The 58,751-nt window shown below is 45.0% G+C and overlaps 1 pseudogene; it reads left to right on the forward strand.

Moving 5' to 3' along the window:
- Nucleotides 1–287: 287 nt before the first annotated feature.
- On the forward strand, nucleotides 288–43,490 carry LOC134351225 (uncharacterized; annotated as a pseudogene).
- Nucleotides 43,491–58,751: the final 15,261 nt, after the last annotated feature.

Raw genomic sequence — 58,751 nt, forward strand, 5'->3', positions numbered from 1 at the left:
TCTGGGATCAGGGATCCAGTGTGGAGGAGAGCATCTGGGATCAGGGATCCAGTGTGGAGGAGAGAATGTGGGATCAGGGATCCAGTGTGGAGGAGAGAGTGTGGGATTGGGGACCCAGTGTGAAGGAGAGTGTGGGATCAGGGACCTAATGTGGAGGAGAGAGTGTGGGATCACGGATCCAGTGTGGAGGAGAGAGTGTGGGATTGGGAAACCAGTGTGGGATCAGGATTCCAGTGAGGAGGAGAGAGTGTGGGATTGGGGGCCCAGTGAGAAGGAGACAGTGTGAGATGGGGCTCAGTGTTGAAGTGAGCTTATGGGATCGGGGGCCCAGTGTGAAGGAACGAGTGTGGGATCGGGAGCCCAGCGTTGAAGTGAGCTTATGGGATTGGGGGCCCAGTGTGAAGGAACGAGTGTGGGATCGGGGGCCCAGTGTTGAAGGAGAGAGTGTGGGATCAGGCCCAGTGTTGAAGAGAATGTATGGGGATGGGAATCCGGTGTTGAAGGAGACAGTGTGGGATCGGGCCCAGTGTTGAAGTGAGTGGGAATGGGAATCCGGTGTGGAGGAGAGAGTGAACGAACCAGGACTCAGTGAGTGGAGGAGAGCGTGGGCATACAGACCCAGTGCAGAGGAGAGAGGGGATGGGTGAGTCCTGGACCGGAGGTCCTGCTCACTTAAGGAAGGTGAAGCATCTTCCATATCCTCTCCTTTCCTGGTGTTGTGATCGCTGCAGGACCACTGTTTGGCTTGCTGTTCAGGAGGTCACTTGCACATGGCCTTTCCTACACTACTGTGCCCACAGCAACGCCTTGGCATGGCGTCCCTGCTCTTACTGAGTTTGCTATGTCATGGCGCGACCGAGTGTTCAGCGGTATAACTGAGTGGGCAGACCTGCCCTGGCTGGCAGCCAGCTGAGGAGAAGGACAACTCCGATTCCAAACCTGGGTAAATAGGACTTGTTAGTCTCGCCAGGCAGTCTGTCTAGGAGAAGGAAAATTCCAATACTCAACCTATAGCCTTGTGGTTTCCACAGTCGTCACAGCGCACTGTGCCATTGTGGAATGTCCCTCGGCCTAAAGAGTGGAATCAGTCTGCGTTCACCGATCCTCACTGTAAACCTATACAGCACAGACGGGTAGAAAAGTCTGACACTGATGGAGAAGGGGTGGAACAACATTTGTTAGATGACACTGGAAGTTGCAGTCTCAATTCCTCTACAGTCACCAACGATCCTGAGGCTTCTTCTTCTCTTCCGAGCTTCGCAAGCAAAGAAAAACCGTCATCATGGAGGAGAGAGCACAACAAACATTACTTGGTGAGCCAGATGCCGAACTTTTGGGATTTCCGAAGGATTTGATATAAAATTATCAGAATTTTATTGAAGCCTTGCCAACAGCCATTCAACCATTTCGTTTCGGTGATCAGAATCACAAGTGTGATGATAGAGCACTGGAACAATGGATTTTTGCTTCTGACTAAACAAACGCTTGCAGCTTCTGAGTTTGCAGTTGCATATTCAAATGTGCAGTCAATAATCCTGATAACCCCTTCTGCAGCATTATTGATTAACTTATATCAGGAGTTAAAGTGCATTAGGGAGATGTGCACAGTCAACACTAAGTCATTTGTGAAGAGATTACCTGTCTACCAAGGATATCAGTGTGGACTGTGACCATACTGACAACCAATATCGGTTGCAAATGTGCCTCTTCAGTTGCACGAACATATCATTTAGGAGCAGGAAAGGGTCATGGACAGTTCCTAGCCCAGCTAAGAAAGGAGAGTTGGCCATGGGGCTGTCAACCACATCCCATAAAAACTTAGAGCAACAGAAACACCAGCAGAAGGTCCAAAGAGCTCATCCCTGGCAGAGGAAGGACCTTTGCCTAGAAGATGGATAAAGCAGTGTGATGAAAGACTTAAGTTTGTGGAAACCACAGCGTTCTATCATCCAGGATCACCACCATTGGCACATGGAATGTGTACAAGACCATGTATGAAGGTGGAAAGACAGCGCGAGTGGTGGCTGAAATGAAGAACAACACTTGGTGTCAACTAGGCAAGATGGGTACATTGTGGGCAGAGGCATTTGATGACAGAGGAATTGTCCAGAACTTGAGGAAAATGATGTCCCGCGCACACAAGGAGTGGCATTCATGCTATCAAAAGTATTTCCCAAGGCATTGATAGGATGGGAAGCTTATGGTTCCCAAATCATCTCAGCATCCTTTAGAACAAAGAAGAAGAATATGAAGATGAAAGTCATACAGTATTATGCGCCAACTAATGACAGCAATGAAGAAACCAAGGATGCTTTCTACAGCAGAAGTGTATCCTGAGAAAGATGTTAACATTCTTATGGGAAACTTCAATGCAAAAACAGGATCAGATAACACTGGCTACGAAGGCACGATGGGAGGACGCAGACTGGGTATGATGAGCGAGAATGGAAAGCACTTTGCTGACATGTGCGCGTTGAATAACATGGTCATCAGAGGCAGCATCTTCCTCCACAAAAGAATTCACAAGAACACCTGGGTGTCACCTGACCACATAGCAGAGAACCAGCTAGACTATATCTGCATATCCAAGAAATTCAGGAGATCACTTCAAGATGTCAAAGTGAAGAGATGAACAGATGTCATACCTGACCATCACCACCTTGGCTGCAAAGCTAAAACTCAAACTGAAGAAGAATTGGGTGGAGTCAGCATCAACAAGGCAGAGATTCAACATCAACCTTTTGAAGGACACACAGAGACAAGAAGCATTCAAATTGGTTCTCAGCAACAAGTTTCAAGCGTTACAAGAACTACACAAGGAAGAGGACCTCCACAAAGAATGGCAGAAAGTTAAGGAGATGCTAGTCTCGACATGTGAAGAGGTGCGAGGTGCCTAAAACAACCCGCAGGAAGAACAGATCTCAACTGAACTGTTATCCAAGATCGAGGTGAGGAGGCAGAAGAAAGCAATCATGCAGAGACTCACAGGGCAGTGAAGACGTGTGAAAGCAGCTGAGCACATGTACCCCCTTTCTTCTCGGGCATCCCAGCAAACGGCTCATTAGCCCTTGCTGGCAGTCTCCCAGCTCAGCGCCGAAAGGCGCACCATTCTCTGGCCGCCCATGTCTAGGGAATACACACTCCGGTCCCACCAAATCTGTGAGATTGGGATGTCACTCCCACCCAAGCCCTGGTTTGTGTGACTGCTGTGTGATTTGCTGCCCTGTTACAACTCGTTACCAGGAAATAACAGACCGCACACTACATATAATTAAAGGAAGTATATTTAGGAATATTAACTTAACTAAAGGGTTAGTAAAGAAAAGAAAGAAAAAAAACAAAAAAGGGCCCATTATAATCAAACAGTCAAGTGTGCACAAGATGGAGCTCAATTCTTCCAAAAGTCATATTTACCGATCCTCAGTAGTCTCCCGCACCTGCTGAACAAAGAGAAAGGAGCCAGGCACAAAAAAAAATCCTGGTACCCCAACCTTCTCTCCTGATTGGAAGGCTCACACTCTTAAAACATCCATTATCTCTAAAGGTAAAGGCTGATTTATACTTGTGCGTCAAATGTATGCTGTAGGTACAGAGTAGCAGCGTACCCTACGCTGTACTCTACGCCAACCCTACACTGTAGCCTAACAAAAAACCTCTCACAAAACAACTGTTATTGGTCGGCTTGGTAGCATCGCATTTCCTCCTACGCTGCAATAACTTCCCACTGGGCGACTGAAGGGCAGGGAAGGAACTCTGGCTGTAATGCTTTCCATAAAGCTTTACAGACCTCCGAAATTATGGAGGGCCCTGTGCTTGACGCCAGTTTGTAGCTAGCTGCTACAGCCTGTTGACTTCCACCTGAAGCTAAAACTCGAATGGTGATTGCCAGTCTCTGAGTATACTGTGCGTACACTGATGCGAAATAAATGGTTGGAGACGATGAACCAAATCGTCAAATCTACCTGCCGACATCCGAAAATATTTGAAATGCATTTCCCCGTCCATGTCTCTCAGTGGCCGGACAAGCACAGAAAATTCACCCTCCGTCAGTTTCAGTCGCCATTGTTTGAAGTTTGAGTTTCATTGTGTTGAGTTTCAACATGAAGAAACTCAACACAGTGGCATAGAAACCCCACCACCAACTAGTGTTTTGGTGGTGAATTGCAGAGCAATGCAGACACACCAACGCACAAGTATAAATGCTCACAACGGCGTAGGCCACTTGCGTAGGCTACGGCGTAAGCTAGTACGCACAAGTATAAATCAGCCTGAACCCAACACTGCTACTACAGAAAGACCATTACATGAAATACCCTACAACACTAGCAGTGAAACCTTTACCGGGGCGATACACACAGTTATAGAAATGGCCTGGTAGCGGCAGCAGATCCAGCAGCGGGGTGAGGCAACATAAGGAAATTGTATGACACCATCAGGAAACTGTCTAGCAAGTGCAGTAAGCCTGAGATCCCAGTCAGGGACTAGGATGGAAAGACCATAGTGGGAACAGAGCAGCAGCTGAAAAGCTGGGCTGAGTACTTCAAAAATTTGCTGAACAGACCCACAGCTCTATTTCCATCGTTATCTTTATTTTTCCCTTTCAGAGTTCTTTTGAAGACCCTGACCTGGAGTTACATGCTGACTTCGGTTCTTTGCTGGAATGGGACCCGTTCTCAGGATTTCAGGACTGGCCAGGACAAGGCTGGCTCAGACACCCTGAGCCAATAGGCTGGCCCTGGACTTATTTCCTTGCATAATTTACATATTACTATTTAAGTACTTATAGTTTTATATTGCTATATTTATACTCTATTCTTGGTTGGTGCAACTGTAATGAAAACCAATTTCCCTCGGGATCGATTAAGTATGACTATGACTATTGTTCGGCATGCCAAGGGTTCGGCCTGAGAGCCTGGCTCGGATTTGGAAGCCTAAGATCTCGGGGCTCTGGAGACGGGCAGATCGAGGGTCGGTGTCACAGCAGGAGACCCGTGCGCTGTTGGGGGAGTCGGAAAAATCTTCTGCTCTGTGCCTAAAGGCCCGGGATCTTTGAGATCTTTGGGAACAGAGCTCGGAAAAAGCGACGTAACGGACTTTTAACATCGTAAGCCAGCGAGTTGTTTATTATGTCTCCCCGCTCGCTGGGAAAAAATGGAGACACCTCCTCCCTTATTGGGAAGAGAGAGAGCCTGTGGTATGTCGAATGCCGGGTGAAACGTAAAGTCTTTGGGGCGACTGCAAGTCTGTGTTTTTGCTGTTGCTTTGCTCACACTTGAGTGCTTGGTGGTGGGTGCTGATGCTTTTTTTGCCGGTGGGGGGAAGGGGGATTGTTGCTTGCTGCCGCTTACGCACGGGAGGAAGGGGAGCTGGGGGGGGGCATACTTTGGGATTCTTACGTTCAACTGTTGTTCATTCTTTGGGGCACTTCTCTGTTTTCGTGGATGTTTGCGTGGAAAAAGCATTTCAGGATGTATATTGTATACATTTCTCTGATATTAATTTGGACCTTTGAACCTTTGAACCTCTAACATTCCCCCAAACCCCCCCGCCCCCCAACTGTGACAAACCTACCAGAGAGAAGATCAGGAAAGCAGTAAAGTTGCTAAAGATCGGTAAAGCAGCAGGTCCAGATGACATTCCTGGAGAAGCTCTCAAGGCAGGCCTGGACACTACAGCAGAGATGTTGTACCCTCTCTTTCAGAAGATCTGGGAAGAAGAGAAAAATATCAACCAACTGGAAAGAGGGTTACCTTGTCAAAATTCCAAAGGGGGACCTCAGCAACTGCTCCAACTGTAGAGGCATCGCACTCTTGTCAGTCCCAGGAAAAGTCTCCTACAGGATAATATTAGAGAGGATGAGGGATGCTGTAAATGCTAAACTAAAAGATGAACTAGCAGGATTCTGCAAGAACAGGCCATGAACTGACCAGATAGCCACACTACACATCATAGTCGAGTAGTCACTTGAGGGGAATTCATCTCTGTACATCAGCTTCATCAATGGTGAAAAAGCCTTTGACGGCGTAGGCAGAGAGACCCTGCGGAGAATCCTGTGGCACTATGAAGTTCCAGGCAAGATGGTCAGACCGATCAAGAATTCATACAAGTGTATGTCCTGCAGATTCAACCACAGCTTACAGCTCACCAGCAGCTTTCAGGTGAAAACAAGGATCGGATGAGGGTGTCCGATGTCCCCTTTCATGTTCCTTCTGCTCACACCCTGGATCATGACGACATCTACAGCTGTCACAATGTGTGGAGGAAAGACAGACTCTGAGGTAGAGATGGTGACAAGACTTTATTCATAATTCCAAAAGAACATCGGTGACGTGGACAAGTGGTGCAAGGAGTAATTTTCTCAAAACTAAGACCCACGATTAGCGCTAATGGGGCGTCCACTTAAATAACACAAGTAACGCGGAATCCCTGAGTCTATCAAAATAAACTTAACAAGCTCAGACAGAAAGTACCAGGAGACCACATTACACAGAGCAAGTCCATAAGATCATAAGACTGTAAGATATAGGAGCAGAAGTCGGCCATTCGGCCCATCATGTCTGCTCCGCCATTCAGTCATGGGCTGATCCAATTCTTCTAATCATCCCCACACCCCTGCCTTCCCCTCATACCCTTTGATGCCCTGGCTAATCAAGAACCTATCTATCTCTGCCTTAAATGCACCCAATGACTTGGCCTCCACATCTGCTCATGGCAACAAACTCTACAGATTGTTGCCACAGGTGACAGTTTACCAGGTGGTAAATTACTTTACTTTAGTGAGAGGGTGGTAAATTCTACAGATTTACCACCCTCTCACTAAAGTAAATTCTCCGCACCTCTGTTCTAAATGGACGTCCTTCAATCCTGAAGTCATGCCCTCTTGTCCTGGACTCCCCTACCATGGGAAATAACTTTGCCATATCTAATTTATTCAGGCCTTTTAACATTTGGAATGTTTCTATGAGATCTCCCCTCTCATTCTCCTGAACTCCAAGGAATACAGCCCAAGAGCTGCCAGACATTCCTCATACAGTAACCCTTTCATTCCTGGAATCATTCTCATGAATCTTCTCTGAACCCTCTCCAATGAAAGTATATCCTTTCTAAAATAAGGAGCCCAAGACTGCACAAAATACTCTGTCTGGTCTCATGAGTGCCTTATAGAGCCTCAACATCACATCCGTGCTCTTTTATTCTATATCTCTAGGAATTAATGCCAACCTTGTTTCTTCACCACTGACTCAACCTGGAGGTTAACCTTTAAGGTATCCTGCACAAGGACTCCCAAGTCCCTTTGCATCTCTGCATCTTGAATTTTCTTCCCATCTAAATAATAGTCTGCCCGTTTATTTCTTCTACCAAAGTGCATGACCATACACTTTCCAACATTGTATTTCATTTGCCACTTCTTTGTCCATTCCCTAAACTATCTAAGTCTCTCTGCAGGCTCTCTGTTTCCTCAACACTACCCATTGCTCCATCTATCTTTGTATCATTGGCAAATTTAGCCATAAATCCATTAATCCCATAGTCCAAATCATTGACATATATTGTGAAAAGCAGTGATACCAACATGGACCCCTGTGGAACTCCACTGGTAACCGGCAGCTATCCAGAATAGGATCCCTTTATTCCTACTCCCTGTTTTCTGCTGATCAGCAATTGCTCCACTCATGCTAGTAACTTCCCGGTAATTCCATGGGCTCTTAAGCAGCCTCATGTGTGGCACCTTGTCAAAGGCCTTCTGAAAATCGAAGTACACCACATCTACTGCATCTCCTTTGTCTAATCTGCTTGTAATTTCCTCAAAGAATGGCAGTAGGTTTGTCAGGCAGGATCTTCCTTTCAAGAAACCATACTGGCTTTGGCCTATCTTGTCATGCGCCTCCAGGTACTCCATAATCTCATCCCTAACAATCGATTCCATCAACTTCCCAACCACTGATGTCGGACTAACAGATCTATAGTTTCCTTTCTGCTGCCTCCCATCCTTCTTAAATGGCAGAGTAACATTTGCAATTTTCCAGTCATCTAGTGCAATGCCAGAATCCATTGATTCTTGAAAGATCATGGTTAATGCCTCTGCAATCTCTCCAACTACTTCCTTCAGAATCCAAGGGTGCATTCCATCAGGTCCAGGAGATTTATCCACCCTCAGACCATTGAGTTTCCTGAGCACCTTCTCAGTCGTAATTTTCACTGCACAAACTTCATTTCCCTGACAGTCTTGAATGACCGGTATACTGCTGATGTTTTCTACTATGAAGAATGATGCAAAATATGCATTCAGTTCCTCTGCATCTCTCATTACAATATCTCCAGCATCATTTTCTATTGGTTCGATATCTACCCTCAACTCTCTTTTACCCTTTATATACTTAAAAAAGCTTTTAGTATCTTCTTTTGATTTTAGTCACCAGCTTCCTTTCATAATTCATACTTCCCTTCCTAATGACCTTCTTAGTTTCCTTCTGCAAGTTTTTAAAAGCTTCCCAATCCTCTATCTTCCCACTGGCTTTGGCTTCCTTGTATACCCTCTCTTTTGCTCTGACTTGTCAGCCACAGTAATGTCTTTCCTTAATTCAAAAATTTCTTCTTATTTGGAATAGATCTGTCTTGCACTTCCCACATTTTTCGCGGAAACTCTAGTCATTGATGCTCTGTTGTCCTTTCTTCTAGAGTCTCTTTCCAGTCAACCTTGGCCAGTTCCCCTCTCATGCCATTGTAATTTTCTTTAGTCCACTGATATACCGACACATTAGAATTTAGTTTCTCCTTCTCAAATTTCAAAGTGAACTCGATCATATTGTGGTCACTGTTCCCTAAGGGTTCCTTAACCATAAGCTCTCTTGTCACCTCCGGATCATTGCACAACACCCAATCCAGCACAGCTGATCCCCTAGAGGGCTCAACAACAAGCTGTTTTTAAGTTGCTCAAGAAAAACACAAGGAACTCAACAATTTAGAACTGTTTTTGAACAATAAGTAACCAATTTAGGTGCTCTAAAAACCTTGGAGACCAACAGTCTCCAGCATTCTGGATAGGCCCAAAGAGCTCATTAAACTGCCCCTCTCCTTGTGGCCCAGGGAGACCTGAAAACTCGAGATGCAGGGACGACTCAAGAGACATGGGGAACTCGAGAGGGAGGCATGGGTATCTCAAAAGGGGGTCCCGGGAGACCTTGAGAGGGAGGCATGGAAAATCTCAAGAGAGACCTCGAGAGGGGGGCCTAGGAAACCTCAAGGGAAACTTAACAGGAAGGGAGACTTGGGGACGTTGAGGGGAACCTTGATCAGGCCCTCGGAACCTTGAGTGGGGCTCGATAGGAAGGCCTGGGAGTCCTTGAGGGAGTTGGAGGTCCTCGAGATGCAGAGAACTTTGAAAAGACTTTGGAGACATTGAAAAGCTATTGGAAACTGAAAAAACCTCAGAGACCTTGAAAAGTCCTGGGAGAGATGAAGGGCCATTGGAGACCTAGAGAACCTTGCCAACCTGGACAACCTTGAGAACCTTGGACGCTTAGACTGATAAAAAGTCTTGAGACCCAGAAACAGCATTGAGACCCAGTAAAAAAACCTTGAGACCTGGAAACTCGAGACATTGAAAACATGAAACTTGAAATGTAGGAAAGATCCTGGAAGCACCTTGCTCACAGTGTCTTATTCTTCACTACTTTCCAGAGGCATTTGAGATACAGTTCAAAGTTGAAAGTAAATCTATTATAAAAGTATATATATGTCATCATATACCCTGAGATTCATTTTCTTGTGGGCATACTCAATAAATCCATAACACAAACAATGAAAAACCGCACCAACTAGGGTGTTCAACTGGTTTACAAAAGACAGCAAACTGTGCAAATACAAAAAGAAAGAAAAAAAGTAATAATTATTACAATAATAATAAATAAGCAATAAATATTGAGAACATCACATGAAGAGTCCAGGAAAGTAAGTCCATTGTTTATGAGAATATTTCAATGATGGGGCAAGTGAAGTTGAGTGAAGTTATCCTCCTTTGGTTCAAGAGCCTGATGGTTGGGGGGGTAGTAACTATTCCTGAACCTAGTGGTATGAGTCCTGAGGCAACTGTACCTTCTTCCCAATGGCTGCAGTGAGAAGAGAGCATGCCCTGGGTGGTGGGGGTCCCTGATGATGGATGCTGCTTTCCCTCGACAGTGATTCATCCAGATATGCTGAATGGTGGGGAGGGCTTTACCGGTGATGGACTGAGCTTTAGGATTTTCCATCCAGTGGCATTGGTGTTTGCATACCAGGCTGTGATTCAACCAGTCAATATATTCTCCACTTCACATCTGTAGAGGTTTGTCAGAGTTTTAGATGTCATGCTGAATCTTCACAAACTCCGAAGGAAGCAGAGTTGGTCCTCCAGAATAATAAGACCGAGGAATTTAAAGTTGCTGACCTCTCCACCTCTGATCCCCTGATGAGGACAGCTCATAGACTTCTTGTTTCCTTCTCCTGAAGTCAATAACCAGCTCCTTGATCTTGTTAACACCGTTTAAGAGGTTGTTGTTGTGCCACCACTCAGCAAGCTTTCCACACTCCTTCCTGTATGCGGAATCGTCACCACCTTTGATTCGTCCTACGACAGTGATATTGCCAGCAAATTTGAATATAGTATTGGAGGTGTGCTTAGCCACACAATCATAAGTGTAAAGTGAGTAGAACAGGGAGCTAAGCACACAGCCTTGTGGTGCACCTGTGCTGATGGAGATCGTGGAGGAGATGTTGTTGCCAATCTGAACTGACTGAGGTCTGCAAGTGAGGAAATCGAGGATCCAATTGCAGAAGGAAGCAGTGAGGCACAGGTCTGTGAGCTTCTTGATTAGTTTTGAGGGGATGACTGTATTTAATGCCGAGCTGTAGTTGATAAAGAGCATCCTGATGTATGTATCTTTGCTCTCCGGGTGTTCCAGGGTTGAGTGAAGAGCCAGTGAGATGGGATCTGCAGTGGACCTGTTGCTCCGATGGGCCAATTGGAGTGGACCTATGTCACTTCTCACTTCTCACCTCATCAACAAACTTAAAACACTTCATCACTGCGCGCACGCGGCCGTTCTGAGTGAATATTGATATGTGTAACTAGGGGGCTGTGCACAACCCGGATTTGATGGGGACAGCCGTGAAGCGCAGAGGAACACCTGGAGTAACTTCTGAAATGCCTGCTTCGCTGCTGCTGCTACTGTGCGATCGAGAATCTCCGGAGACGAAGGGCCCAAATCCTCAGCTTTGCCTATTGCCTGTTGCCGAGGCCGGGGTCGAAGCGCTCGGCAGAGATGGTGCTCGGTGCTCGGTGTCGGAGAGCTGGTCGGAGGCTCGGAGTTTTCGGACAGACTCGGAGTCGGACTGTGGTCGGATGCTTCCAGAATGCTGCACCGGCAAGTTGGCGGCGCTGGAGGTTCACCGTCTGTGTGAGATGATGGGACTTTCGAGAGACTTTGAGACTTTTACTGTGCCATGGTCTGTTCTTATCAAATTACAATATTGCTTTGCACTGTTGTAACTAAATGTTATAATTATGTGGTTTTTGTTAGTTTTTAAGTCGGTTTGTCATGTGTTTTCGTGATATCATTCTGGAAAAACATTTTTATCATTTCTTAATGCATGCATTACTAAATGACAATAAAAGGGTACTGCGTGTCCTCGATTATAATCATAATCACTGTGGATGTAAGTGCTACTGGACTACAGTCATTGAGGCAGGCCACCATGTTCTTAGGCACCGTGTACAAGTGAAGTCTGTTTGAAGCAGGTGGGCACCTCAGACTGCCGAAGCGGGAGGTTAAAGATCTCAGTGTAACACTGAGATATTTATTTATTTATTTATTTACTTATCTGAATGGTGTCAAGTTAGGAAAAGGGGAAGTACAGCGAGATCTAGGTGTCCTTGTTCATCAGTCACTGAAAGCAAGCATGCAGGTACAGCAGGCAGTGAAGAAAGCTAATGGCATGCTGGCCTTCATAACAAGGGGAATTGAGTATAGGAGCAAAGAGGTCCTTCTGCAGCTGTACAGGGCCCTGGTGAGACCACACCTGGAGTATTGTGTACAGTTTTGGTCTCCAAATTTGAGGAAGGACATTCTAGCTATTGAGGGAGTGCAGCGTGGGTTCACGAGGTTAATTCCCGGGATGGCGGGACTGTCATATGTTGAAAGATTGGAGCGACTGGGCTTGTAAACACTGGAATGTAGAAGGATGAGAGGGGATCTGATTGAAACATATAAGATTATTAAGGGATTGGACACGCTAGAGGCAGGAAGCATGTTCCCGATGTTGGGGGAGTCCAGAACCAAAGGCCACAGTTTAAGAATAAGGGGTAGGCCATTTAGAACGGAGTTGAGGAAAAACTTTTTCACACAGAGGGTTGTGGTTCTGTGGAATGCTCTGCCTCAGAAGGCAGTGGAGACTAATTCTCTGGATTCTTTCAAGAAAGAGATAGAGCTCTTAAAGATAGCAGAGCGAAGGGATATGGGGAGAAGGCAGGAAAAGGGTACTGATTGTGGATGATCAGCCATGATCACAGTGAATGGTGGTGCTGGCTTGAAGGGCTGAATGGCCTACTCCTGCACCTATTGTCTATTATGATTGTATTCAAGTGTTAAACATCCTTCGTTGATTCAAGTTTAGTCCAGAATTACCACTTCACCCGTGAGATGGCTTTCCAGTGATCGTACCTTGACCTCTTGTAACTTTCTTGGTCACCAGACTTGAATGCCTCTGATATGGCTCTCAGTGGATTGCAGATCCCATGGTTCATCCAGGACTTCTGGTTGGGGAAGACTCTGAATGATTTTTTGGGGATACACTTGTTTACAACTGTTTTAATAAAGTCCATGACCACCATGGGGTATTCATTCAGATCTACAGATGAGCCCTTGAACAGGGCCCAGACCGCTGACTTGAAGCAATCCTTTGCCTCCCACAGCAACCTGTTTGATGTCCTCATCTCTGGAGCTTTGTTCTTTAGCCTCTGCCAGAATGCAGGTAGGAGGACGGCCGAGTGATCTGATTTACCAAAATGCAATCTGAGCAGAAGGCTATGCTCTTAATTGTACAGATCGATTCAGCCTGGATATGCTCTCCTCATCGCTGACCTAGCTAGCTCTCTATAGATCTATATCAATTGTTACATGAAAGTTCGATTTTCACAGCCTGAAGCATGATTTTCTTCAAGAAGTTAAACATAAGGTAGCTTACTCTTGATACGTTTACTTTACTCGTCTGTTTGCACACTCGAGTCAGTGATTAGCTTTTGGAGCAGGGCTCTTCAGGATTGGAAACTCAAATTGCTGTTTCAGGACGCTCTTATACACTGGAACTTTTGCTACCATCAGCATCACTCATCAGAACAGACAGAAGGGAATTATGTTTTGTAAGAAGGTTAGTCCATCCCACTGCAGTTGCTGGCATGTAAGCTTATTTCAATTATTCCCAATAGTGTCCTTTCGAACATCGATTTGACATTAACAAAGGTGTACCATTACTTGCAATGAACAATATTAGGAAAGGGCAAGTTCTTCCAAAATTCATACTATTGGCTTGAATGCTGATTAGTTGAATCAAACAAGCTTTGTCAATAAACTTGCTTGAAGCAGTCAATTATTATGCAGACCTTTGTCACAGGACCTCGAAGCTGGGAACCTAGTGCTTCAGACTTGGAAGTTTGGAAAGGAGAGTGGAGGAATTCAGAATGTAGACTGGAGAAGCTCAGAACATAAACTCGGGATATAAACTTGAGAAACTCAGAACATGGACTTGGGAACAGATGACATTCTCACCTAACGCCGACCGATGTCAAAACCCTGCTATTCAACCTCTGCTGGGTCCGCTATTTGTTGGGCTCCCTCTGTCACAATATGTTTTGGCAATATCAGAACCCAAGGAGGGAGGAAAGACAGACTCTGATGTAGAGACGATGATGAGAGTTCATTCATAATAAGCCCAAAAGAAAATCGGTGGCTTGGCTGAGCAACACTGCAAGAAGTAACATTCTCAAAACTAGGACCCCACGGTTAGCACTAATTGGGCATCCACTTCAATAAAACAAGTAACACGGAATTCCTGAGTCTATCTAAATAAACTTCACAAGCTTAAACAGAAAGCACCTGGAGACTGCATTCCCTCAGCTCATCCACTGGCAGTTTCCTGCTTCTGGAGTATCGTTCCCAACTCTCTGTTTCTCCCTGCTCCCTAATCGCACCTCTTTCACCAAGTTTATCATCATCTGCACTGCACATCTCCGCATTTGCGTACATGCTTGGTAATCCTCCTGTAAAACACTTAAAGATGGTTTGTAAATAGGAATTGTTGGTGTAATGCCTTGGGTAAGATTTCTACTGCTATGCTGTGAAGTATTTTTATTTTAGCTGTTTTCTGTAAAAGCAGTGTGTCCTGCTAGTAAGGATGTTTTGGCTTCAGCTGAAGATAAGGAGCCATGTTGCCCAACTTAGGAATGTTGTTTCAGCCAATCAGAGCTGTCTTGGTACACTTTCTAACTTCCTGCTCAGTGGGGTGCGAGAGAAGATTCTAGAAAGCTGGACAGTAGTCTGGTTTGGAGTCTTTTGGCAGAGAGGAGAGCACCAGGGCAGACACCTGGAGGATCCCATCTGAAGGGGAGACCCTAAGGAGTCCAAGAAGAAGGTTCTACTGTGGTTAGTGATGGGAATAAATCACCATGAGTAAAGTGATACATCCAGCTACTGCAGAAACGAGCTCCAATGTTTATGTGCACATTTTGACTGGTTAACTGTAAAGGGCCCTTTTATTTTTTCTTTTATTAATTGTTTGATAAATTTGAAAATTGGTAAATATACTGTCTTCATAATTTTATATGGGTGTACGATCTGTTATTTATTGATGATTGATAATTGTGTATGGTCAGTATTTACACTGCACTTGCAGTTTGGTTATCATACCGATCCCAAATATATGTAAGGTGGCCTTTTCACCACAGAGTCACGTGGCTGTTAGATGAGTTAGTTCACAAGCCAAGTTGGTATATGAGCCCTGGTGAGAGTGTTGCATTTGTGGGGTGCTCACTTGGGTTTTGGATGCTGTGTGAATGCTGTATCAGGACTGATTAAGTGGTTTATTTGTGTGTTTATCTAGGCCAGTGTTTAAACTAGCATTTGTGGAAGGTGAGGTGTGTCATAATTAAGGTACTTTATTACGGATGCCACGGGAATTAAGGTTTGGTGTGATTCTAAGAGGTTATCCACAAGTAATGCTTGTGTTCTGAGCTGGATGAATATTTGAATTCCTGACGAACTGCTACTTAGAGTGCTGAGTTCTGTAAAAGTATTGAGGAAAGTTACGCTGGTTACAGGGCTTTTTGAGCAATCAGCTGGTAAGGATGTCGTGCTAGTCCAGACTACCAATGACGTGACTGAATCGCACTGCCCAATAGAGTAGGGGCACCTGGGGAGGCAAGACCATGGGTAATCCATATGTTTAACGAAGTGGGGATGTAACTGAGGGTAAAGACTTTAAAGATAAGGTGAATGTAGCTGAGGTTGAAGACTTGAAAGACAAGCTGTTCTCTTTTCTGCGAAGTGAGGGAAAGAGATTGTCTGATGTGAAAGGTCTAATGGGTCCCTCAGTAGCTGATTTAAATTCTGAGCTGGTTTTGGCTATTACATCACTGGTTGATAAATGCCAAAGTGTACCAGTGGAGAGTCAAAGATATCGTGAGCGGAGAGTGCTGTCTGGAGTGTTACGTACCCCGTAACTGGGTTGCCAAACCAGCAGAAATGGATCACTCAGTTGGAGTCTGGAGTACTAGAACTAAGAAAGTTTTATTAAAGAATCAAGCAACACAGTAATCGAAAGGATAATAAATGCAACAGTTCAGCGATGATAAACACACATGTGCACAGAATTAAGATAACAGCATCAATCAAGCTCTATCGTTGTCTAGGGGTAAATGACCAAATTTCAAAGTGACTCAAAGTTCAGTCCAGTTTAGTAGTTCAGTTCGCAGTAATCGTTGCCATGGCGATGGACAAGGTGGGGGAAGAGAGAGAGGGAACAGGAACAACTGATCATTCAGACACGGCTTCACTCACAGACCGGCGATATGGCTCACAAACAGCTTTTGGGCGGGTCCTTGGTGATGTCACCTGAGGTCACCGACTGTGACCCCTCCTCCAGATGCGGTCGATCCTCTGCAGTGAACCCAGCACCCAGGCAAGGGCGGACACACACCGGGTTCCCGCTGATCGTACCTTTCCACCCTGGCCGTTGTCCGATACTTCCCACCGACTCGTGAGAAGCGTACCGCTTCCAGGGTCTCGTTACCTCGGGTGGCGTGTGTCTGTTGCCTTAGCGAACCTGTCCCTTTTTATCCCCCTGCTGGGGTATCGCCTGTCCATCACTTCAAACAGTTCAAGGTTCAAAGGGGGGGAGCCGCTCCAGACAGCTCTCTCTCTCCCACGTCCCTTCATTACACATCTCCAGACGCTGCTCCATTGTTCCTTATCTCTCCTTCCCCTGAGGACAGGTGGCAGACCACTTGCTGATGTCACTGATGCTAACCCAGGCCAGCAAACATCTTAATTTTATGTGTATTCTCGTCACAGGAGTCAAGCCCACATCTGATGGGGAAGGAGAATATGAGGTTTGGGAGGACCAGACATCTCAATTACTGTAGTGCTCAGTTAATATGAGAAAAACAGCGGCTGGTGGAGAGTTTAAAAGGTCCAGTAGCTGAAGTAGTGAGCTCCTTAAAGGCAGAAAACTTGTTGGTCACATCCGTGAACTACATGCAAGCATTAGAATACATTTTTGGCACGACAGACTTCCCGGCTGAGCTTACGATGAAGTTTAGGCACACATTCTAGGGAAAAGGGGAGAAACTTTCTGTTGACATTTCCAGGCACAAGGGAACAGCTGCATTACTTGTGCCATTCAACTGGCAGAGATAAATCGATTAAGGATGGAGCAAGTTGTGAAGGGCGCGCTGTCACATGAAGTGATTGCTTTAAGCATTCGAATGACTCACAAGGCGCGTCCCCCCTCCTCGCTTGTTGAGCTGATCAGAGAAGTAAGAGAGAAGGAAAATACGATGGAGGAGAGGAAGACCTCCACCACTTGGACAATGTCCTCAGTAGTAGTTTCTGTTGCTGAAACGACCCTTTATGCCAAACAAGTGGGGATTTGCAAGATGAAGTGAGAAACCTTCAAGTTGACATATCTCGATTGACGTCAGCTAGTCCTTCAACCAAGCACGACAAGCCAATATGAAACCTGACCCACCCGTAAGACGTTCTAAACAGAGAGATGCTGCTGAAAGGGGTTTTTAGATGAGGGAAGTGACTGGCATTTTCTGTTGCAACTGCGAAGAGGATGGGCATTTCCAGCAGGAGTGTGAAGGGCCGGAAAGCCTTCAGAAAGTAACCCAGCTGTTGCTTAAACAGAAAAGAAAGCTGGGTAACTTTGGAGGGGCCCAGTAAGGGAATGGCATGGCGACTTGGAGAGAACACATTGCAATTAGTGTACTAAGGGAAATACTAAAATGCAAAATCCTATTCCTCGAAGTTTAGTGGGAACAACCTCAGATGTATCCATACCGATTGAGGGTGTTTATGCTAGAACCATACTTGACATAGGTTCTCAAGTTATTTTACTTTACAGATCCTTTTACAACTGGTATTTGACACATTTACCATTGATACCCCACTCAGTGCATTAGAAATTTGGGATCTTAGTACTGATAATTACCCGTATCGTGGTTACTTCTCATCACAACTGGAGTCTTTGGAAGCGGATGTTAGTGTAGCTGAGACCATTGATACACTAGTGTTGGTCTGTCCGGATCCGGTCAAGAAAGGGGAAGCTTCCACTCTTGTGGGAACAAATGCTTCCCAAGGCTGTGAGCTCAGCCCACTGCTGTTCACACTGCTGACACATGACTGTGTCGCAGGATCCAGCGGATGACACAACAGTGGCTGGCCGTATCAAGAATGATGACGAGACAGAGTATAGAGAGGAAATGGAGCAGCCGGTGGATTGGTGTGAGAAGAACAACCTAAGCCTGAATGTGGAGAGGACAAAGGAAATCATTGTGGACTTCAGGAAGGTGCAGACAAAACATCCTCTCTGCAAAGGGAGGGCGGAGAAGATGGCGACGCGATGCAGCGCGCGCAGCCGTTCCGAATGATATCATATGTGTTAACTAGGATGTCGTGCACAATCCTGATTTGATGGAGACAGCCGTGAGAAGCACAGAGAAACACCTGGAGTAACTTCTGAAATGCCCGCTTCACTGCCGCTGCTACTGTGCGATCGAGAATCTCCGGAAACAAAGGCCCCAAATCCTCGGCTTTGCATATTGCCTGTTGCCGGGGCCGGGGTCAAAGCGCTCGGCAGAGATGGTGTTCGGTACTCAGTGTCAGAGAGCTAGTCGGAGGCTCGGAGTTTTCGGACGGACTCGGAGTTGAACTGTGATCGGATGCTTCCAGAATGCTGCATTGGCAAGTTTGCGGCGCTGGAGGTTCACCGTCTGCGTGAGGTGATGGGACTTTCGAGAGACTTTGAGACTTTTACCGTGCCATGGTCTGTTCTTATCAAATTACGGTATTGCTTTGCACTGTTGTAACCATATGTTATAATTATGTAGTTTTTGCTAGTTTTTTAAGTCGGTTTGTCATGTGTTTCTGTGATATCATTCTGGAAAAACATTGTATCATTTCTTAATGCATGCGTTACTAAATGACAATAAAAGAGGACTGCATGTCGTCATAATCTAATCTAGTTATATGGCTCCTCCGTAGAGAGAGTCAATTGCACCGAGTTCCGGGGAGTTCACATCATGGATCACTTCACCTGGTCCCTTAACATCACCTCCTTGAACAAGAGGCACAACAGCACCCCCCACTTCCGAAGAAGATTGAGGGGAGCAAGGGTCCCCCCACATCTTAACTGCGTTTTACAGGAACACCATTAAGAGTGTCCTGCCAAGTTACATCTCCATCTGGCATGGGAGCAGCCGAGCATCGGACCGGAAGTCCCTATGAAGGACAGTGAGAATAGCTGAGAGGATCATAGTGGTCTCACTACCATCCATTGGGGGCATTTATCAGGAGCGCTGCACACACAGGGCCCTTAGTACTATGAAGGATCCCACCCGTCCATCCAGCATCCTCTTTGACTTTCTACCATCAGGCAGGAGACAACGATGCATAACGACAAGAATGGTCAGGATGAGAAACAGTTTCTTCCCCCAGGCCTTTAGGCTTCTGAACTCCCTGCCACATCGTATTTGAAGCATCACTGGTTAATCTATTCCATATCTTAATGTTAATGTAGTTTAGCTTGTTATTTATGTGTGATTCATCTATAAATTTTATCTCTACCTTCGTAAGTTATCATGTGTTATGTGTACTACTGATTCGAAGAAATATCTTGTTTCTATACACAATATGGTTATTTACGTTACATGTATCTATATGGTTAAATGATAATGAACTTGACTTGACTTGATTTGACATGATTGTGAGAAGACTCAAGGGACCATACAAAAAGAGAGAGGAGGAAATTGTTTGAAAACCCTGCCCATTCACCCAGTGCTCAGAACTGCTCTTGAGAAGATACAAATTCTGCCCTAAGCGGGATGATGAACATAAACAAGGGAATGTGTGATACACCCAGTCCAAACCCATCATGTAACGTCATGGGGCAGTAGCTAGAGTGACGGGAAACCCCAAAGTTGTTGAACTTTGGTGACTCCCCGGGACCCAAGGAATGGGAAAGGAGACTAACTGAGAGGACATTGAAGCTCGAAGATGTCTTTTCTACTGACGACTGATGCTGGTTGCTCCAAGATTACTCACCACACTACTGGAATGACAAAGGACACCCCTTTCAGAGAAAGGTATCAACGGTTAGCATCAGCAAGTTTGAAGAGGCACTGCCAGGGATTTGTGCAGGACTGCTCCACAGTAACCCATCCTTTGAATCAGCTTCTGTGCGGTTACCCTCCCTTGCAGAAGGAAGGGAGGAGAATGAAAGGAGAAGGCGGCAAAATTTATCTTAGCCCTCTGGAGCTTTTCAGGGCAAGGTGGGATGCGAATTCTAAAGAGGCATTTCAGCTGCTGTAAGAGTTGCTCACTAAAGCACCTGTGCTGGTCTTTGCAAACCACCAGTTGCCATATGTACTGTATACAGACACCAGCCATGAGGGGTTATGTGGTATTATGATTCAAGACCAGTGTAAAGGATTGAGACCTGTTGCTTTCATTAGCCAAATAATGATCTGTCACCATCTGAATGAATCTACCCGATGCACAAATTGGAGTTTCTGGCATTGAAGTGGTAGTGATGAATAAGTGAAGTGACTATCTATATGGTGCCTAGTTTGAGGTGAGGACTGACAACAATCCACTGACTTGTCTCCTGACCTCGGTGAATTTGGATGCTAAGTGTCATCGCTGGTTGGTGGTGTTGTCTGCTAATGATTACAGCCTTAAATATCGGCCAGGGAGTCAGAGCGTTGATATGGGTGGCTTGCCCCAGCATTCGCACGAGGTGCCGGAAACAGGAGGAAGGTGGGAGGGTGTTCCTGCCGCTGGTGTTAAAGCAATGTGCCAGATTTGCACAGTGGGCAATCAGGGGCAAGGCTATGGCCTGATAGAGCTGTGGATCATTCAGGAGCTTCTAGTCATGCCATTCCACAAACATATTGCAACCTGACTTCTCTGAATACGAAGCAGTTGCCTGCCTTGAGTCCTGCGGAATGGGCAGCAGCCCAACGAGATGGGTGCCATTTTGACATCTGTTGTCAAAGGGGATAGGGCCCAAGTTCAGAAGACAAAACACTCTACCGTGCCCCTACTGCTGAGGGAATAGGACAAATGAAGGTCGAGGAACAAAGTTTTATATGGGGTCATGTCTCCTCCAGACAGACATCAGCATTCCCAGTTGGTTTTGCCTGAGAAGTACCGGACGATTGTACTAAAGTCACTTCACGATGACTCAGGCCATTTGGGGTTTGAGAAGTCCTACGGATTGGTCCAAAATCGGTTCTATTGCCCCTGAATGAAGCCTGGGGTTGAAGATTACTGTAAGTCGTGCATGTATTCGGAGGAAGACGCTGCTTACGAGAGTTACTTCATTATCTCAGTTACAGAGTATGGGACCACTTGATTGAGTGTGTATGGATCTCCTCTCCATTGAGCCTGATTCCAGTAACATTGCCATTGTCTTGATCATCACAGATCACTACACCAGATACGCTCGAGCCTTCCCCACGAAGGTTCAGAGAGCATCCACAGTCGCCAAAGTCTTATATTGTGTTGTCAATTCTTGGTGAGTTTGCATAAGGTAAGCATACCATACTCCCATTTCCTCATCCTCTGACTCTATACAGTATTCAGTGGTTGGACCCTCTTCGGCTCTTCTCACTGAAATCACACTACTGTCAGTGGGTTGCCTTGCTGTTCTCCTCGTTCTGTGCGGAGTTCTCCTACCAGGTGTATTGTGTTCATTATGGCTTCCCAAGAAGGATACGCAATGATCAGGGAAGGGATTTTGAGAGCTGGCTCATGCATGAGTTACTGAGCATGCTCGGAGAAGAGGTCAAGGACCACGCCATATCACCCCCAGGGTGATCCTCAGGTTCAACCAGACATTGTTTGACATGCTTCGAACCCTGGATGCCAACAAAAAGAACAAGAGGATACAGCACATTGGGAATTTGGTACACAGAATGAAGCTATTGGCTACTCACCATACTATTTGATATTTGGATGCAAAGCGAGGTTTCTGGTAGATCTGTTTTGGAGCTGATCATGACAACATGCCGCAGAAGATGTATCTCAAGTATGTGTCTGACATAAGCAATACACTGTAAAAAGCTGATGACCACTGGTTTCTGCTATCAGACAAAACCAAGTAAACAAGAAGAGATATGATCAAAAGATTAGGTTCTCAACTGATGCCTGGAGACAGTTTTAATAAGAAATTTGGAGCTATACGGGAAGCGTAAGTTGGCGGACTGCTGGGTTTCTATGTTTTACATAGTGGAGAGTCAAATGCCAAATGCCAAATTTACCAGTTTTCCAGGTGAAGCCAGAGGATGGGAATGGTCCTGTCAAAATTTTCCATAGGAATTACTTTTTACCCCGAGGGCAGGAAGTTTGTATTGACCCAGAGCCTGAGATGGAACCTACACCTGGTAGGAGAACTCCGCACAGAACGAGGAGAACAGCAAGGCAACCCACTGACAGTAGTGTGAGTTCAGTGAGAAGAGCCAAAGAGGGTCCAACCACTGAATACTGTATAGAGTCAGAGGATGAGGAAACGGGAGTATGGTATGCTTACCTTATGCAAACTCACCAAGAATTGACAAAGATATTTCTGAATCTCCCAGCCCTGACTCAGATGTAACAGGGAGGACTACCTGTGGACAGGCAGCTGTGATAATAGACAGTGAAGGGTAACTGGGCCCCAATATAATTGGAGATGAAACAGACTTCAGTCAGGTGGCAGGATTGGCAGAAGGTACAAGAGGTAAGAGTGACAGACAGGGGAACGGATCCCCTAGTAGACGGGAATGGTCACAAGAAGTGGCTGAAGCTTATGAAGCTAAAGATGAGATAGGGAGGTCTCAGAGAGTTAGGAAACCCCTAGATAGGCTTGCATATGATGCACCAGAGAAGCAAAGTGTTGTGTCCATCCAAATAGTGAGATATGTTACCTCCACTCACAAGTGGATTGGGGGTCTTGAAATCACGAAATTCATTTGAACACTGTGTTATTAATAATGGTTTAATAAAGATCTAAAGTCATGAGGACATGACTATTTTTGGTCCGGGGTGAATGTAAAGCCCTGGGTAGGATTTCTACTGCTATGCTATGAGATATTTTTATTTTAGTAATTTTCTGTAAAAGTAGTGCGTCCTGCCAGTAAGAGTGTTTTGGCTATGATTAAAGATAAGGAGCCATGTTGTGTCAGCCAATCAGGATGGTCTGGGTATGTGTTGCAATATTTTGCTCAGTGGGATGTAAGAGAAGATTCAAGAGAGCTGGGCAAGATGAGATTTCTGAAAGACAGTAGTCTGGTTCAGGGTCTTCTGGTGGAGAGAAGAGCACCAAGGAAGACGTCTAATCCAAAGGGGAGACCCTAATGCAAGGAGTGATTTGCAAGAGAAAGGATTCCATGAAGAGAAGTTCTACTGCGGTTGGTGATGAGAATTCAGCACCATAAGTAAAGCAATAACACCCAGCTACTGCAGAAACGAGCTCCAATGTTTATGTGCACATTTAGACTGGCTAACTGTAAAGGGCCCTTTTATTTTTTTCTTTGTTTTCCTATTAATTGTTTGTTAAAGTTGAAAATTGGTAAGTATACTTCCTTTATAATTTTATACTGGTGTATGATCTGTCATTTGGTGACTGATAATTGTGTTTGGGCAGTATTTACACTGCGTTCACTATGATCACCATTGCTTAATTGGAACATCCCAATCTCCCCGTTTGGATGAATCCCCAATCATACTGACTTGAGACGTATTTTGCTTATGTAAGTGGCCTTCTCACCGCTGAGGCACGTGGCTGTTAGCTCATGAGCCAAGTTGGTACGCGAGCCACAGTGAGAGGGTTGCATTGGAAATAATGTTACCATGATTAAAATCACCAATAAATGACATATTTTGAAATAATTTCTGATTCTGGTATTAGACGTTTCAACCCTGAGAAAACGACTCTGACCACCTGCCCTTTCTGTGGCCCTCATCATTTCATTAACTTCTTTCAGGACGTGTGCTGTTCCTCCACACAGTGAGAATTTGGTGTTCCAGCTACTGGGAAAGGTTGAGGGGAATGTGAAGAGGCTGTTTCCTTTGGTGAGGGAGTCTAAGACCACGGCCTCAAAATGGAGGGGTGTCTATTTAGAGCAGGGATGAGGAGGAATTTCTTTAACCAGAGTGTGGTGAACCTGGGGAATTCGTTGGCACAAGTGGCTGTGGAAGCTGGGTCACTGGGTGTACTTAACACAGAGGATGATAGTTTCTTGATTAGTCGGGACATGAAAGGCTATGGGGAGAATGCAGGAGAATGTGGGGTTGAGAGGGAAATGGATCGGCTTTGATGAAACGGGGACACAGACTGGATGCGCCGAAAGGCATAATTCTGCCTCTTTGTCTTACAGTCTCATGGAAAATCAAATGGATGTGGGAAGCATTTCAGTTCTTGCCCGGTCAGCTGACTGTAAGTGGACCACTGGTGATTCCATGCTTGGTGTTGGAACCCTATAATGTGGAGAGACACCCCCTCTTTAGAGCAGTGCCCCATGGGATCATTTCATCTCCATTTTCCAAAATATAGCAATCAGAGTACTTTGATGGGAGTTGTTCGATGGCTCAATGGTTTAACTTAATATCAGAGAATGTGGACAGCATACAACCTGAAATTCTTACTCTTCACAGACATCCATGAAACAAAGAGAAAAAAAGCCAAAGAATGAATGATGAAAGGGTTAGAACCCCAAAGCACCCCCTCCCCTCCCGTGCACAAGCAGGAACCCTCCCCCACCTGCTCCAACAAAAACTTCAACCCCCACCATCTACCATACCACCAACAGCAAAGCCTCCAAAGAGACCATGATGTAGAGTCCGTCAAAAACTGCTGTCTATCCCAGCACTTTGATGCCTCAGACAGACTCTCATGAGGGAGAGAGAGATATCACTCCCAACACAGCGAGAGGGGAGGCCAACAGCTCGCTGTTTCGATCTTATAGTCACTTGACCAAATATCCCCAACTCAAGGAACAACAGACTCTCAGTCGCCATCAACAGAGAGAGAGAGAGAGATCACTCAGGTGCCAACCTCTTCTTTCGACAGTAGCGTACACCGCCTGCCTGCTGTCTTGAGAGAGCCATAAAAGTTCTCCAGTCACCGAACGTCAGTGAGGGGAGGAATTGGGCAGATTGCTTGTTACCCTCGGTGAGAGAGAAAAAGGACCAAGGCAAGGATTCAGCATCCTTCCTCGTAGATATCTTGGATCTGTCTCACTTGTAAGCATTCTACATTCTGCCAACAAATTAATCTCTCTGACCCAAGACTTGCCAAGGAACACTTTAATAGCATACTGTAAAACTAATTAAGCATAATGGTTTAAGTTCAACATTATAAATGGCGCATCTGCTCGGAAATTCACATATTCTCCTGTTCAACACCAGGCTTTCAAACGCACCCCTTTGGTATGATTTCTTTGCCTTCTCACGTTTTTCACTGAATTTTGAGTTTCAGAACAGACCACAATAAATTCTATGATGTTAGAAGTGGCATTGCAGATTAAGTTTTAAGTTGTTCGAAGTTCTTCCCGTCCCACTGAGAGGAAAAAGTTTTAATAGGGACCTGAGGGGCAACTTCTTCATGGCACAGAAACAGGCTCTTTGGAGCACGATATCGCACCAAAGAGGCTGCAGACATTCTGGGCAGAGAGTGGTGTGTGCATGGATCGAGCTGCCAGAGAAAAGGGTTCAGGCAGATAAAATAGTAACATTTAAAAGACATTTCTTTCAGTACATGAATAGAAATAGATTGGAGGGATATGTGCCAAACATGGGTAAGTTGAACTAGCTTGGTGGGCACCACAGCCAGCAAAGGTAAGATGGGCAGAATGGCCTGTTTCCATGCTGTATTTCTCTATGACTCTATAAACAGTTGACCTGAACCTTTGGTTTAGTTTGTGAGAGGTGCACGCCACCAGGACGGTAGGAATGAGGCAGCAGGGAGCTTGGGAAATGTGGGAGGGTGCGCTGAAGCGGAGGATCTCCTGGTCCAACATCTGACGGGCAGAACACCAGCACATCTGTTTCATAATCCAGGCTGTGTGTGACGTCCTGCCTAGTCCAGTGAACCTTTTTGCTTGGGGTAAAAGTGAGGGACCATCATGTCCTCTTGAGGGACCTTGGAACAATGCTCAGCAGCTGCCCAAAAGCCCTGGAAGAAGGCTGCTGCTGCTGGCACCATGATCAGGTGCTGAAGGCAGCAGCAGAAAGTATCTCCTTGGCTATTAACAACAGTAGGTAGGTACCGCTTCCAACCCAGAAGGCCCACAGGCTTTGTCAAAGCTGGACACCAACCACAGCCCAGAACAGCAGTAGGCTTGCCCACCACGGCTTCTGACTGGCAACTGAAAGTCGATCTTGGCGAGCATCTGAAGTTCTCTGACTTCATCATATCATCATCGCTGAGGCTTGACAGAAACCTCGAAGCAGGCAGTCATGGTAGAAATGACAGTGCCTTGGGAAGACTGGATTGAGGAGGCTTTTGAACCTAGGAAGACCAAACACCAGGAGCCGGTAGGGCAGTACCAGAGACAGGGGAGGGGGACACGATGTGAGCCTGTAGGGGTGAGGTGTACAGGTCTTGCTGGCTGCTCACCGTGCAGAACTTTCTCACTCCTTGGCATTACGGGGGCTGCAAAGAAAAGAGCCATCGGGACCATCACAGGGACTGCTGAGTGAGCCTCCAGATGGCTATGGATCAAGAGGTGTGACCCATAGACCAATTCTGCAGGGGCACAAGCCAGGGCCTGATCAACCCTGGCTGGGTCCTCTGGGCTAGTGTCTCATGTTAAAAGACCCAGAAGTCCCAACGACCCCAAGTAACATCACTGATAATGTGCTCCAGTCTCCCTAGGATGTATCTCAACATCGCAATGCTATCACCTGAGCCAGAGTTCATGAGTTCAAATCCTGAATTAGAGACCCTGGTACAAACAGTGGGCTGACACTCGGATGTTGCACTGAGGGAGTGCTGCATTGGTAAAAGTGCCTTCTACGTGCATCAGACATTGAACCGAGGTCTCTCTCAGAAACAGGAACAGAAGATATGGGAGGTGTTCAACAGATCAACTGCATGTGAAAGTGAAACAAGGTGACCCGAAGGTGGGTGGGTGGGGGAGGTGGGGTATGAAGTGAGAAGCTGGGAGGTAAAGGGCTGAAGAAGGAGTCTAATAGGAGAGGAGAATAGAAGGAACCATGGAATGGAATGGACCACGGAAAGAAGGGAAGATGTTGAAGAGAAGAGATGGAGTCGATGGGAAGCCAGAATTGGGAAAGGAAAAGGAGAAAGGGGGAAGGTGGAACAAATTACCGGAAGTTAGAAAAATTGTTTATCTCTATTTCTTTCTCTACAGATGCTGCCGAACCAGCTGAGTGTTTCCAGAACTTTCTAGTTTTATTTTGGATTTTCATTACCTGCAAATTGTTAATGTTCAACTCCCACAGGTGTACAAAAGATCTCATGGAGTTACTAAAGGAATATGTTTTCAGGGGGCCTGGTCAATATCCCATCCAAGCTCATCATCAAGCTTCAAGACCTGAACATCCATACCTCCCTCTACAACTGGATCCTTGACCTTCTCACCGGCAGACCTCAAACAGTGAAAATTGATAACATCCCCCCCTTGATGATCATTCACGCATGCGCAACTCAAGTCCGTGTGCTTAGACCCCTGCCCTACTCTCCATACACACATGGCTACATGGCCAAGCAGGGCTCTAATACCACCTTCAAATCCACTGATGACACCACTGTATTTGGACGACTGGTAGTGATGAGTCAGTGTCAAGGAGTGGATAGGTCTCCTGGTTGATTTGTGTCACAACTACAACCTCTTGCCCAATGTCAGCAAAACAACAGAACCAATTATTGACTTCAGAAAGGGGAAGGGGACCAAACAGGCATCAGTCTACATTGAGAATTGGTGAATGTCAATGACCAGTGCGCTCAACACCATCCACCCTGCTCTGCTGGGGGAGAAGCTGACAGCGATGCAGGTGGATGCTTTCCTGGTGTCATGGATTCTTGATTACTTGACTGGCAGACCACAGTACGTGTGCTTGCAACACTGTGTGTCCGACAGAGTGATCAGCAGCACTGGGGCTCCACAGGGGACTGTCTTGTCTCCCTTTCTCTTCACCACTTACACCTCGGACTTCAACTACTGCACAGAGTCTTGTCATCTTCAGAAGTTTTTGGATGACTCTGCCATAGTTGGATGCATCAGCAAGGGAGATGAGGCTGAGTACAGGGCTACAGTAGGAAACTTTGTCACATGGTGTGAGCAGAATTATCTGCAGCTTAATGTGAAAAAGACTAAGGAGCTGGTGGTAGACCTGCGGAGAGCTAAGGTACCGGTAACCCCTGTTTCCATCCAGGGGGTCAGTGTGAACATGGTGGAGGATTACAAATACCTGAAGATATGAATTGATATCAAACTGGACTGGTCAAAGAACACTGAGGCTGTCTACAAAAAGGGTCAGAGCCACCTCTATTTCCTCAGGAGACTGAGGTCCTTTAACATCTGCTGGACAACGCTGAGGATGTTCTACGAGTCTGTGGTGACCAGTGCGATCATGTTTGCTGTTGTGTGCTGGGGCAGCAGGCTGAGTGTAGCAGACACCAACAGAATCAACAAACTCATTCGTAAGGCCAGTGATGTTGTGGGGATGGAACTGGACTCTCTCACGGTGGTGTCTGAAAAGAGGATGCTGTCCAAGTTGCATGCCATCTTGTACAATGTCTCCCATCCACTACATAATGTACTGGGTGGGCACAGGAGTACATTCAGCCAGAGACTCATTCCACCGAGTTGCAACACAGAGCGTCATAGGAAGTCATTCCTGCCTGTGGCCATCAAACTTTACAACTCCTCCCTTGGAGGGTCAGACACCCCGAGCCAATAGGCTGGTCTTGGACTTATTTCCTGGCATAATTTACATATTACTATTTAACTATTTATGGTTTTATTACTATTTAATTACTTATGGTGCAACTGTAACAAAAACCAATTTTTCCCGGGATCAATAAAGTATGACTATGACCTGTCCTGGGTCCTGCACATAGAAGCAATCATAAAGGAAAGTACACCAGCAACTTTACTTTTTTTAAGAGTTAAAGAAGATTCGGCTTCTATAGATGTACTATTGAAGTGTCCTGACTAGTAGCATCATGGTCTGTTACAGCAATCGAAATGCACAGAAACATAAGAAACTGCAAAGAGTAGTGGACCCAGCACAATAATAGTACCTAGAGGAGATTCTGCCTCAAGACGGTGATGTCGATCGTCAAAGATCCCCACCATCCTGGTCGTGCGTCATCTCATTGCTACTCTCGGGGATAAAGTACAGAAGCCTGAAGTTCCACCCACCAGATTCAACCATTCAGTTCTTGAACCAACTACAGTTCAGCAACACTGCACTGTTAATCTCTTGATAACTTTGCACTAAAATGGACCATGCTTTGTTTTGTTCTAATTGCGACCTTTCCTGTGAAAATAGTGCATAATTTATTTTTAATTCATGCTTTTTATTGTGAATGCCGCCTATATGATATTACGTGCCTGAGATGCTGCTACAAGTATGTTTTTATCGCACCTGTGCAGACATACACTTACGCAAATGACAATAAACTCAACTTTGACTTTGATGACAGTACTGCAATCTTGTGGTTATCATTACTAAAATGAGCTGATTATTCCCTTTTAAGTTAGAGATTCTTCATTAAATTTAAAGTTGAAATAGGTGCCTATATTCCATAGATAGGCACATGCTCGTTCGCTGCTGTCGTTACTGCGCGGTCGGGAATCTTTCAGAGGGAAGGCCTCAAAATCCCCGGCTTTGCCTGCTGTTGGTGACTGAGAAGGAGGTTGAATGATTCGGATAGAGATGGCGCTCAGTACTCGGTGTCGGAGAGCTGATCAGAGCTCGTAATTTTCAGATGACTCAGAGTCGGACCGTGGTCGGGTATGGCAGGGAGAATTTTTCATCCTTCTCTCCGTCTGCGTGAGATGTGGGACATTTGAGAGACTTTGAACTTTTTACTGTGCTCATGGACTTCTTCATCAAGTTATGGTATTGTTGCACTGTTGTAACTATATGTTATAATTATGTGGTTTTGTCAGTTTTTTCAGTCTTGGTCTGTCCTGTGTTTTGTGATATCACACCGGAGGAAATATTGTATCATTTCTTAATGCATGCATTACTAAATGACAGTAAAAAGAGGACTGCATGTCTTCATAATCTAATCTAATCTAATGTATGATAGAATAATTGAAAAAAATATATATAATCTGATAATTTTGGACTATGTAGGAGTTGAGGGTTAGATTGATCTTAGAATAGGTTATAAATTTGGCACAATATCATGGCTGTGGAGCCAGTACTGTGCTGTCACGTTCTATGTTCCACATATCTCTGTGTTCTATGTTTTATCTACCTGGAGGGATTTGAACTTATTAACATTCAGGCACAATAGGCAGTCAGGAAGGCAAAAGGAGTAATGGGCTTTGCTGAAGGAGAAGATCCTACCACAATTTATTCTGAAGGGAGTACAGCAAAGGTTCAGCAGACTGGTTCCTGAGAGGGTGGTTCTGTCACAAAAGCAGAGATAGAATAGGCAAGGCTTATATCATCTAGAGTTTAATAAAATGAGAACTAACCCCATCAAAACATACAAACCTCAAAGGATTCAGCATAATTGATACAGTCCTGACGAAGGGTCTTGGCCAGAAACATCGACTGTATTCTTTCCCATTGACGCTGCCTGGCCTGCTGAGTTCCTCCAGCATTGTGTGTGTGTGTGTGTGTGTGTGTGTGTGTTGCTTGGACTTCCAGCATCTGCAGATTTCCTCTTGTTTGTAATAGGCATAGGGAGCCTGCTTCCACTGATTGTGAAGTGTGGAAGTAGGGGCCACAGTCTCACGACCGTGGGGCGGCGTGGTAGTGTAGTGGTTGGTACAACACCTTACAGTGCCAGCAACCCGGATTCGATTCAGAATGAGAATTAGAATCAGAATCAGGTTTATTATCACCGGCATGCGTCGTGAAATTTGTTAACATAGCAGCAGCCGTTCAATGCAATTCATAATATAAAGAAGAGGGGAAAAAATTTAATAATAAATAAATAAATTACAGTAAACATATATTATTGGTGCAGGACCCAGGACAGGTTATGGTGAGAAGGCAGGGGAGTGGGACTAAATGGGAGAATGGATCAGCTCATGATAAAATAGCGGAGCAGACTTGATGGGCCGAATGGCCGACTTCTGCTCTTATGGTCTATGTTGAATAGACTTTAAATCGTGCAAAAAAAAACTAAAATAATATATATTTTTAAAAGTGAGGTAGTGTTCACGGATTCAATGTCCACTTACGAACTGGATGGCAGAGGGGAAGAAGCTGTTCCTGAATCACTGACTGTGTGCCTTCAGGCTTCTGTATCTCCTACCTGATGGTAACAGTGAGAAAAGGGCATGCTCTGGGTGCTAGAGGTCCTTAATAATGGTCACTGCCTTTCTGAGACACCACTCCTTGAAGATGTCCTGGGTACTTTGTAGGCTAGTACCCAAGATGGAGTGACTAAATTTACAACCCTCTGCAGCTTCTTTCGGTCCTGTGCAGTAGCCCCTCCATACCAGACAGTGATGCAGCCTGTCAGAATGCTCTCCACGGTACAACTATAGAAGTTTTTGAGTGTATTTGTTGACATACAAAATCTCTTCAAACTCCTAATGAAGTATAATCGCTGTCTTGCCTTCTTTATAACTGCATCGATGTGTTGGGACCAGGTTAGGTCCTCAGAGATCAGACACCCAGGAACTTGAAACTGCTCACTCTTTTCACTTCTGATCCGTCTATGAGGATTGGTATGTGTTCCTTCATCCTACTCTTCTTGAAGTCCACAATCAGCTCTTTCATCTTACTGACATTGAGTGCCAGGTTGTTGCTACAACACCACTCCACCAGTTGGCATATCTTGCCCCTGTACACCCTTTCTCACCTCTGTCCCAGGATACTGACGGTCTTTTACCGCTGTACCATTGAGAGCATACTCACCAACTGCATCTCAGTGTGGTACGGCAATTGTCCCGTATCGGACCGCAAAGCACTCCAGCGTGTGGTGAAAACTGCCCAGCGGATTATCGGTACCCAACTGCGCACCATTGAGAACATCTACCATAAACGCTGCCTGGGCAGGGCGAAAAACATTATCAAGGATGCATCTCATCCTAACCATGGACTTTTTACTCTCCTCCCACCTTGTAGGCACTACAGGAGCCTCCGCTCCCGCACCAGCAGGCACAGGAAGAGCTTCTTCCCTGAGGCTGTGACACTGCTGAACCTCACATCACAGCGCTAAGCAGTATTGCATCCATATTGTACTGTCTCAGTACTTTTATATTTGTGTGCTGTAGCACTTACTTTTTATTCGCAGTTATTTTGTAAATAACATTATTCTTAGCATATCTGGTTAGATGCTAACTGCATTTCATTGGCTTTGTATCTGTACTCAGCACAATGACAATAAAGTTGAATCTAATCTAATCTAATCATCTCCATCTGAGATTCTACCAACAATGGTTGTATCCTCAGCAAATTTATGGATGGTGTTTGAGCTGTCTGCAAAGCGTTTGTACATTCTCCCCGTTACCCATGTGGGTTTCCTCTGGGTGCTCTGGTTTCCTCCCACATTCTAAAGACATACAAGTTGGTAGGTTTATTGGTCATTATAAATTGTCCCTTAATTAGGCTAGGGTTGCTGGGCAGCGTCCTCGAAGGGCCGGGAAGGCATATTCCATGCTGTACCTCAATTTTTAAAAAAAACACTTTAAAAAAATGAAGAGCTGACCTATTGGGCAGGAGAGAAAATCCTTTTGTTCTAGAGGACACAACATGGCAGAATCTTCACTCCCTGCGATGTTTCACTCCCAGGTGAGCTGAATGCTTCTTATGCACACTTTGAAAGGGAGAATAGAAATATAGCAGTGAGAACCCCTGCAGCATCCGGTGATCCTGCGATATCTGTCTCAGGCGCTGATGTCAGACATCCTTCGAGAGGGTGAACCCTCGTAAGGTGTCAGGACCCAAATGGTACCTGGTAGGGAACAGAAAACCTGTGCCATTTGCCTACCACCACAACAGGTCTGCAGTGGATGCCATCTCACTGGCTCGCCACTTGGCATTGGGTCACCTGGACAATAGTAATACTTACACAAGAAAACCTGCAGATGCTGGAAATGCAAAGAAACACACACAAAATGCTGGAGAAACACAGCAGGTCAGACAGCATCAAGAGGGCACGCTGAAGGGTCTCGGCCCGAAACGTTGACTGTACTCTTTTTCCACAGATGCTGCCTGCCCTGTGTTGCTTGGATTTCCAGCAGCTGCAGATTTTCTCTGGTTTGTGCTGCGTGACCTGCTGAGTTCCTCCAGCATTTTGTGTATGTTGCAATTGTAATAATTATGTCAAGCTGCTGTTCGTTCACTACAGCTCAGCATTCAAAACCATCATACTTTTAGTTCTAATCAATAAGCTTCAAAACCTGAGCCTCTGTCCCTCCCTCTGCAACTGGATCCCTTGACTTTCTCATCGGGAGACCCCGAGTCAGTGCAGATTGAAATTAACATCTCTTCCTTGCTGGCAATCAACATAGCCGCACCTCAAGGATGCGTGCTTAGCCCACTGCTTTACTCTCTCTACACCCACGATTGTGCGCCTAAGGCACAGCTGAAACGCCATCTATAAATTTGCCGATGACACAATGGTTGTGAGCAGAAATTCAGATGGTGAGGAGGAGGCGTACAGGAGCGCGTTCAATCAGATGGTTGAGTGGTGTCACAACCTTGTACTCAATGTACGTAACACCAAGAAGAGAACATGGAAATCTACAGCACATTACGGGCCCTTCGGCCCCAATGTTGTGCCAACTTCCAGATAACCTACTCAAGAAACTGCCTCGTATTTCCCTACCCCATAGCCCTCTATTTTTCTAAGCTCCATGTACTTATCTAAGAATCTCTTAGAAGACCTTATTGTATCCAACTCCACCACTGTCGCCAGCAGTGCATTCCATGCACCCACTACTCTCTATGTGAAAAACTTACCTCTGACATCCCCTCTGTACCTACTCCCAGGCACCTTAAAACTATGCCCCCTCATGTTAGCCATTTCAGCCCTAGAAAAAAGCCTCTGACTATCCACATGACCAATGCCTCTTATCATCTCTCTATCAGATCACCTCTCATCTTCCGTCACTCCAAGGAGAAAAGGCCAAATTCACTCGACCTATTCATATAAGGCATGCTCTCCAATCTAGGCAACATCCTTGTAACTCCTCTGCACTCTTTCTATAGTATCCACATCCTTCCTGTAGTGAGCTGACCAGAAATGAACACAATGCTCCAAACATTAACATAAGCTGTAACATTACCTCACAGCTCTTGAACTCAGTCCCATAGCTGATGAAGGCCAACACACCTTAAGTTTTCTTAACAACACTGTCAACCTATGGACATGGACCCTAAGATCTCTCTGATCCTCCACACTGCCAAGAGTCATACCATTAATATCATATTCTTTCTTCCAATTTGACCTACCAAAGTGAACCGCTTCTCACTTATCTGGGTTGAACTCCAGCTGCCACTTTTCAGCCCGGTTCTGCATCCTATCGATGTCATGCTGTAAACTCTGACTACCCTCCAGATTATCCACAACACCCCCTAACTTTTGTGTCATCAGCAACCTTACTAACCCTTCTACTTCCTCATCCAGGTCATTTATAAAAATCATAAAGAGGAGGGATCCCAGAACAGACCCCTGAGGCACATCGCTAGTCACCGACCTCCATGCAGAATATGAACCATCTACAACCACCCTTTGCTTTCTGCGGGCAAGCCAATTCTGGATCCACAAAGCAAGGTCTCCTTGGATCCCGTGCCTCCTTACTTTTTGAATGAGCCTTGCATGGGGAACCTTATCAAATGCCTTATTGAAATCCATATGCACTACACCCATGGCTCTATCTTCAATGTGTTTTGTTACATCTTCAAAGAATTCAATCAGGTTCGTAAGGCATGACCTGCCCTTGACAAAGCCATGCTGAATATCTCTAATCACATGATATCTCTCCAAATACTCATAAACCATGCCTCTCAGGATCTTCTCCAACAACTTTCCCACTACTGAAGAAAGGCTCGCTGTCTATAATTTCCTGAGTTATCTCTACTTCCTTTCTAAAACAAGAAACAACATTTGCAACCCTCCAATCCTCTGATACTCCTCCCATCCCCATTGATGATGCACAGATCATTACTAGAGCCTCAGCAATCGCCTGGACTTCAGGAAGAGGAAATGGGGAGAACGCACACTAGTCCTCATCAAGGAATCAGCAGTGGATAGGGTGAGCAGTTTCTAGTAACACACTGAAAATGTTGGAGGTAATCAGCAGACCAGGCAGCATCGATGGAAAAGAGTAAACAGTCAACATTAGAGACCAAAACCCGTCATCAGGACTGGAGAAAAAGATGAGGTCAGAGTGAGAAGGTGGGAGGAGGGGAGGAAGAAGTACATGGTGGTAGGTGACAGGCAAAACAGAAATGGGGGGGGAGTGAGGTTGAAGTAAAGAGCTGAGGAGTTGATTGGTGAAAGAGATAGCTGGAAAAGGGGGAATCTAATAGGAGTGGGTGGAAGACCATGGAAGAAAGGGAAGGGGGAGGAACATTAGAGGGAGGTGATGGGTGGATAAGTAAGTAAAGTGGGTGAGGCAAATGGGAATGGGGAATGGTGAAGGGGGATGGAAATTACTGAAAGTTTGAGAAATTGATGGTCATGCCATCAGGTTGAAGACTTCCCAGACAGATTATAAAGTGCTATCCTCCAACTTGAGAGTAGCCTCATTACAGGAGTAGAGGAGGCCATAGACTGACATGTCGGAATGGGAATGGTCAGTAGAATTGAAATGGGTGGGCATCGGGAGAGCCCACTTTTCCAGGTGGACGGAATGCAGGAGCTCAGTGAGCCAGTCTCCCATCCTACAGCGACGTGCAGGAGGCCACAGCAGGAGCACTGAATACAGTAGATGACCCCAACAGACACATAGGTGAGGTGTTGCCTCACCTGGAAAGACTGTTTGGGGCCCTGAAGGGAGTTGTGGGGGTAGGTGCTGCACTTCTTCTGCTTGCTAGGATAAATACCAGCAGGGAAGTCTGTGGGAAGGGATGAAAGGACAAGGAAGTCGCATAGGGGGCAATCCCTGTGGAAAGCAGAAAGTGGGGTGCGGGGGGGGGGAACAATGTGCTTGGTGGTGGGACCCCGTTGGAGATGGCAGATGTTATGGAGAATTACGTGCTGGGCGCGAAGGCTGGTGGGGTGGTAGGTGAGGTCAGGAGGAACCCTATCAGTCAGTGGTGATTGACATTCATTTTGGATGTCTGGAGTGTTGGTTTGAAGATCCAGGTATTTGAAAATTATATGTAACTCAAAGGAAGCATTATAGATACATTGTAACTATAGAATTGATCATTAGCATATAAAAATGTTATTTAATATTGGCCTCTACTGAGAGTGTCTCCAATGATGCCTGCTTTTTGTGCTGAATAAAGACTTCTATATCACCGGCTTCAGTGCCTCCCTGTAACTTCAATCACAGTCACAACAGTGACTGCAGTGGTTCTAGCCAGTGGCTCGCCAGGACAATTAGGGATTGGAGACAAATCTTGTCTTGTCACTAACACAGATAATTTCTCATATTGCCACTTTCTTTATTCCTGAAGATTTGCTGAGATTTCCTTCAGTTAACAACTGACCACCATTGCCCTTTTGTAGTATTCCAGTTTCCCTTCGAGCATTTGAGGACTCATGGTCTTGGTTGACCTCTCTTTTCCTTTGTGGGAATGAAACCACACTGTATTCAAACCATCTTTGCTTCACAAGCTGCCTTTCCATTTGTGCCTGCCAGTCCTCAATTCTACTCCACTCTCTCAGAATGTAAGATAGAGGGAGGAGCAGGCCACTCGGCCCCTCAGACCTGTCCTACCATTTAGCATGACCTCTTCCGGGCCAATTCACACTGCCCTCAATTGGCTGATCTTCTTTAGCTCTGGCCCATGACCATGCCTCCACGATCCTCTGACGTAGAAAGTTCCAGGGAGACACAAGACACTGCTGATGCAGGAATCCAAAGCCTCAGTCTGCTGGAGAACCCACTGAGCAGATTGTTCATTGTTGCAGAAAATTCCAGAGATTTTCTTCCTTATCAATATTGCATAAGATTGAAAGAGTACGCAGAAAATTTACAAGAATGTTTCTGGGACTTGAGGACCTGCGTTATAGGGAAAGGTTGAATAGATCAGGAATTAATCACCTGGAGCATAGGATAATAAAGGAAGATTTGACAGAGGTACACAAATTATGAGGGTATAGACAGTGTAAAGGCAAGCAGGCTTTTTCCATTGAGTTTGGGTGAGACTACAACTAGAGATCTTGGGTTAAGCGTGAAAGGTGAAATGTATCGAGCTGGCAACTGCAGCAGTGATTGCAGGGGTTCAACTGTAACATTTAACAGAAATTTGAATAAACTACATGGGTGGGAGGAGTATGGAGAGCTATGGCCCAGGTGTGGCTTGATGGGACTAGGCAGTATAACAGGTCAGCATAGATTAGACGGGCCGAACAACAGGTTTCAGTGCTGTACTGCTCTGTGACTCTAACATTAGTCCTCATGTGGTTTCAACATTACAGATCTAAACCTTATGCAGCCACGTTCGTATCCGTACAGGTGGCATCAAAGTTGTGGGCATCTGTTAGATTAGATTAGATTAGATTATGAGGACACTCAGTCCTCGTTTATTGTCATTTGGAAATGCATGCATTAAGAAATGATACAATGTTCCTCCAGTGTGATATCACAGAAACACAAGACAGACCAAGACCGAAAAACTGACAAAAACCACATAATTATAACATATAGATACAACAGTGCAAACAATACCGTAATTTGATAGAAGAACAGACCATAGGCACGGTAAAAAAATAATGACCTTAAGCCTCCTGGAGTGCTGCTGTTAAGCTGAAAGGGAGGTAGATCAGTAAAATGGTATTTCATCTCCCTGTCCATTTGTATTCATCTCATTTGATCAATCCTTTGTCGAAGTTCACCTCTCCCCCTGACACACACAAACCTCTTCCCAAGTTGTCCCTTCAGCTTGGCTGTTTTTACCCTGGAGGAGCTGAATGTGGCTTGTGACGTCAATCACTCTGTCATAGCCAAGTCTACACCAAGGTTCAGATTACTTGGTTGTCACATTCGCCAGGGTACAAAGAAATTCCTTGTTTGTGTGAATAAAAATCAGGGATATTTGGAACAGAATACAGATCTACGAACTGGACCATATTCAAGAATCCAAGGGACAATGGGAGCAAGTCAAGGGCCTGCAGCAAGAAATAGACACAATTGATGCCAAATTCCCCATGTTCATGGTAGCATCGCAATTAGTGGAATGCTTTACAGTACCAGCAACCAGGGTTCAATACCCACCGCTGTCTGTACCGTGTCTATATTCTCTCTGTGACTGTGTAGGTTTCCTCCCACATTCCAAAGACCTATCAGTAAATAGGTTAGTGAGTTGTGGGCATGATACATTTACTTATTTTATTTTTATTTAGAGATACAGCATGGAACAGGCTCTTCCAGACGTTTGAGCATCTCCATCCAGCAACACACCTATTTAACACTAGCCTGATCACAGGACAATTTACAATGCCCAATTAAACTATTACATCAGTTAGCAGACAAATATGCAAATGACACATATCACTGTATTTCTTATGCTTCAATGTACACGTGGCAAATAAATCTAATTTTATCTTTAATCTTTAATGTAGAGAAAATTCATATACATTATTGCACATCATTGAAATTGCTTGAGAACTCACAACTAGTAGCATTGACCAGGACAGAGGTTGGGCATGGAGCAACTGATTAAACCTATTCCTTTTTATTTTGCTTCAGTTGAAGGTACTTTTACTTTCATGTCTCCGAGTTAACTGCAAAGATTCACAAATCAATGGTTTCCCGCACTGAATTACTACTGCCATTAGTCTCCACATATTTGCAAATTAAATTTTCATCACAACCTTGCTTTAAAACATGTCTTTCATTCCAGTCTCTTCCTGGAGCCTTAATAGTTTATTGATGAGAAATTATGCTTTGTGAAGTGGTGATAAACATTGAGAAACATATGCTGCCATCTTCCTCAGCAGACTTTTATCAGCATCTTTGAAGTAAGTCCAGTGTCAGTGACTATATGTTAAACAAAATGCTCCCCAATTAGTTTTATGAGACCAAACTCCCACTCTGAGATGCACATTGCTTTAACAGCACTCCAATCGAAGGCATGCTGTTACGTAAACTTATTACTAATAAGGATAAAATAACTTTGGAGTTTTTCTGTTTGCCCCATTACAGAAAGGATGTAGAAGCTTTGAAGAGGGCATAGAAGAGGTTTACCAGGATGCTGCGTGGTTCGGAAGGCATTAAAGATTAAAATTTTGCTTTATTTGTCACATGAATGTCAAAATTTCGAAACATAACGAAATGTGTCGTTTGTGTCAATGACCAACATAGCTGGAAGATGTACTGCCCTCAAATGCGAGACCATGGATCTGCGCCTGGAAAATCTTCACTCTCCAGGGCACCAATGTTTGTCCAAGGGAAGGGCATTAGGACCCATACGGCTTGGCACCAGTTTCATCACAGAGCAATGTGTGATTAAGTGCCTTGCTCAAGGACACAACACGTTTCCTCGGCTGGGGCTCGAACTCTCGAACTTTCAAACTTCAGGTCGCTAGCCCAAAGCCTTAACCACTTGGCCACGTGCCCACACTGCCTCAAATGATTTAGCTATATATTAGTACAATTCTTAACTAATTTTGTACAGTTAGATCTTAAATCAGAATTCATTCATTAGTCATAGTCATAGTCATACGTTATTGATCCTGAGGGAAATTGGTTTTCATTACAGTTGCACCATAAATAATTAAATGGTAATAAAACCATAAATAATTAAATAGTAATATGTAAATTATGCCAGAAAATAAGTCCAGGACCATCCTATTGGCTCAGGGTGTCTGACCCTCCAAGGGAGGAGTTGTAAAGTTTGATGGCCACAGGCAGGAATGACTTCCTATGACGCTCTGTGTTGCATCTCGGTGGAATGAGTCTCTGGCTGAATGTACCCCTGCGTCTAACCAGTACATTATGTAGTGGATGGGAGACATTGTCCAAGATGGCATGCAACTTGGACAGCATCCTCTTTTCAGACACCACTGTCAGAGAGTCCAGTTCCATCCCAACAACATCACTGGCCTTACGAATGAGTTTGTTGATTCTGTTGGTGTCTGCTACCCTCAGTCTGCTGCCCCAGCACACAACAGCAAACATGATCGTACTGGCCACCACAGACTCGTAGAACATCCTCAGCATCTTCCAACAGCTGTTAAAGGACCTCAGTCTCCTCAGGAAATAGAGACGGCTCCGACCCTTCTTGTAGACAGCCTCAGTGTTCTTTGACCAGTCCAGTTTATTGTCAATTCGTATCCCCAGGTATTCGTAATGCTCCACCATGTCCACACTGACCCCCTGGATGGAAACAGGGGTCACCGGTACCTTAGCTCTCCTCAGGTCTACCACCAGCTCCTTAGTCTTTTTCACATTAAGCTGCAGATAATTCTGCTCACACCATGTGACAAAGTTTCCTACCGTAGCCCTGTACTCAGCCTCGTCTCTCTTGCTGATGCATCCAACTATGGCAGAGTCATCCAAAAACTTCTGAAGATGACAAGACTCTGTGCAGTAGTTGAAGTCCGAGGTGTAAATGGTGAAGAGAAAGGGAGACAAGACAGTCCCCTGTGGAGCCCCAGTGCTGCTGATCACTCTGTCGGACACACAGTGTTGCAAGCACATGTACTGTGGTCTGCCAGTCAGGTAATCAAGAATCCATGACACCAGGAAAGCATCCACCTGCATCGCTGTCAGCTTCTCTCCCAGCAGAGCCGGGCAGATGGTGTTGAACGCACTGGAGAAGTCAAAAAACATGACCCTCACAGTGCTCGCTGGCTTGTCCAGGTGGGCGTAGACGCGGTTCAGCAGGTAGACGATGGCATCCTGAACTCCTAGTCGGGGCTGGTAGGTGAACTGGAGAGGATCTAAGTGTGGCCTGACCAAAGGCCAGAGCAGCTCCAGAACAAGTCTCTCCAGGGTCTTCATGATGTGGGAGGTCAATGCCACGGGTCGGTAGTTATTGAGGCCGCTGGGGCGCGGCATCTTCGGCACAAGGATGAGGCAGGACATCTTCCACAGTACAGGAACCCTCCGGAGCCTCAGGCTCAGGCTGAAGACATGGCGAAGTACTTCATATAGCTGAGGGGCACAGGCTTTGAGCACCCTGGTACAGGTACCAGTTAGAACGGATCTGTGATAGATTCAAAAAACTGACATCATTAGTGATCCCCAGCATCTACACCCTGCCTTCTCCTCACTCCTGCTGTCAGGCAGAAGGGACAAAGCCCGAAATCCTGCAACATTAGGTTCAGAAACAGCTGCTTTCCTACAACCATCAGCTATCTCCAAAGCGCAGCAGCGCCTCTACTTCCTCAGGAGCTTGTGGAGTTTCAGCATGACATCTAAAACTTTGACAAACTTCTGTAGGTGTGTAGTGGGGAGTATATTGACTGGCTGCATCACAGACTAGTATGGAAAATTCTACTAGAAGTAGTGGAAATGGCCCAGTCCATCACGGGTAAAGTTCTCCCAACCACTGAGCACATCCACGTGGAACACTGTGGCAGGAATGCAGCATCCATCATCTGGGACGCACACCACCCAGATGATGTCTTCTCACTGCTGCCATCGGGAAGAAAGTACAAGAGCCTTAGGACTCATACCACCAGGTTCAGGGACAGTTACCACCCCTCAACCATCAGGCTCTTGAACAAAGGGATTAATTCACTCAACTTCATTGAAATGTTCCCACAACCCATAGACTCACTTTCAAGGACTCTTCATCTCATGTTCTAAATAGTTATTGCTCACTTATTTATATTACTGTTTCTTCTTTTTTTGCACTTGCACAGTTTGTTGGTTTCTGCACCCTGGTTGAAAGCCCTAGCTTGGTCGTCATTCACTGATTCTTTAAAAGTTACTATTCTATAGATTTGTTGAGTATGCCCATAAGAAAACGAATCTCAGGGTTCTATACGATGATGCATACGTACTTTGATAATAAAATTTACTTTGAACTTTGAACGTAAAACTTAAATAAAATAAAATAATCCATCACAGTAACGGACATGGTCTACAGAACACCTAAATGAAGGAGAGGTGGAGAAAGAAATACATTTGTCAAATCAAAGGGATGATAATCTCTATCAATTTAAAGAAATAAGATACAGTATACTGTATGTGTGACTTCTTTCTAATGTAATATGTAAAAAGCCCAATGACCTGGCAATGGAGAATGAGTCAGAATCGATAAAGTATATAGAGGAACATCTAGGTAACAGTGACCATAATATATTTCAGGATGATAAAACAGGTATCCCTAAATTTATGGGTGCTCAATTTATGAATGCTTGTTTTAATACTACTAACTTTAAGGGAACATGCTCCCACTTACATATCTGTTTTAATTTTTGAAGTCAGAGAAAGGGAATTGAAATCCAGCAACCTTCACCTGTAATAATAACAAGGCCTGACTGGTTTAATTTAATTTACTGCCAAAATGGAGTTTACAAGCACAGCTATGTCACCAAAACCGCTTCTGAGCTTGCTGAAACAGTCTACGAAAAGCCACTGTGAATTTAGCAAATATGAGGCTGGATTTCATGAATCAAGCAAGGCATTGGGTTGCTAGAATCTTATGGCAAAGAGCTTACACAAGGAAGATGTCCTCATAACTGCAAGAAGTCACATAAATAAGTAGAGCAAGCTCAGGCTTCTCTCTTTGGAGCAAACAATAAAAAGTGACTTAATAGAGGTGTACAAGATGATAGGAGGCATAGATAGTCTGGCTAGCCAGAGATTTACCTGGGGGAGGAGGTCACTGAGATTCCTGAGAGAAAGGGGTATCTGAGGCATTTATCTACATGAGAAAGCAATGGCCATGTTCAAACACAACCATAGGCGGCCTTAGCTAGGTTTCACCCGTTTCAACTGAAACGGGCCCGACTGACATGCAAAAATTTAATGCACAGCTCCCAGACGCCACAATATTCTCCTGCTATTGCCAGCCGAACCACCAGTGGGCGCTCGCTGACTGACAGCTGAGAAAATACATTAAAATACTTACTTCACTTGTAAACATTGCTCCTACCAAAGAAGGCTACTTTTCAATGAGAGGAAAATGAAACGCTCCTATCCTAGTGGTGCTGAAAAACGGAAAATATTAGACAACAAAACAAAACGTCTAAATAGTCTCCCAAACGTTACATCTTTCTTTGGTCCAGCGTCTGTGAAAGGCCCGCCGACTGCATTTGCTGCTGCACCATCGTCACAGCGTGGGACTGCAGTGCCAAGTGACAGTGTGAGCGGTACAGGAGATGTTGATAATCAGAGCAATGAAAATGAGAAGAACAATTCTACTCAAACAGATGGTGATAATGATGACCAAACATTTTTTTGATGAACAAGCACCACAGCATGATGACAGTCCTACAACTGAGATAAGTGAGAGAGAAGCCGCCAACGGCACACCAGAGAGAAAGCCCCACTGACATTCACAGAGACCAATCCGGCAAGTCGGCCAACGCATATTACCAGTGACCAACGGATCGACATTGCTAGGAGAGGTCCCGTTCAGTTAGAGGACATTAACTTTCCACAGAGCCAATCACGCCGTCGTTTCACCAAGGACAGATTTCTTATGAAGATGAAAAATGGAGAAACCATTCGTAGGTCATGGTTAGTGTACTCAGAACCATCTGATTCAACCTTCTGTTTCTGCTGTACCCTATTTGGCAAGCAAAATCGCAGTCTCACTTGCGGAGGTTTCAGAGTGTGGGAGCGACTCACTCTCATACTCCAGGATCATGAGAACTCAAATCCGCACCGTGCCAACATGGATAGCTGGGGCGAGCTGGAAACGCGCTTAAGAACGCACCGTGCCATTGACAGCACGCACCGAGAAATGCAAATGCTGGAAAAAAAACACTGGAATGATGTCATGAAGAGGTTCATTGCCATAATCTGTCACCTTGCAGAACGAAACCTTGCTTTCCGTGGCCACAATTCCACCTTACATGAACCAAATAATGGGAACTTTCTGGGTCTGGTGGAGCTGCTTGCCAAGTTCGACCCAGTGATGAGCGAACATGCCAGACGAGCAGAGAGAAAAGAGATTACTGACCACTACATGGGGAAAACCATACAAAATGAGTTAATCACACTTATTGGAGACAAGACACTGGAAGCGATAACAGAGCGAGTAAAACAATCACGTTACTACTCGGTGATAATGGACTGCACCACTGACGCTGCACACATAGAGCAGCTCTCTGTGGCACTGCGCATTGTCACATGCCAAGTAAATGTCGGAGCCACTGTTAGTGAGCACTTTGTCGGTTTCCTACCAGTGCCTGACACAACAGGTGCAGGCCTAACCGACGTTTTCTTAACGCATGTGGAGAAGTTAGGATTAGATATCTCAAAATGCAGGGGGCAGGCGTACGATAACGGGAGCAATATGCGGGGGGGAAATGGCGGGGTGCAGAAGAGGGAGCTAGATATTAACAAAAAAGCATTGTTCATGCCATGCGCCAGCCACAGCCTAAACCTGGTCATTGTCGATGCTGCGAAATCAACAGTGGAGTCTGTGAGCTTCTCTGGGGCGCTGCAACGTCTATACACGCTATTCAGCTCATCGACACAGAGATGGGAGCTTTTCAAGGAGAACATGCCACAGATGACCCTCAAGGCCATATCCAACACGCGATGGGAGTGCAGCGTGGAAAGTGTGAAAGTCCTACGCTACCAGCTTCCCAACGTTGGCAATGCGCTCCTGTCACTGATTGAACATGCCACACAGAAAGGTGACAGTGAAACCACATCTGCAGCCAGAGGCCTAGAACAGGAGATCATCTCATGGAAATTCCTGCTGACTGTTATCATCTGGTACAACGTTTTACATGAGGTGAATCGTGTCAGCAAGCTGCTCCAGAGCCCACAGGTGGGAATCGATGTGCTACAGCGCGAGGTGGAATATGTTCTGAAATTTCTCAAGGAATACAGAGAAAACGGCCTTTCATCCGCCCAAACAGATGCCAGAGACATAGCTGAAGAGATAGGGATGCCAATGGTCTTTCCTACTGCACGAATCAGAAAACCAAAACGCCAGCTCTAGTACGAGTCCCAAGGTGCAGATCCTTCCCTGACAGTGGCACCCGAGGAACGGTACAAGAGGGAAGTTTTCCTTCCACTAGTGAACTCTGCCATCACAGGCATTAGTGAGCGCTTCAAGCTGATGGAGTCATTTTACAGTCCGTTTGGCTTCATTTACGGAAGCGAGGAAATGAAAAAAGCCACCCAAGGTCACACACTGAAAGACAGCTGCGTAAACATGGAGAGGACACTTGGTGATGTGGATGCTGAGAACCTTTTGCACGAGGTGTCGGCTGCTGTCAGTGCCGTGCCTGCAAAAGAAACCACTGGCCTGTAGATTCTGAGCTACATTTACAGCAACAGTCTGGTTGAACTGCATCCTAACCTCACCATTGCTCTAAGACTCATGCTGACAGTACCTGTGACTGTAGTGAGTGGAGAGAGAAGATTTTCGAGGCTAAAGCTCATCAAAACGCATCTGAGGACAACCATGCTCCAGAAGCGTCTGTCAGCTCTTGGTCAGATATCAATTGAGCATGAAATAACAAGATCGCTGGACAAAGATGAGCTCATTAAAGCATTCTCAGCACTCAAGCACAGGAGGGTGGTGAAGTTCTAGTGGTAAGTCTTTTAACACATTTTTAGCAGAAATAAAGTTTATAATTAAAATAATATAATAAACCACGTATTTCACTCAAAATTTGTATAGGCGATTAGGCGTTTCCACAAATCGTAATTTCTCTCTCCTGCTTGCGTCCCCTCTCTCTCTCACTCTCCTCCTGTTCGCTCTCCAGGCCTTACGTGAGCTGTCCGTGGTGCTGAAAGAGCGTGAGACACAGTTTGTTGTAAACTTCCGGTAGTTAACTTTCAGAATTCAAAAATCTTATGACCCTCTGACTACAAAGCTTTCACCTTAATGATTTAAGTACGAGGGGTGATTGATAAGTTCGTGGCCTAATGTAGAAGGAGTCAATTTTAGAAAACCTAGCATATTTATTTTTCAACATAGTCCCCTCCTACACGTACACACTTAGTCCAGTGGTCGTGAAGCATACGGATCCCTTCTTTGTAGAAGTGGTCCACAGCAGGGGTGATTGATAAGTTTGTGGCCAAAGGTAAAAGGAGATGAGTTATTAACTTAACTTTCTGCATTTTCACTCAAAAAGTTGAACTGCACGTGCATGTAACAAAAGCGTTTTGGACCTCCAGGTGGTCCACAGCAGGGGTGATTAATAAGTTCGTGGCTTAAGGTAGAAGGAGATAAGTTATACAGCTCTTGTTACATGCACGTGCATTTCAACTCTGAGTGAAAATGCAGAAAGTTTGAAGTTAATAACTCATCTCCTTCTACTCTAGGCCACAAACTTATCAATCACCCCTGCTGTGGACCAAAACACAGACTACTACAAAGAAGGGATCCGTGTGCTCCACGACCACTGGACTAAGTGTGTAAATGTAAGTTTTCTAAAATTATCTCCTTCTACCTTAGGCCATGAACTTATCAATCACCCTTCGTAGGTGAACACCAGGTTTGCAGCTGTAATCCCCTCATTCCACTTGACCCCACAAGATCTCCCCCCACAAGATCTCCCACTTGACCAAATCCTCTCAAGTTCTTGTTTGACTCGCTTGGTGAGAACACTGAAAGAAAACATTGCCTGTTTATATCACCTTCATTTGAGATGTAATTGTTAATGAAATGGTACTTAGTGATTTCAAATACATATGTAAATGCATGTTCAGGCTTTCTTTGATCTAGAGTGAAACTAGAGATTTTAATATCGAAACTAGCAGGAAGCACTCTTGATTTATGAATTCTCTCTTAAGGAATGCAACCTCTTTGCTAAAACGACAAATACCTGGAAAGGATTTTAGGAGGGATGGGCGTGGGGGTGGTGGTTGCATTCCTGGGAAACAGTCCATTTCCTGGTTTTCCAGAACGTAAAGCTGCAGCACCTGTGCCTGCATCAAGAAACCAGTTTCTCAAATATGAATATTGTGTTAATTTATTTACTTCCCCACCACATAAATTCCAAGAAAGCAATTTTTTTTCCATATGTGAACTTACAAATTAGTCAGAATCAGATTTATCACTGACTTAAAATAGCATGAAACTTGTTGACAGAACTTGAATTGAATGAATTCTGTAAGGGTGAATTCCCTTTATCTGAAAGGCTGTAACATAAAGGAAAACTGTTTCTATGAATAGAACCAGATTAATAAATGGGAGAGAAGCAGATTTTGAGCTATTGAAATTAGAACTTGACGGGAAAAAAGCAGACAATAATGTTAGCAAACAATGTGGAATACTGATAGGTAATACTGAAAATGGGGCTTCCTGTGTGCTACTATTTTAGAGGATCTGTCCTCAGTCTAGCACGTGAGGGCAATTATGAAGAAAGCAAGGCAGCGCCTCTTCTTTCTTAGATGTTTGTGTAGATTTGGCATGTCATCTGAAACTTTGAAAAACTTCTATTTGTGTACAGTAGAGAGTATCCATGGTCTGATATGGAAACACCAAAGTTCATGAATGAAGAAGCTTACAAAGAGTAGTGGATACAGCCAGGTCTATCATGGAAAAAATCCTCCCCACCATTGAACATATCTACAAAGAGCACTGCCCCAAGAAAGCAGTATCCATCATAAGGACTCCCACCAACAAGGCCATGCTCCCTTCTCGCTGCTGTCATCGAGGAGGTGGTACAAGAGCTTTATCCCACATTGCCAGTTTCAGGAACAGTTATTACTCCTCAACAATCAGGGTCCTGAACCAGTGTGGATGGCTTCACTCACCTCAGCACTGAACTGATACCACAACCTATGGCCTCACTTTCAAGGGCTCTACAACTCATGTTCTCAATATTATTTATTTATTGTATAACCCTCTCACCAGGCCCAATACAAATTCGGCTCATTAGTTGGCTCGGCAGTGGGAAGGCCACTTGTCATAAACTACTTACATCCAGGGTTGGTGTGATTTAGCGGTTTAATCAAACAGGAATGGCGTGATGTTCCGATTAAAGGAACCTCGATTTGAGGGAATGCTGTGTAAATACTGCCCATACACAATTATCGGTCAGCAAGAAATACCAGATCGTACACTGCATAACATTATAAAGAAAGTATGTTTATTAATATCAGCTTAATCAAACAGTTATTAAAAGAAAGAAAGGAAAGAAAAAAAAAATAAAAGGATTCATTACTGTTAAACCAGTCTGAATGCGCGCATGACTGTTGGAGCTCGTCTCTTCCAAAGCTGGGTATAACCGTTACTCACGGGGCCAAACCCATGGTCTGTGTGAAAGCACCCGCCACAGTCTGAACTTCCCTCGGTCCATCTTGAACAAACCGGCTCTTTTCCAGGAGTATTTGCCCTCCTCCTTGAAGCCATTCATCTGCACAGAGCACTTCTTGTAAAAAGGGCTTTCCTTCCCACGGCACTCTGCGGCATCTTCCCTTCTCTCCTGCTCCGCAGCTCCCACCGAAAGACCCCAAACCAGACTGCTGCCCATCACAAAACTCCCTCCACCCGCTCTCTCAAGCCCTCTCCAGATCCCACTATTCTGATTGGCTGACACTAAATTCCTAAGTTGAACATCAGGTCTTAGTAACTTAATCAAAACATTTTGACACACTGCTTTTGCAGAAAACATCTAAAATGAAATACCTACAGCATAGCAGTAGAAATCTTAACCAGAACATTACAATTGTTGTTATTATTATCTGCTTTTCTTGTATTTGCTATTTGCCTTCTTTTGCACATTAGGTATTGGTCCATCTTTGAGTGTAGTTTCTCATGGATTCCATTGTGTCTATTTGTGTCCACCCTGAATGCCTGCAAGAAAATGAATCTCAGGGTAACATATGGTGACATATATGGACCTGAGTAACAAATTTACTTTGAATTTGACCGTATATACTGCTTAAAGGTCAAATTGAAGTAAACACATGATGTTCCAGGAAGAAAAAGATTGAAGAGAGCAATTGAGAGGAATGAAATCAGATATTCAGTAAATAACAGAGAAGTTTATAATAAGAAGAGAGAAAGTAGAAGGAAAAGACAATGAGGAACAATAACATTAAATCACAAGAAACACTAAAATGTTCTACAAAGGTTGAGATAGAAGTAAGATAATTCATGGTAGTGAGAACAATATTGCCAGTAATTGCTACGGTATCAACAGGGGATTTGTACAGTGTTAGGGTGAGCAGCTAGAAGTCTTGGTGCATATTAGCACCAATGACATAGGTAGCCAAGGTGAGAAAAACCTGAAGAGAGATTTTAGGGAGCCAGGTAGAAGGTTGAAAAACAGGACCTCCAGGGTAGTAATTTCTGGATCGCTGCCCGTGCCACATGCCAGTGAGGGTAAGAATAGGATAATCTGGCAGGTGAATGCATGGCTGAGGAGCTGGTGCAGGGAGTAGGAGTTCTGATTTATGGATCATTGGGATCCCTTCTGGGGAAGGTATGACCTGTACAAAGGGACAGGTTACACCTGAACCCAAGGAAGTTGTGGCCAAGTTCGCTAGAGTTGTTTGGGAGGTTTCAAATTAATTTGGCGGCGGGGGGAGGTGTGGAGGGGTATGTGAACTGGAGTGATAGCACTGATGATGAGGTAGTTTGTTTACAAACAAAGGCAATATGTAGTGGACTCATAGAGGAGCAGCTGATAGTAGAGCAAATTTGCAGTCAACAGGATGAGATTCAGTGTAAGAGACAGACAAAATCACCAAAAGGTGAATACATGACTGAAAGTGTTATACTTGAATGTGCACGCTATACAGAATGAGGTAGATGAACTTGCAGCACAGTTGCAGATTGGCATGTATGACATTGTAGGCATCGCTCAATCATGGCTGAAAGAAGATTATAGCTGGGAGCTTAATGTCCATGGATACACATTGTATAGAAAGGAATGGCAGATAAGCAGGTGGCATAGCTCTGTTGGTAAAAAATTAAATCAAATCATTAGAAAGAGATGACATAGGGTCAGAAGGTGTTGAATTGTTGTGGGCAGAGCTGAGGAACACAAGGGTAAAAATATCCTAATGGGAGTTGTATACAGACCTCCCAATAGTAGTAAGGATGTGGTCTATGACTTACAACTGGAAATAGAAAATACATGCTAAAAAGGCAATGTTACAATAGTCATGGGGGCATGCAGGTAGATTGGGAAAATCAGGTTGAAATTGGATCACAAGGGAGGGAATTTCTAGAATGCCTATGAAATGGCTTTTTAGAGCAGCTTGTGGTTGAACCCACAAGGGGATCAGCTATTCTCGATTGGGAGTGTACAATGAAATGGAATTGATTAGAGAGCTTAAAATAAAAGAAACTTTAGGGGAAGTGATCATAACATGTTTCAATTCACCCTAAAATTTTAGGAGAATCTAAAGTCGGATGTATCAGTATTACAGTAGAGTAAAGGGAATTACAGACGCATGAGGCGCAAGAGTTGGCCAAAATTGATTGGAAAAGAATACTGGCAGGGATGATGGCAGAGCAGCAACGGCTGGAATTTCTGGAAGCAATTCAGAAGGCATGGGGTATATATACCCCAAAGAAGAAGAGGTATTCTAAAGGCAAAATGGCATAACCGTGGCTGACAAGAGAAGTTAAAGCCAACATAAAAGCCAAAGATTGGATATTCAATCGAGCAAAAATTATTGGGAAGTTAGAAGATTGGGAAGCTTTTAAAAAACCAACAGAAGGAAACTTAAAAAAGTCATTAAGAAGGAGAAGATAGGGTATGAAAGTAAGCTAGCCAATAAAATTAATGAGGGTACCAAAAGTTTCTTCAGATACACAAGGTGTAAAAGAGAGGTGAGAGTGGATATCAGATCACAGGAAAACAATGCTGTAGAGGTAGCAATAGGGTAACGATGAAATGGGAGATGAACTGATAAGTATTTTGCTTCACTGTGGAAGACAATACCAGAATGGTGGAAGTTCCAGGGTGTCAGGGGTCAGAAGTATATGAAGTTGCCATTACGAGGGAGAAGGTTCTGTGGAAACTGAAAGGCCTAAAGGTAGATAAAACACTTGGAGAGATGGTGTACAACTTAGGGTTCTAAAACAGGTAGATGAAGAGATTGAGGAGGCATTAGTAATGATCTTTCAAGAATTACTAGATTCTGAAATGGCTTCGTAAGACTGGAAAATTGCAGAAGTTACTCCATTTTTCAAGAAGGGAGAGAGGCAGAAGAAAGAAAATTATAGAACAGTTAGCCTGACCTCAGTGGCTGGGCAGACGTTGGAGTCGATTGTTAAGGATGTGGTTTCGGGATACCTGGAGGCATGTGATAAAATAGGTTGTAGTTCAGCATAGTTTCCTTAAAGGAAAATATTGCCTGACAAATCTGTTGGAATTCTTTGAAGAAATAAAAAGCAAGATAGACAAAGGAGCATACATCAAAGTTGCTGGTGAACACAGCAGGCCAAGCAGCATCTATAGGAAGAGGTACAGTTGACGTTTCAGGCCGAGACCCTTCGTCAGGACTAACTGAAGGAAGAGTGAGTAAGGGATTTGAAAGCTGGAGGGGGAGGGGGAGATGCAAAATGATAGGAGAAGACAGGAGGGGGAGGGATAGAGCCGAGAGCTGGACAGGTGATTGGCAAAAAGGGATACGAGAGGATCATGGGACAGGAGGCCTAGGGAGAAAGATGGGGGGGGGTGACCCAGAGGATGGGCAAGAGGTATATTCAGAGGGACAGAGGGAGAAAAAGGAGAGTGAGAGAAAGAATGTGTGCATAAAAATGAGTAACAGCTGGGGTACGAGGGGGAGGTGGGGCCTAGCGGAAGTTAGAGAAGTCAATGTTCATGCCATCAGGTTGGAGGCTACCCAGACGGAATATAAGGTGTTGTTCCTCCAACCTGAGTGTGGCTTCATCTTTACAGTAGAGGAGGCCGTGGATAGACATGTCAGAATGGGAATGGGATGTGGAATTAAAATGTGTGGCCACTGGGAGATCCTGCTTTCTCTGGCGGACAGAGCGTAGATGTTCAGCAAAGCGGTCTCCCAGTCTGCGTCGGGTCTCACCAATATATAAAAGGCCACATCGGGAGCACCGGACGCAGTATATAACCCCAGTCGACTCACAGGTGAAGTGATGCCTCACCTGGAAGGACTGTTTGGGGCCCTGAATGGTGGTAAGGGAGGAAGTGTAAGGGCATGTGTAGCACTTGTTCCGCTTACACGGATAAGTGCCAGGAGGAAGATCAGTGGGGAGGGATGGGGGGGACGAATGGACAAGGGAGTTGTGTAGGGAGCGATCCCTGCGGAATGCAGAGAGAGGGGGGGAGGGAAAGATGTGCTTAGTGGTGGGATCCCGTTGGAGGTGGCGGAAGTTACGGAGAATAATATGTTGGACCCGGAGGCTGGTGGGGTGGTAGGTGAGGACCAGGGGAACCCTATTCCTAGTGGGGTGGTGGGAGGATGGAGTGAGAGCAGATGTACGTGAAATGGAGGAGATGCGTTTAAGAGCAGAGTTGATAGTGGAGGAAGGGAAGCCCCTTTCTTTAAAAAATGAAGACATCTCCCTCGTCCTAGAATGAAAAGCCTCATCCTGAGAGCAGATGCGGCGGAGACGGACGAATTGCGAGAAGGGGATGGCGTTTTTGCAAGAGACAGGGTGAGAAGAGGAATAGTCCAGATAGCTGTGAGAGTCAGTAGGCTTATAGTAGATATCAGTGGATAAGCTGTCTCCAGAGACAGAGACAGAAAGATCTAGAAAGGGGAGGGAGGTGTCGGAAATAGACCAGGTAAACTTGAGGGCAGGGTGAAAGTTGGCGGCAAAGTTAATAAAGTCAACGAGTTCTGCATGCGTGCAGGAAGCAGCGCCAATGCAGTCGTCGATATAGCGAAGGAAAAGTGGGGGACAGATACCAGAATAGGCACGGAACATAGATTGTTCCACAAACCCAACAAAAAGGCAGGCATAGCTAGGACCCATACGGGTGCCCATAGCTACACCTTTAGTTTGGAGGAAATGGGAGGAGCAAAAGGAGAAATTATTAAGAGTAAGGACTAATTCCGCTAGACGGAGCAGAGTGGTGGTAGAGGGGAACTGATTAGGTCCGGAATCCAAAAAGAAGCGTAGAGCTTTGAGACCTTCCTGATGGGGGATGGAAGTATATAAGGACTGGACATCCAAGGTGAAAATAAAGCGGTGGGGGCCACGGAACTTAAAATCATCGAAAAGTTTAAGAGCGTGAGAAGTGTCACGAACATAGGTCGGAAGGGATTGAACAAGGGGTGATAAAACAGTGTCGAGGTATGCAGAAACGAGTTCGGTGGGGCAGGAGCAAGCTGAGACAATAGGTCGGCCAGGACAGGCAGGTTTGTGGATCTTGGGTAGGAGGTAGAAACGGGAAGTGCGGGGTGTGGGAACTATAAGGTTGGTAGCAGTGGATGGGAGATCCCCTGAGCGGATAAAGTCGTTGATAGTGTGGGAGACAATGGCCTGGTGCTCCTTGGTGGGGTCACGATCGAGGGGTAAATAAGAGGAGGTATCCGCGAGTTGTCGCTGTGCCTCGGCAAGGTAGAGGTCAGTACGCCAGACTACAACAGCACCCCCCTTATCAGCGGGTTTAATAATAAGGTTAGGATTAGTGCGGAGGGAGTGGAGAGCAGAGCGTTCCGAAGGAGTGAGGTTGGAATGGGGACAAGGTGCGGTGAAGTCCACCCCCACCGATGACCCCTTCTCCCGTCTTCAACCCTCCTCTTCTTCATGGACACCCCGCTCTGGTCTTCTGCCTGCTCTGGATCTCTTTATTGCCAACTGCCGACGGGACATCAACCGTCTCGACTTCACCGCACCTTGTCCCCATTCCAACCTCACTCCTTCGGAACGCTCTGCTCTCCACTCCCTCCGCACTAATCCTAACCTTATTATTAAACCCGCTGATGAAGAGAAAATTCAAAAATCTGAAGCACAAAGAGACTTGGGAGTCCTTGTGCAGGATTCCGTAAAGATTATTTGAGTCTGTGTTGAGGAAGGTAAATGTGATGTTAGCATTTATTTCAAGAGGACTAGAATATAAAAGCAAGGATGTAATGTTGAGGATGTATAAAGCATGGCCACACATGGAGTATTGTGAGCAGTTTTAGGCCCCTTATCTTAGGAAGGATGAGTTCAAATGATTCCAGGATCGAACAGCTTGTCATATGAAGAGTGTTTGATGGCTCTGGGCTTGTGTTCACTGAATTCAGAAAAATCAGGGGAGACTTCATTGAAACCTATTGAATGCTGAAAGGCCTTAATGGAGTGGGTGTGGAGAGGATGTTTCCTATGGTGGGAGAGTCTAGGACCAGAGGCACTGCCTCAGGATAGACGGGCAGAATGGTGATGAGGAGGAATTTCTTTAGCCAGAGTGTTGTGAATCTGTGGAATTTTTTGCCACAGGTGGCTGTGAAGGCCAAGTTTCTACATATATTTATGACAGAAGTTGATAGTTCTTCATTGGTCAGGGCATGAAGGGATACAGGGGAAGGTGGGAGATTGGGGCTGAGGGGAAAAATGGATCAGCCATGATGAAATGGCGGAGCAGACTCGATAGTCTTACATTTGCCATTGGGGTGAGGCAGGAGTAAAGCATTTAAAACTGAGCATGGGGGTTGCAATCTTCACCTGCGACTGATTGCTTTCCTTCATTTTAAAAAAGATAGCGGAGTATTACTATGTATACAGTCGACCTTCACTAATCCGACTAGCTGTAATGCGGTTCCTTCAATAATCCGGCACTGATTATGCTTAATGTGATCCTTCTGTAATTCGACATTTTCACTAATCCAGCACTCCTCAGGTTCCAATGGTGCCGGATTAGTGAAGGTCGACCTGTATTTAATAATTTGTTAGAAAAAGGTGCCACACAAAAGGATGGTAGAAATTCACATTGAGAAAGGGGATAGGAAATTAAGATCGAGGGAGTTTAACATCAGGACACAGTGCATGGAAACTCACACAGATATGAGGTGACACATTTTGGAAGGAAGAATTAGAAGGTGACTCACTACTTGTAAGATGTAAGACTAGATGAGAGAATTGATAGAGAAACATCCAAGTACAAAGATGCCCCTCATTGAAAGATATGCCACAGACTAGAAAGGTAATGAAGAAAGCAAGCCAAGGTTTACAAGAGGGATAAAGTTAGTTATACTGAAGCTGAACTGAATAAATGTGTACAGTTCTGGGTGCCATATTGTAAAACAAATATAAAAAGGTACAGAATGCAGAGAGCATTTGTAAGGATGGTACAAGAACTGTGTGGGTGTTCTCATCAGGAACAGACGAGCTGACTGGATCGGTTTTCCCTTGAGAGGAAAGGCAACCGGGGTTGACAATGAAAGGTTCAGAGTCAGAATAAAGTTTAAGATCACAGATATATGTCATGATCTATGTTGTTTGGTGGCAGCAGTATGATAATAAAAACCATAAATTACAATGAGTATATATAAAAAAGAAAATTAAATTACATACAGTAAGTAGCGCAAAAAGAAAGGAAAAAATACTGAGGTGGTGTTTATGGGTTCAATGCCCATTCAGAACTCTAATGGCGGAGGGGAGAAGCTGTTGCTCAGACATCGAGTGTGCGCCTTCAGGCTCCTGTATATCCTCACAACAATGCACACAAACTGCTGGAGGAACTCAGCAGTCCAGGCAACATCTCTGGAAAAGAGTAAACAGTCATTGTTTCATACAAGATCCTATATCTCCTCCCTGATGGTATCGATGAGAAGAGTGCACGTCTTGGGTGTTGGAGGTCCTTAATGAGGGATGTCGCCTTTTCAACGTATCCTGGATGCTGGGGAGGTTAGTGTCCATGATGGAGCTGGCAGAGCTTACAACTTCTTGCAATTTTTTCCAATCCTGTACAGTGGCATCTCCATACCAGATAGTGACGCAACCAGTTGGAACGGTCTGAACAATTATTCGGTAGAAATTTGGTGACATACCAATTCCCCTCAAAGTCCCTTTGAGATGTAGTCTCTGTAATGTTTTCTTTGTAAGTGTATCAATATGTTGGGCCCAGGATAGATCCCGAAGATATTAACAGCCAGGAAACCTGAAACTTCCACTTCTGATCCCACAATTAAAATTGGTGTATGTCCCTTTGACTTCCCGTTCCTGAAGTCCACAATTAATTCCGTGGTCTTACTGACGTTGTTGCTGTGACACCATTCAACCAGCTGATCTATCCTGCTCCTTTACACCTCCTTATCACCATCTGAAGTTCTTAACAATGGTTGCATTGTCCAAAATTTATAGATGCCACTTGAACTGTGCCTAGTCACACAATTGTGGGTGTAGGGAGAGTAGACCAGTGGGCTGAGCATGCATCCTTGAAGTGTGCCAGTGGTTATTGTCAGTGAGGTGGAGATGTTATTTCAGATCCGCACAGCCGGTGGTCTCCGGGAGAGGAAGTCAAGGATCCAGTTACAGAGGGAGGTACAGAGGCTCAGGTTTTGGGGCTTGTTGATTAGAATGGAGGGCATGATTGTGTAGGACACTGAGCTGTAGTCAATAAACAGCAGCTTGACGTAGGTATTGCCATTGTCCATGTGATCCAAGGCGGAGTGGAGAGCCAGTGAGATTGCATCTGCTGTAGACCTATTGTGGCGATAGGCATATTGCAGCAGATCCATGTCCTTACTTAGGCAGGAGTCGATTCTAGTTATGACCAACTAGAACGGCTCTTGTCCAGTCAGTGCCTAATGACTTGTGAAGGTTCACTTCTTGAAAGATATTTTAATGTCAGCCTCCAAGAGAGAGGGAGAGGGAGAGGGAGAGAGGGAGAGAGGGAGAGAGGGAGAGAGGGAGAGAGGGAGAGAGGGAGAGAGGGAGAGAGGGAGAGAGGGAGAGAGAGATAGATAGATAGATATCACAGGGTCACCAGATGCTGTAGGGTTTTGCACAGGAGTAGCATTATTCTCACTTTCAAAACGTGCATAAAAAGGCATTGGGCTCATCTGGGAGTGATAAGGTTTTGATAAGAGCTGGTGTAGAGAATGCTTCCAGTTGTGGGGATGGGCATAATCATAAGTTGCCAACTATAGGGGAGTCACTAATGAATGTAATATGGAATTCAGAAGAAATCTTCTTAACCAAAGTGTGTCAAGGATGTGGGATTCACTAAGTAACATGGGACATTACTGCACGGTACAGTCCCTTTGGCCCATGATCTCATGTCAACCTTTCAACCCACTTTAAGATCAATCTAGCCTTTGCTTCCTACACAGTCCTCTATTTTTTTTTATTATTATCCATGTGCCCAAGAGTTTCCTAAATATCCCTAATGCATCTACCTCTTCCAGCATCCTCGGCAGAGGTTTCCACACACCTACCATTCTTTGTGGAAAAAAAACTTACCTCTGATATCCCAACCCCCCCCCCCCCCATACTTTCTTCCAATCACCTTAAAATTATAACTCATGTTAGCTATTTCCACACTGGGGAAAACATCTCTGGCTATTCACTCAGTCTAAGTCAAGTCATATATAAAAACAGTAGCAATTTAAGAAAAGGCTGGACAAGGATATCTGAGAGAAGGGAATATTGATGAAAAGAGATGGGTGTTGGTTCCAGCCAAGCGTGAATACTGGTATGGATTGGTTGGGACTGCCAGCCTGTATCAGGGCTAGAGAGTCTGTAATCCAGCTCCAACCAAAGCCTTGTCCTCTTTCTTTAAGGAACATAGGCAGCAGAGCGATGTATCGGTTAATGCTGCCTTGCATCCCCAACAATTGGGTTTGATCCTGACTTCCAGTGTGGTATGGAGCTTGCCCGCTTTCCATCTGATTGTGTTGGTTTTCTTTGCATACTCTGATTTACTCTTACATGCCAAAGATTTGCAAGTTAGTAGATTAATTGGCTGCTGTAAATTGCAAATAGCAAGTCACCCTAGCATGGGTGAGTGGTAAGAGAATTGGAGTGGGGATAGTCTTTCGCAATTTGGGAGTGGAACAGGATTGATGTAAATGGATGCTTGATGCGCATTGCAGATAGTGAGCCGTAGGGCCCATTTGTTTGTGGTGCGGCCCTGACTTAATTGCAGACGACACTTTAACCAATCCTGTAGAAACACTTGCAAATGTTTTGTAGGTGTTCTTATATCTCTTCTTCTGGTCAAATGCCCCAATTGTCCAAGAAATAAAGGTTTAGACTATATTCTAAACTGGGAGAAAATTGAAAAATCAGAACAAAGGGACTTGGGAGTCCTCGTGTAGGATTCCCTAAAAGTTGAGTCGGTGGTATCAAAGGCAAATGCAATGTTAGCATTGATTCAAGAGGGCTTGAATATAAAAGGGCAGCACGGTAGTATAGTGGTTAGCACAACGCTTTACAGTACCAGCGACCAGGGTTCAATTCCCGTCACTGCCTGTGAGGAATTCCCCCATGACCGCATGGGCTTCCTCCCATATTCCAAAACCATACTGGTTGGTAGATTAATTGGTCATTGTAAATTATCCCCTGATTAGACTAGGATTAAATTGGAGAATTGCTGAGAGGTGTGGATCGAAGGACTGCAAGGGCCTTCTCCGCACTGCATGTCAATAAATGAATAAA

Source organism: Mobula hypostoma, chromosome 8, assembly GCF_963921235.1.
Source record: "Mobula hypostoma chromosome 8, sMobHyp1.1, whole genome shotgun sequence".
NCBI lineage: Eukaryota > Metazoa > Chordata > Chondrichthyes > Myliobatiformes > Myliobatidae > Mobula > Mobula hypostoma.